The sequence below is a fragment of the Pristis pectinata genome, chromosome 19 (assembly GCF_009764475.1).
Source record: "Pristis pectinata isolate sPriPec2 chromosome 19, sPriPec2.1.pri, whole genome shotgun sequence".
Taxonomy (NCBI): Eukaryota; Metazoa; Chordata; class Chondrichthyes; order Rhinopristiformes; family Pristidae; genus Pristis; species Pristis pectinata.
The window spans coordinates 1354975-1427063 of NC_067423.1; positions in this window are offsets into that span (position 1 = coordinate 1354975).

Sequence of the window (72089 nt, forward strand, 5' to 3'; positions counted from 1 at the left end):
ACTTGTGAGGCAACTTTGAGGGATCTGTGGACTTGGAAATCAAGATCTCTCTGTTCCTCCACACTGCTAAGAATCCTACCATTAACCATGTACTCTGCCTTTATGTTTGTTCTTCCAAAATGTATCACTTCACACTTCTCTGGATTGAACTCCATCTGCCACTTCTCCGTCCAACTCTGCATCCAGTCTAAATCTCATTGCAACTTACCATAACCTTCTGCAATATCTACTACACCACCAACCTTTGTGTCATCTGCAAACTTACCAACCCATCCTTCCACTTCTTCATCTAAGTCATTTATAAAAATCACAAAGAGCAGGGGTCCCAGAACAAATCCCTGTGGAACACCACTGGTCACCGACCTCCAGGTCAAATACTCTCCTTCTACAACCACCCTCTGCTTTCTGTGGGCAAGCCAATACCGAATCCACACAGCCAAGTTTCCATGGATCCCATGCCTCATGACTGTCTGAATGAGCCTACAATGGGGAACCTTGTCAAACGCCTTGCTAAAGTCCATATATACCACATCCACCGCACTATCTTCATCAACTTGTCTTGTCACTTCCTCGAAAAACTCGATTAAGCTTGTGAGGCACAACCTTCCCTTCACAAAGCCATGTTGACTATCCTTAATAAGACTATGCTTCTCCAAATGCTCATAAATCTTGTCCCTAAGAATCCTCTCCAATAGCTTGCCCACCACTGATATAAGACTCACTGGTCTATAATTCCCAAGATTATCCCTTTTACCATTCTTGAACAATGGAACGACGTTTGCCATCCTCCAGTCCTCCGGTACGACTCCTGTGGCCAGGAAGGACTCAAAGATCATCGTTAACGCTCCAGCAATCTCGTCCCTCGTTTCCCATGATAACATGGGGTATATCTTGTCCGGCCCCAGGTATTTATCTATCCTATTGCTCTATAATAGCTCCAACATGACTTCTTTCTTACCTCAACATGCTCCAACACATTTGCCTGTTCTATGCTAACCTCACATCATCTAAGTCCCTCTCCCTGGTGAACACTGAAGCAAAATATTTATTCAGCACCTCCCCTCCCTCCTTCACCTGAAGACTCATTTTCACCCCTTATCCCTGAGCAGTCCTACCCTCACCCTAGTCATCCTCTTGTTCCTCACATACCTGTAGAACACTTTAGGGTTTTCCTTAACCCCACTTGCCAAGGCCTTCTCATGTCCCCTTCGAGCTCTCCTAAGTCCTTTCTTAAGCTCCTTCCTGGCTACCTCATAACTCTCAAGAGCCCTATCTGATTTTGGCTTCCTAAAGATTAAGTATGATTCCTTCTTCCTCTTGACTAAACCTTCCACCTCTCTTGTTAACCGTGGTTCCTTCACCCTACCATCTTTTCCTTGTCTCAGTGGGACAAACCTATCCAGAACCCCACGCGTGTTCCCTAAACAACCTCCACATTTCTGTGGTGCATTTACCAGAGACCATCTGCTCCCAATTTACACTCCCAAGTTCTTCCTAAGACCACCATGATTTGCTCTCCCCCAATTAAATACTTTCCCATGATGTCTGTTCCTATCCTTGACCATGGCTGTGCTAAAGTTCAGGGAGTTGTGGTCATTCTCCAAGTCAAGAAGGCAAAAGATCCCATGGGATTGTTTTAGAAAGAGCAAGGAGGTTCATGGAGTCATCCAGTTGTCCAGCATAGAAAGGGATCCCGCAGCCCACCACATCCATGCAGACCTTTATGTCCATCTACACTGATCCAATTCAGCCACATTAGAACCAGATCTTCTCCGCCTTGCCTGGTTGTCTGTCTGAACGCTTTTTAAACACAGATTCCACCACCTCCTCTGGTAAGAAGTTCCAGATATCAACCACCTTCTGTGTAAAAATTAACCCCTCAGATCCCCAGTAAAATGCCTTCCTCTCACATTGAGCTGATGACTTCTTGTTTTTCATCCCCTTACCATGAGAAAAATATTTGGAATATCTACCCTGTCCATGTTTTATTTAATTGCCTCATAATTTTATCTACATCTATGCTGTTCTGGGGCCAATCGTTATACCTCAGTACAGATGTTCCTGGTTTTTTTTCGCACTGCTGTTTCTGGAATCTAGTTGTGTGTGCACTGGCTGATGTGCTTCCTACAGTACCGCAGTGGCTACACTTCAGCATCTTTCATTACCGGTGACATAAAATGGGTACTGAGAAGGCACAAGTCTGTTCTCCTGTCAGATGTAAGAGGTACACATTGGTTCCTAGACTGTGTAGGGGGAGGAGTCTTACAACAGAGGGTCAGGATCACTCCTCAGTGTTGTCAACCTGAAACAGTAACTCTCTCAACCTTCCACAGATGCTGCCTGATCTGCTGAGTATTTCCTGTATTTTGTTTTTTATGCATAGAGGAGAATATGCAATATTGGTAAAGATAGAGAACAAATTGAGCCAATTACAAAGAATAAACCAATTCCCAGTTTCCACGGTCAGGAATGAACGGTGGTGAGTGAAGTGATGCTGGCTGATGCTGCAGCTGTTCCCCAGCAGGAACATCTGAAGACAGCTTTGAAACAACTGACCCAGTCACCCGGATTTTACATGAGTGGCTCAGGCGAGATGCCGTCCGGTTGAAGAGGTTCACCGCAGGCAGTATCTGATCTTTATGGGTGCAAACACTTCTTACTCCAGCGTTCATTGCAAGTTCGGCAATGTTCAAATCTTTAACTGATTAATACATCCTGAATTTTTTCTCAAAATATCTGTTTAAAACAGAATTGACTGGATTGAAAAACTGCCAAGATTTTAATGATTCCCAACGTCTGCAAGGTGTTTAGAACCATTAACCAATGTCTGATGGTGAAGTCCTACCTCTAACATGCACCACTTCCTTCTACACTCTGTCCAAGGTAACATTCCACGCTTATCTCCACACCACAACATCCAACAACAAATTAGCTCCTGCAGAAAACATAGAACGTGGAACACAGAACAGTACTGCACAGAAACAGGCCCTTCAGCCCACGATGTCTGTGCCAACCATGACGCCAATTTAAAATGCACATCTGCCTGTACATGGTCGGTGTCTCTCCATTCCCTGAGTGTTCATGTACCCATCTAAAGGCTATTGTATCTGCTTCCACCTTCTCCTCTGGCAGCGTGTTTCAGGCACCTACAAAGCAACCTAAAACATCTGACCCAAAGTTTTGTCACAAGCGACGAGTTTCTTTATTTCATGAATTGTGTGGTTTTTGTTCTGGAGATGTTTGTTTCTTGGGGGTGGTGGTGGGTGGGTGTTGAGAACAGATGTATGGGAAACAAGAGGAGGGCTCCATCATCTAGGACAGAGGGAAGCCACGTTTCCAGGAAAAGAAGTTTCTGGTTGCTTATTATTTGAACTCCCTTTCCTATCCCCACACTCAGTCCTCAGCCTCCACTGCCATGGTGGGGCTAGACTCAGACGAGAAGAACAGCACCTCATATTCCTCTTGGGTAACCTACAGCCCAATGTTATGAACAGTGAATCCTCCAATTTCAGATAACCCACTCCCCCTGTGTTTCTCTTCCAATCCCACCGGTCCCCCCAGGTTTTTCTCCCTTTGTTCACCTTCCCCATCCCTCCGTCCTCCCTCCCTCACCTGCCCACCAATCCCCCCTCCCCCGGCTTAACCTGTCACCTACCACCCCTCCCCCACACTTTTATATACTGGCCATCTTTCCTCATCCCCACCAGTACCAACCGCAGCAGGATCTCCACCCTAAACATCAATAATAAACAGTCTTGTCTTATCCAGTAACCCAGGGATATTTGATCACTGAACAATCCAAACAGCAACGAATTCTTCACTGATGGATTGCAGAGATGTCCAGCTGTCAACCTATCGTATTACTACCTTTGCCAAAGATTTCATCAGCTGGTCCAAATTATTCTTCATTAAATTGGGATATCGGAGAGTCACGAACAAGGGAGAGAGTTACAAAATAAGGGGCTGCTCTTTTAACACTGAGGTGTGTAGAAATTTCTTCGTTCAGAAGGTGGGGAATATCTGGAATTCTCTGTCCCCGAGGGCGGTGGGGGCCAGATCATTCGATCTATTTTAGGTGGAGATAGATAAATATTTGAAGGATTGAAGAATTGAGGGTGATGGGGAACTGGCACAGAAGAGGAGGCCAGTGTAGATCGTAATGAATGGAGGGGCTCACTTGAGGAGCTTGTGTTCTTAACATTCACTCCTCTAATCAGCAAACCATGTTTTCAAAAATAGATGATAGTCCAGCACCAAGCCTGTCTGTTCATCATTAACCCTTCCCTCACTGACCTCCAACTGCTCCTGGTTAGACGTGGTTCACCTTTAAAGTTCTCCTGGTCTTGTGATAGGGAATTCATGTTTGGCCGATTTAACAGAGTTTCTTCAGGCCCGACATGTGCTGTGGCTAAAGGGGAACCAGGGGACATACTGCACAGACTTCCACAAGAAGATAACGTGCAGAATAAAAGTTTCATAGTGCAGGAGGTATCATGTTGGTTCAGACAGAAGGCTGCCTGTTCGACAGGGAACAGACAGTGGGCATGAATGGGTCTTTCTCTGGCTGACAAGTTGTGAGTGGTGTGTCACAGGGATCAGCGCTGAAAGTCTCAAATTTTACAGTTTACATAAATGACGGGTGAAGGTTGCTACATTTACGAAGAAACAAAGTAGGAAAGTAAGTTGTAATATGGACATCAGGAGGCTGCAGAGGGATAGAGATAGGTCAGTGAGTGGGCATGGATCTGGTAAATGGGACAATGTGACATTATCTGTTTTTACCAGAAAAAGTGTTAAAAAAACATGTAAAGTTAAATGGTGAGACTGCAGACCCTGAGATACTAGAGAGGTCTGGGTGCCCCTGCACACGGTTCAGTGGGTACAGCAAGTAAATAGGTACACTGAAAGAATGTCACTGTTTATTGATGGAGGAACTGAATACAAAAGTAGGAGCAGTCAGCTTCAGTTTTATGGGGAATTGGAGAGATCAAATCAAGAGCACTGCGTACAGTATTGTTCTCCTTACTTAAGGAAGAATTGTATTGTGTTGGAAGCTGTTCAGAGAAACTTTACTGGACTGATACCCAGAATGAGCAGGTTTCTTACAAGACAAGATTGGATAGGCTTCTGACGAAGGCAGAATGGACATTAGCAGATTGGTAGGCTGGTCCAGAAGGTTAAGGCACAAAGGCTCTGAGACGATGGGAGACAGAGGGTCATGGTGGATCGGTGCTGGGACCTTTTATTGTTTACAGTATATAAATGACTTGGATAAGAAGGTAGGTGGTTTGATTAGTGAGTTTGCTGACAACATGAAAATTGGTGGAGTTGCAGATAGTGAAGAAGGTTGTCCCAGGATTCAGTGAGACGCAGATTAGCCAGAAAGTTGGGCAGTGTGGTGACAGATGGAATATAGTGCAGACAAGTGCGAGGTGATGCACTTTGGGAGGCCAAATTCTGGTCGGGCATAGAGTAACTGGCAGGGACTTTAGGGGTGTTGATGTACAGAGAGACCTTGCGTTGCAAGTCCATAGCTCCCTGAAAGTGGTAATACCGATGGATTGGGCAGTGAAGAAGGCATTCAGCATGATTGCCTTCATAGGCCAAGGCATTGAGTGTAAGGGTTAGGACGTCATGTTGCAGCTATATAATATATTGGTTAGATCGCACTTAGACTATTGTGTCTAGTTCTGGTCAGCACACCATCGGAAGGATGTGGTACAAATAGAGAGAATGCAGAAGAGGTTCGCCAGGATGTTGCCTAGAATGAGAGATTGGATTGGCAGAGATTATTGTCACTGGAACGTAGGAGGTTGAGGGGTGATGGAGGTTTATAAAATATGAGGGGCATAGATAGGGTAGATAGCTTTTTCCCAGGGCAGGGGAGTCTAGGACTAGGTTTAAGGTGAGATTTGAGCAGCAGGTTTTTCACACAGTGGGTGGTGGTTATCTGGAATAAGCTGCCAGAGGAGTTGATAAGACCATGAGACCATAAGATATAGGAGCAGAACTAGGCCATTCGGCCCATTGTGTCTTCGCCAGAGTTAGTCTGCTCTGGTGAAGGCAGATACAATTACAATGTTTAAAAGGTATTGGGACAAGCATTTGGACAGGAAAGATGTAGAGGGATCTGGGCTTAATGTGGGCAAAAGGTAGGCATCATGGTGGGCATGGATGAGATGCCTGTCTCTGTGCTGCACAGCTCTTGTGATCCTCTGATATTTTAAACAGGGTGGTTTTCCATTTAAATTGGTATTTCACTGAAAGTTCCCAATGTGACAATGTACAGCACAGGGAATATATTTGCACTGTTTAATTAATGGAGGGAATGTGAGCTGCTACTGACTTTACAGATATTATGCCACCATGATTCCTAATCTGCCGGCACACCAGCTCATAAGGTTTGGGATTAATTACTGTCATTTATCTTATGTCAACTGTTTTACCCTTTTGAGCACTTGCTTTGTTTCAACGCTGAATATCTACAGCTCTTGTAGTTCAATGTTGCTAAATTAATATTCATGTAAATGTTTATAGCATTGGGTTTGTAAAACAACAACACAGCTATGTAGAAGGCAAAATTCAGTAAATTAATGTAAATAAATAAAAAAAATCTGTAAATTTTACAAACTCTTTTTTGAATGGGAGGATCCGTTTCTCTGACAGCGGAGCTGTGGAACCACACCATCATTTCCATTTGACATTGTTTTTAGAATTATCTGAATTTGGGCCTTCAAATTGCATCATGGAACATAAACACATGATTGCCAATTTGCTTACACAATCCTTCCCCTAGAGGTACTGATAATCCTTTTAATTTAAATAGATTAATGTTTCACTGAAACAACAGAGCCAAGAATTTTCATTAGAATTTGGATATCAGCCTGTGTTAATATAAATTCAGGGCAAAGGTTCTGGATCTCACTTTGGCACTCAAAGCATTAATTTAATAAAAAACTAATTTGTTCAAGTATTATTTGGTCTCACTACCACATCCTCAATAAATGCTTCATAGCTTTAGTGTATTTTATTAACAGTAGTCTGATCAACAGGGATGTTTAGCGATGATATATTACAAGCCAATTTTGACCAGGAAAAGCGAAACAGAGATTTGAAGGACAGAGAAACAAGAGACTGGAATCTGGAGCAACAACCTGCTGGAGGAACTCAGCGGGTTGAGCAGCATCCGTGGGGGGGCTGAGAGTGCAGAGGGAGGACGGCAAGTATACACGCGAGAGGGAGGCGTGAGACAGAGGCTGGGAGGTGATAGGTGGAACCAGATTGGGGGGACGGTGGGGGTTGGTAGGTAGGTGGGGGGTGAGGGAAGGGATAGGAAAGGTGAACCAAGGGAGGAGGAACCCAGGTGAATAGGCGTCTGGGTGATGGACAGGTGGAGCCAGGTGGGGAGGGTGATGACTTCAGGTAACGGTGGGGGGTGGGGTGGTGGAAAAGGTGAACAGAGACCCTGGGCGGACTGGTAGGAGTGGGAAAGGGACTCACGGGGAGTGGGAAACGGACACGGGGAGTGTGGGTTTGCTGAGCTGTCGGCTACCCGAGCAGAGTATGAGATGATGCCTTTTTCCTCAACATCAGGTATTCAAACAGTTTACTGAGTCAGGATTTTCATCTTATCTCATTCCTAGAAGTCCCACAGATTGGAAGATAGCAAGAGTAGAGAGAAAATGGAGAGAACTCTCGACCAGTTATCCTGACATCTGTGGATGGGAAAATGCTGGGATCTATTGTTAATAAATGGTAATGGGGCACTTGGCAAGTAATAATAGGATTGGCTAAAGTCACCATGGATTTATGATAGGAAAATTAAGTTTGACAAATCCATTAGAGATCTTTGAGGTTGTAACAAGCAGAATTGATAACAGCAAATGGTTGGTGTAACTTCAGAATGACTTACATATGGTGTCCCACAGAGGTCATCAAACAACATCAAAGTGCATGGTATTAATGGCAATTATAGTGGTGTGAGTTGACGAGTGATTACCATGGCGGCAAGGAGTGAACATGTCAGCTTTGTGTTGGGAGGCTAGGACCAGGGGGGTTGTTGTCGAGATTGGTGCTGGGACCACAATGTGAATCAATGGGTCAGATGTGGGCACTAAGTGTCAGAGATCGAGGTTTGCAGATGACACAAGGTTGGCTGACAGTGTGGGTGTACAGAGAAACCCCAGGGGGATACTGACAGGCTAGGCAAAAGAGCAAGAACATGACAAATTAAATATAATGTGATAAATATGAGGTTAGACACTTTGTAGAATAAAACAGAAAGGTGGGGCATTTTTTAAATGGTGGGTAGGTGCAGGGTGTTGGTGATTGTTGGGTGTACTTGTACATAATCACTGAAAGTCAGTGTGTAGCTGCAGCAAGCAAAGGGGAAGGCAAACTGTGTGATGCAACAGTAGAGACTGGCCATGTACATCAGGAGCACGGCAAGGCCATTTGGCCCCTTGAGAATGCTCCACCATTTAGCAAGGTCACGACTGATCCCTTGTAACCTCGTCTCCACATGCCTGACCCCCTCCAGTAACCTTTCATTCTCTTGCTTATAGAGCCACACAGAATGGAAACAGACTCTTTGGCCCACCGAGTCCGCACTTACCTTCAGGCAGCCATTCACACTGATCCCACACTGATCCAATTTCATTCTCCCCACATCCTATCAACTCCCCCCAGATTCTACCACTCACCTACATGCTAGGGGTAATTTACTGCGGCCAACTAGTCCATCAACCAACATGTCTTTTGGGATGTGGGAAGAAACTGGAGCACCTGGAGGAAACCCACGTGGTCACAGGGAGAACGTGCAAACTCCACACAGACAGTGCCGGAGGTCAGGATCGAGCCCGGGTCTCTGGAGCTGTGAGGTGGTGGCTCTGCCTGCTGTGTTACTGTGTCATCACTCTGTATCTAGAATCCATCTATCTCTGCCTTAAAAATATTCAAAGACTCTGCTTCTAATGCCTTATGTGTTCCAAGACTCAAAACCCTCCAAGAGAAAGTTTTTTGCCAATCTCTGTCTTAACAGTGACCCATTTTTTTGCCACAAGAGGAAACATTCTTGCCACATCAACTCTATCGAGATCCCTCAGGATCAAGTCCCCTCTCACTCTTCTAAACTCCAGCAGGTACAAGGCCAGCTGTCCCACCTTTCCTCACAGGTCAGCCCATCCATGCCAGGTATTGATTTAGGCCCTCTGTGAATTGTTCCCAAAAAATTACATCCTTCCTTAAATGAGAAGACCAATATTGTACACAGTGCTCCAGATTAGGTCTCACCATTCCTTATTTATTAAAGAACAACATCGTTACTTTTTATTCAATTCCCTTCACAATTAATGACAATATTGTGTTCTCTTTTCTGATCACTTGTCTCCCCTGCAAACTAACCTGCTATGAATCACGCACTAAGACACCCACATCCCTCGGTATCTCTGAGCTCTGTGATCTCTCACAACTTACACAATATGTCTTTTTTTTCCCCTGCTGTAAAGAGCAATTTCACATTTTCCCACATTATACTCCATTTTCCAGATCCATGCCCACTCGCTGACCTATCTCTACCCTGCTGTAGCCTCCTGACGTTCTCGTCACAACTTATTCTCCTGCCTGTCTTTGTGTTATCACTAAAGTTAGCACCTAACCTCTGGTGCCTCCATTCAAATCCTGTCTTTACTTTGAAAGTGTTGAGGCCCCAGCTCTGATCCCAGTGGCATGTCACTTCTTGTCAGCCAGAAAGAAAAGACCCATTAATGCTGTTTCCTGTTAGCCAGGCAATCTTCTATCTTGCTTCAATTACCTTGGTCTCTTGTGAGATTGCACCTGGAACATTGTGTACAGGTCTGGATCCCTAAGGAAGGATTTACTTGTAACAGAGAAAGAGCAGCAAAGGCTCATCAGTTAGATTCCTTGGATGGGGGAGAGTTTATCCTATGAGGAGAGATTAAGCAGGCTGGGCCTGTTTAGAAGTGATTACACTGAAACATATAGTATTGTTAGGAGACTTGCTTTGGTAAATGTGGAGTTGATTTTACCTTGGCTGAGATGTCAAGAACCAGGGGTCACAGCCTCAAAGTTTAACCATTCATGCAGTCATAGAGAGATAGAGCAGAGAAGCAGGTCCTTCAGCACACTGAGTCTGTGCCGAACATCAAATACCCATTTACGTTAATCCTGTACTTATCTCATCTTATTGTTACCTCAGATCCTACCCCTCACCCACACACTGGGGGAAATTTACACCAGCCAATTAACCTGCCAACCCTCACATCTTGGGGATGTGGGAGGAAACTGGAGCACCCAGAGGAATCCCCCGCAGTCACAGGGAGAACGTGCAAACTCCACACAGACAGCACCAGAGGTCAGGATTGAAACCGGGTTGCTGGAGCTGGGAGCAGCAGCTCTACCCTTAAAGACAGTGATGAAGGGCTGTGGGAGCTCAGTTGTTATGTGCACATGACAGAGAGAGAGTTTTGGATATTTGGCTAATAAGGAGAGGTGGAGTTAATGCAGACAGTTGGAGATATATAACCTGTCATGGTCTGGTTAAGTATTGGAACAGGTTCAAGAGGTGAATGGCCAGCAACCTCTCTGGTATTTGATGCTCTTCTAATGTCTATGGCCCAAACATAGAGCAGTCCCTGAGATCCCAGGCTCAGAGGCTGAGCTCCCCTCATAGATTTGGGAGGTGGGCGCAGGAGACCACCCAGTGACAGTAGTTAGGAGCTCTCAGCGGGCTCTGCTCTGGAGCTCTGCAAGCAGTTCTGTCTTTGTGACTCCACAAAGATAGGCAACGTCTTTCATTCTTCCCTGTCTGAAGCCTCATCTTTGGCTGACATCTCTCATTGAAGGAACAAGTTAAAGGGCTCGGCTGGATCAGCTTCACGTTCCCAGCAGCTGCTGGGATGTGTTGTGCTGTTGCTGTGGGGTGGGGCTGTCAGGATCACCAGTGGGAGAGGCAGACTGCTCAGGACCTCGCTGATGAGCTGGACTCCTGACAGGGGCTTGACACAGGACTGTGCTGAAAGTAACAATCTGGTCCTAGGCAGGCTGACTGGTCTAATGAAGTTGTTCACCAGCGCACTGCTGAATTATATTACTTCATAATGTCTGGATGTCAGCATTCATAGCCCACCCATACTTGAGCTTCAGAAGGGGGTGGTGAGCTGCTGTTGGGGAGCGAGTTCCAGGAGTTAGATCCAGCGATGATGAAGGAACAGCGATATCCTCCCATGTCAGCACGGTGCTGGTGTTTCCATTTGCCTGTTGTTCTTGGTGGGGTGGAGCAGCCTGGGTGAGGGGCTGCTGCTGTGTATGTTGAGGATGGTTCACACTGCAGCTGTTCTGCACTAGTGATGGAGCCAATGGCTGCCATTTAGCAGCTTCCTCCCTCAGCAAATCCTTCCAACTCACCACTGCTGCCCGAGGGAAATGGCCCCTCCTGATGACTGACCCTGATCTTCAGAAGGGAAGTTCTGCAGCTTGTGTGGTCATGGAGAACATTACATCTACTACTTATCCACCGTCCACATTCTAGCAGATGCTCCTACGATGTGACTGTGGGTGTGAACCTTGGCTGTTAGACTGTGAGACATTTTCAGCCTCTTTAGTTCCCCACAAACCAACCAAGGGTCTGGAACTGCACCTTGTGACTTCCATTGAACATTCTAAGTCACTGGTCATCCATTAATCTTGCAATTGGTCCCTTGCCATCGGTCCTTTTCTCTAATTAATTAGATGTTTCATATTGCTGTCACTATATCAAGAAATAATGTTGCACCTCACAAACTACCAGGAGCTGGGGTTACATTTGACCAGCTTGGGATCCAGCAGAATAATCCTTCTTCTCCCAGATATTGTGTGACAGGGAGAGATTCACCCTGTTCTGGATTAATGTGCTGTACATTTGGTGCCTGACTGGCTCTGCAGTCCTTAACTGTGTGCACAGAGAATGACAAAGCATTTGGAATACCTGGGGATAATTCTGGATGTTTTTGCAGATAACGTCTCCTCTCTGCAGTCTGATGCTGCTATGGGGGCTCGCAAGCAGCCGGTCCAGAACTTGATTAATCACCACTCACTGATAAGTCTGTCACCTTGACTTGCACAATGCCTGAGCTGCTGAAGAATGCAAGTGCTGACAGAATAAAAAATTGCCTCCTCAAAAGACTGTGGACTTAAATTGGAAGAGACAAACTGTCCAGTTTATTAGCTCCTGCAAAAGTGCTGCAATTGCATTAACTCTCATTTCCCAATAAATCACCCCTCGAAGAGTCAGCCAGCCAGCTGATCGATATCTTCTTTTCTGAATTGTGTTCTTGCAACCTGACACTTCCTTAATTAAACTTTCTAAGTTGCCTTTTCTTTCCCTTGCAGTATCTCTCTTGAAACCCACACACACATTCTCCAATTAATTTCTTGATTCTGTACTGAGCTGCTTACTATCCCTCTACATACAACTGGAATGATTCCAGAGGTGTTAATTGCAGCAACTTCCATTGAGAGAGTGTATAGTACACTTCACAAGACTATGTCCAAGAAAGTACAATGACTATGGACAAGAATCACTAGTGGTTTCTGTGACTCTGTGACTGTATCACTGAATGTCACCCAGCTCCAAATCACTGCAGGATGAATTGCTGTTTCATTTAAAAACATACAAACAGGATCAAGGTATTTTGGTTCAGAGATATCACAAATACTTACTATGAAGCTTTATTATATTTCAAAATGCTGCCAGTTAGTATTTTAGAAGAAGTTTAACACCTTTCTGATGGATACAGAATTCAATATTTTATCCAAATATATTCCAATAGGACACATTCCCCTCCAAGAACTGACCTTGCAATACTGAAGACCGATGTTAGAGCAGTGACATAGCTCACAATGTGAATCTTTACATCACTTGTAATATCGTGTTACATCAATACCATACAACTGGTTCACATTCCTTTACTGAGTCGAATATCCGGTTTCCTTATCCCAGAACATCCACAAACATCTGAATGACAGTGTGATCGGGTTACACTGAATATCAGAAATTAACTCAAAATGTGGACAAAAACACAGCACACTTCTTCACATCGGACAGGCCGAGGGAAATCAATCTGATTGTCATCGTCTGCCGATTAAGCGTTCTGCTAGACCCAAAGGATAGCGGTGCAGTTTGAAATATCAAGTAGAAGGTATGAAAACATTTCCCACTTCATTCCTTGTACTAATTTAAGGAAATTGTTTGTATTGCAATTTGTGGGACGAGAAGCAAAGTTCACCACACTTCTTCCTTCCCAGAGAAAAATGTGGAGGTGGAATTGAAAAATATGGGATGTTTGATACCCAGGGAAATCAATAACCTCGACTGCAAAAACATCTGATTCAGATGTACAAATGGAGAGGGCTGGCATAGAGGGGGTTGGGGTGGGGTGGAGAGGGTGAGGGGGCAGAGAGGATGGGGTTGGTGGTGGCCCAAACAGATAACTCCAGGTTGGGTGCAATTAACTCCACACTACTGAGGAGAATGCTGAGAGCTTGCTGCTCGGTTCCCTTCCCATAACTCTGCTGGAGTACAGTTCCTCCCGAGTTCTCAGACACTCAGTGACGGGCGGGTCTGTGCTGATGAGCGACTTGTGGAAGTTTGTCGCCTGTTTAAGGCAGGTTGTCCGATTATTTTGATGAACCACTGCCCAAAGTGTTGTCCCCCTGTCACAGTGAAGCATGTACTTCCCCCACCTCCCCACACTGGTCCCAGATCACACCCCAGGGCTGCACTACTTCACCTGCACCTATCCCTGCTCTTTGACCCAACAAAGCCTGGTGGTAGCACATTTGGTTCCTATCAAAGATCCTCAGTATGGATGGCATGAGTAATTAGAACATAGAACATAGAATACTACAACACAGTACAGGCCCTTTTATGCTGTTCTAAGATCTATCTAACCCTTCCCTCCCACATAGCCCCCTATTTTTCTATCATTCATGTGTCTATCTAAGAGTCTCTTAAATGTCCCTAATGTATTGAGGTCAGAGGTAGGCTAACAGGGAGGTGTGAGCCGAGGTCTCAGTACATATGGGCGTACTCTGAAACATGCCCCGGTCTCCTTCGTGGGGAGAAGGGGAGCAGCCAATGAAACTCACCCTCATGGAGGATCCGAGAAAATGCAGCTAAGCAGAAGGAGCAAAACCCCATGGATAATGGAAGGAGGGAGGGAGCTCCATCAGCGTGATGTGAATTCTCATGCTAAATGCTCAATTATTTACCAACTCATTCCTTACATGGTGAGAAAATCAGTGTGTAGTTGACAGTAAAGAGACCCTTGTTAGCAATGTTTCTTCCGAATGTACATACATTCAATGCACTTCCAAAAATGCTGAGAACACTTTTATTTCTCTCTGATCATTTCTGGTGACTTTTACACATAGGGTCTGGGGGCAAGGATGGTAAGCACCTTGTGGTTAATTACTAGTGACAGTAATTGATTGGGAATGAATTAACTGCTGATGAGCTCACAGGTACTTTATAATAGTGCCAGTGTAATGACTGGCTCCACTGAGTCATGGTTAGGGCAACTTGACCCTTTTTTGGACATTAGGAATGACCGATGAATAACTGACCTCCACACATAAAAGGGCAGGTACATAACACACACCCCACAGGAAGATGGGATCTCTCCCATTCCCTGGCTTTTTACAGTGTAACTGGGAGCAGCTAATCTGTGGAGAGAGCCTGACCTAACCGATCTCTCAATGAATGTGGGCTGCATTCAGACATTCCGAAATATCTCATTTGAAATTAAAATTTACACCAGATAATGGCTTACTCTCTGCTCACTTTGGTTATGGGATGCAGGGAGACCACTTGGTCCATCGTACCTCTCCTGGCTGTGCCGTCCAATCAGCTTGACCCCCTGCTCTATCCTTGAAGCAACATTATTTTTTTACACGCATTTATCCCAGAATGTTTTCAAAGCTCTGCTTCCATTGCCCTCTCATACAGCACACTTCCGATCACCACAATCTTCTTGGTTCCTATATCGGTGACAGAGTGAATGTTGATGAGGGGTGGCTGGGGTGCCAATCAAGTGAGCTGCTTTGTCCTGGATGGTGTCAAGCCTCTTGAGACTTGTTAGCACTGCACTCATCCAGGCACAAACCACCGCTGTGCTTAATGGCTCGTGGGAACTGAGGGGCAGGCGTCTGGGTGACCCTGCTCGGGGGTGAAGGGAGTTTAATGAGTGTGACCAGAGGTGAGTCACTCACTGCAGCATACCCAGTCTCTGACCTGTACTTGTAGCCACAGTATCTAAGTTGTTGTATCATCTGAGTTTCTTGTCATTGGTGGCTCCCAGGATCTTGTGGTGGGAATTTCAATGATGATAAAGCCATTGAATATTAAGGGTGGGTACTTAGATCTGATCTGATCTGATTGGATATGGTCATTGCCAGACACTTCTGTGATGCAGATGTTACTTGCCATCTATCAGCCCATGAGCAGCCAGCATTTCTACTGCTGATCTTTCAATGGAAGGAAGGTCATTGATGGAGCAGCTGAAGATGGTTGGGCCCTGAGAAACTCCTGCAGTGATGTCCTGGGGCTGGGATGATTGCTCTCCAGCAACTGTTCCTGTATTGCACTGTTCCATGTTCCATGTTCCGTGTTCTATGTTCCGTGTTCCATGTTCTGTGTTCCATGTTCCGTGTTCTATGTTACGTGTTCCATGTTCCGTGTTCTATGTTCCGTGTTCCATGTTCTGTGTTCTATGTTCTATGCTCCAAGTTCTAACCCTAACAAAAGCTGGGCTACAGAGGGAATCAGTCTGCTGTGGTCCACAGCTTCTCCTTGTGGTCTTCACTCTTTTAGATGAGGGAACCTTCTGGATCCAGACCGGGTAAACTCAGGACTGGGGAAGACAAGCAACGTTTCCCAGCATAAATTCCAGGCCTTGCTCTTGTGGTCACTCTGGTTTCTGTTTGGAGCTGTAATTTCCTCCGAGACAGATTGGCTGGTGACTTTGCTGTATCGTTGGAGGAACCACAGTGAGCTCCCTCACACCAAAGCAGGAGGTGCAACGGATCCAGGCTGCACTGGAGAGCAGCTGCAACCACCCACACAACATCTGTATTCGCCCTGGAGTTCAAGAATCACATTCCCGCAACTGCAGCACTTGTCCAGGCTGTGCTGATGAGAGCCTGTGACGCAGTGGAGAGGGACACACAGAACTCATGGTTTATGTTGGCAGCACCCACAAGGACAGCTTTCGTCCTCTTGTTATAAAACTCATGGATGGACCTCTTGTACATTAAAGATAAAATCCTGTCCTCACAATCTACCTCGTCATGGCCCTTGTACTTATTGTCTACCTGCACTGCACTGTCTCTGTAACCGTAACACTATATTCTGCATTCTCATTGATACTCCCTTAAAATACTTCAGTTTTGAAATGATCTGTATGGATAGCTTGCAAAATAACAGTGCATGACAATAATAAACCAATCCCAATACCAACCCTCAGCCTCAATGGCTCAGGATCACATCACAGTGTCATAGGTGTGTTGGTCCCACCAGCCCCACAGCACACAGGTCTACAAAGAATTTGATCAACGTTTTCTGTTGAGCAACTGAGTTCCTGGGCAATGCCATCAGCATGAAAGGATTCTCCATTACATCTTCTGTCACACGAGCTGCTGCTGAGGTCATTTGTGAAGAATTCCTCCGTGAATATTCAGGCCAGGTATTGCCATGTGGACCAGACCACATGGGTTGGTGTTGAAGGCCCTGGTAGATATCTCAATGTTGCCCCAGATATGTACATAACAGGCGAGAGATGCAAGCACTTTCTGAGCTAGGAAGGAGTTCTTCTCAATGCCTGCGTTTCCAGTCAGACTGCCACGTCCCAAAGCTCCACATCACTGCTTACAGGAAGGGAACAACCGGGGAAAGTAACTTTCCAGTTTATGGACTTCCTAGCATGGTAAAAACAAGTGAGTTGACACTGCGCTGACTTGGGCTTTGACGCACCACCGGTGTTGGGGCTGTTGAGTGATCATGTCCGATGATGGAACTGTATCCTGTGACCCACACTGATGCACCTTTTGAACTTCCTGTCTGCTGTTAACTCCATACTGGGTAGGAGATTCCTCTCCACTAGTAAACAGAGAGAGAAATTCACTCCGTTTACCTTAAGGGCTTTTTATCACAGGTTCATGTTTCACAGTGGATTAACTTTACATCAAACTAAACCATCTGTGTTACCTAAATAACTTATTGCTGCAATTATATAGAGCCCTAGTGAGACTGCATCTGGAATATGTGCACAGGTCTGGTCTCCCTGCCTAACAACAGAAGAGTGAACAAATGGTCAGCAGATTGACTCCTGGGAAGGAGGGTTCGTCATGAGAGGAGAGATTAAGCAGAATAGGTCTGTGTTCTCCTGAGTTCAGAAGAATAAGAGGTGATCTCATTAAAGAGTACAAAATTCTTGTAGCGTGACAGGGAAGGTGATTCCCTTGGCCAGCATGCCTAGAAACAGGAGTCATAGCCTCAAAATAAGGATCAAGAATTCAGAACAGAGATGAGAAGGAACTGCTTCATGTACAGGGCAGTGAATCTTTGAAATTCTCTTCCTAACAGGGCTGTGGAAGTGCAGTCACAGAGTAAGTTCATCCCAGAGATGGGCAGGGTTGAACTTGCTTGAGTAATCAAGGGAAATGAGTCAGTACAGAAAAGTGAGAAAATCTCAGTGACTGGAGGAGAAAAGCACAATCGGCCAAGTGACTGATTCTTGTTTCTATTTCTTCTGTCCTTTTGTTAAATTAAACAGATGGGGCACATTTACAGGAAGTGGCCAAGCAACTGAGAAACATAGAAACATAGAAAACCTACAGCACAATTCAGGCCCTACGGCCCACAAAGCTGCGCCGAGCATGGCCCTACCCTAGAAATTACTAGGCTTACCCATAGCCCTCTATTTTACTCAGCTCCATGTACCTATCCAACAGTCTCTTAAAAGACCCTATCATATCCGCCTCCACCACCGTTGCCGGCAGCCCATTCCACACACTCACCACTCTCTGAGTAAAAAACTTACCCCTGACATCTCCTCTGTACCTACTCCCCAGCACCTTAAACCTATGTCCTCTTGTGGTCACCATTTCAGCCCTGGGGAAAAACCTCTGACCATCTACTGGGTCAATAACTCTCATCATCTTATACACCTCTATCAGGTCCCCCCTCATCCTCCGTCTCTCCAAGGAGAAAAGGCCGAGTTGCCTCAACCTGCTTTCATAAGGCATGCTCCGCATACCAGGCAGCATCCTTGTAAATCTCCTCTGCACCCTTTCTATGGCTTCCACATCTTTCCTGTAGTGAGGCGACCAGAACTGAGCACAGTACTCCAAGTGGGGTCTGACCAGGGACCTATATAGCTGCAATAATACCTCACGGCTCCTAAATTCAATTGCCCGATTGATGAAGGACAATACACCATATGCCTTCTTAACCACAGAGACAACCTGTGCAGCCGTTTTGAGCGTCCTATGGACTCAGACCCCAAGATCCCTCTGATCATCCACACAGCCAAGAGTCCTACCATTAATACTATATTCTGCCACCATATTTGACCTATCAAAATGAACCACTTCACACTTTTCTGGGTTGAACTGCATCTGCCACTTCTCAGCCCAACTCTGCATCCTATCTATGTCACTCTGTAACCTCTGACAGCCCTCCAAACTATCCACAACACCCCCAACCTTTGTGTCATCCGCAAACTTACAAACCCACCCCTCCACTTCCTCATCCAGATCGTTTATAAAAATCAGAAAGAGCAAGGGTCGCAGTACAGATCCCTGAGGTACACCACTGGTCACCGACCTCCACGCAGAATACGACCCTTCAACAACCACTCTTTGCCTTCTGTGGACCAGCCAGTTCTGGATCCACACTGCAATGTCCCCTTGGATCCCATGTCTCCTCACCTTCTCCATAAGCCTTGCATGGGGTACCTTATCAAACGCCTTGCTGAAATCCATATATACTACATCTACTGCTCTCCCTTCATCGATGTGCTTAGCCACATCCTCAAAAAATTCAATCAGGCTCGTAAGGCAGGACCTGCCCTTGACAAAGCCATGCTGACTATTCCTAATCATATTATACCTCTCCAAATGTTCATAAACCCTGCCTCTCAGGATCTTCTCCATCAGCTTACCAACCACTGAGGTAAGACTCACCAGTCTATAATTTCCCTGGGCTATCCCTACTCCCCTTCTTGAATAAGGGAACAACATCCGCAACCCTCTAATCTTCCGGAACCTCTCCCGTCTCCATCAACGATGCAAAAATCATTGTCAGAGGCTCCTCAATCTCTTCCCTCGCCTCCCACAGCAGCCTGGGGTACATCTCATCCGACTTGATGCTTTCCAAAAGTTTCAGCACCTCCTCTTTCCTAATATCTACATGCTCGAGCTTTTCAGCCCGCTGCAAGTCCCCACTACAATCCTCCAGATCTTTTTCCGTGGCGAATACTGACGTAAAGTATTCATTAAGTACTTCTGCTATTTCTTCCGGATCCATACACACTTTCCTACTGCTGCACTTGATAGGCCCTATTCTTTCACATCTCATCCTCTTACTCTTCACATACTTGTAGAACGCCTTGGGGTTTTCCTTAATCCTGCCCGCCAAGGCCTTCTCATGTCCCCTTCTGACTCTCCTAATCTCCTTCTTAAGCTCCTTCCTATTAGCCTTATACTCTTCCAGATCTCTAACATTATCTTGCTCTCTGTACCTTTTGTAAGCTTTTCTTTTCCTTTTGACTAGATTTATTATAGCCTTTGTACACCACGGTTCCTGTATCCTCTCGTGACTCCCCTGTCTCATTGGAATATGCCTATGCTGAACTCCACACATATATCCCCCGAATATCTGCCACATTTTTTCCTTAGTTTTCCCTGAGAACATCTGTTCCCAATTTAATCTTCCAATTTCCTACCTGAGAGCCTCATAATTTGCTTTACTCCAAGTAAACGCCTTTCTCGTAGTCTGTTCCTATCTCTCTCCAGTGCTAACGTAAAGGAGATAGAATTATGATCACTATCACCTAAATGTTCACCCACTGAGAGATATGACACCTGACCAGGTGCATTTCCCAATACCAAATCAAGCGCAGCCTCTCCTCTTGAAGGCCTATCTACATATGTTGTCAAGAATCCTTCCTGAACACACTTAACGAACTCCACCCCATCCAAACCCCTCATCGTTTGGAGATGCCAATCGATATTTGGGAAATTAAAATCCCCCATCACAACAACTCTGTTATTCTCACACATTTCTAGGATCTGCTTCCCTATCTGCTCCTCGATATCCCTGTTACTGTTGGGCGGCCTATAGAAAACACCCAGTAAAGTTATTGACCCCTTCCTGTTCCTAACCTCCACCCACAGAGACTCCGTAGACAATCCCTCCACGACATCCACCTTTTCCACAGCCGTGACAGTATCTCTGATCAACAGTGCCACTCCCCCACCTCTCTTGCCTCCCTCCCTGTCCTTTCTGAAACATCTAAAACCTGGCACTTGAAGCAACCATTCCAGCCCCGGAGCCATCCAAGTCTCCGTGATGGCCACCACATCATAGCTCCAAGTACTGATCCAAGCTCTAAGCTCATCCGCCTTGTTCACAACACTCCTTGCGTTAAAATAGACACATCTCATACCTGTCTGAGCATGTCCCTTCCCTATCACCCACCTATCGTACCTACTACTAGCTTTCTCTATTTGAGAGCCAATCACCTCTTCCTCAGTCTCTCCAGTTTGGATCCCACCTGCCAACAATTCTAGTTTAAACTCTCCCCAGTAGCCTTAGCAAACCTCCCCGCCAGGATATTTGTCCCCATGGGAGTCAAGTGCAACCTGTCCTCTTTGACCAGGTCATACCTGCCCCAAAAAAGGCCCCAGTGATCCAGAAATCTGAATCCCTGCTCTTTACTCCAATCCCTCAGCCACGCATTTAACCTCCTCTTCATTCTGTTCCTTTGCCCACCGTCACTCGGCACTGGCAGTAATCTGGAAATTACGACTTCAGAATGCACAACTTTCAGCCACGATTATAGTTGCTGGTCAATAAACCAGAAAATAAGAGTTCAAATTTTGAGTTGGCAGATGACACAAAAATGAATGAAGTTGTGGATAGGGAGGAGGTTTGTCAAAGGGTGCAGTAGGATATAGATCAGATGGCAATCTGGGTGGAGTGTTGGCAGATGGATTTTAATCCGGACAAGTGTGAGGTGTTGCACTTTGGGAGGTCAAACGTAAAAGGAAAGTGTGCAGTAAATGGCAGGACCCTCAGGAGCACTGACGTAAGAGAGATCTTGGGATGCAAGTCCGCAGCTCCCTGAAAGTGGCCACACAAGTGGACAAAGTGGTAAAGCAGATGAATGTCATACTTGCCTTCATCAGTCGGGGCATTGAGTATAAAAGTCAGCAAGTCATGTTGCAGCTGTATAAAACTTACTTGGGCCACATTTAGAGCATTGTGTGTAGTTCTAGTCATGATAACAACGTTTAAGAGGCATTTAGACAGACGCATAAATGGGCAGGGAATGGAGGGATATCGACCATGTGCAGGCAGATGGGGTTAGTTTAATTTGGCATCATGGTCAGTACAGACATGGTGGGATGAGGGGCCTGTTCCTGTGCTGTACTGGCTCCAGCAGTTCGAAAGGAAAAGCTTGTAGCACAAGTGTGGTTGTCTCTGTGAAGCTGTGTTACCACCACTGTTCATTAGGCAGCCCAAACTACAAACCTGGTTTGGCCTGGTGTTTGTAGCCGACCTCTGTGAGTCTTTGGCTGTGACTCCCACACTAGAACAGTTCAAAATTCCACCCAGCAACGGGACAACGTTCCATTCTCACAATTAACGTTTTGCTGAAGAACATTTGAGGAAATATGTTGAAATGTGCAAATCTGGGAATTTTTCTCAAGTTTAATTAACTGCAGATGAAGAAAGCTAACACTCTCTCATTTGAGAGGAACTTTGTTCCATCGATAGTTGGTTATTTCAGCAGCTGAATGAGGCTCAGTGACAGACCGAGTGAGCCCGTCCTCTGGCTCAAACCCAATAACATTATCAACTGAAGGGTCAGAGCCCAAAGTTGGGCTGAGGAAGATGAACTTCAGGCCACGTTGGTGAGCTTGATAAGGAGGATCAGTTCAGTCAATGGGTGCATCAGTGAGAATGCAGTGGAGAAGAGCCAGGTCCATGGCGTGGACATTTGTTCTTCAGCTGAGGGTTGCTAAAACATTGATTCAGCATTAACTACATTGACAAGAAGGTTATGAAATAGCATATAGGTCATCATTTATATATTTAGGAACCTCATGGCTCTATTGGGTGCTTGTCTGGGACACCAGAAAATGTTAACATAGAACATACAACATACAACAGTACAGCACAGGAACAGGCCCTTCAGCCCACAATAATATGCTGAACTAAATAAACGAATGACGCCTAATTAAGCAATTCATTCTGCCTGTTCGTTGTCCAAATGAGGCCAATGTCTCCAAGTTTAGGAGCTGGACTAAGCCAGCTTAGTCTGGAAGTAAGATGTCTCATGACTGACTGCTCTGCTCCCAGGTATAGCCCACGCCAGCCTCTAGCCCAGAGAATGGCGTTAGGAATAGTGGGATGTATTTAAAGAGCCGTAGAGAGCAGTCCATGGCAGAAAGCATCGGCATTCACCAGTAGGGAAGGCAGTTACCTACTGGAACAGACAAGGTGGTGGGGGCTACAAATGATGAGACACCATGAGACATGGTGAGGTTGTGTTGACTAACTGGGCATTGTGGCCTGGGATTTCTATTTATCTGGGGAACCTTGAGGAGATTTAATGAAGATTCTTAAAATAATGAAGTGTTTTGATTGTGTGAATATGAACAAGAAACTGGAGTGGTCAGTGGTTCACACTGAACAGACTGGGCAGGAGTGGGTCAGACCAGAGTGTGGTACCACAAGCTGCAGTCTCTGGCCAGCCTCTGTGCGCAGAGTGACACTAACCATCCTTCACTGACCTACAGACGCACAGCCCGTGGTTGGCCAGGCCTGCAAAATCATCTGATGGTTCAGTGGTAAAATCAGGAAGCACTTCTTCACTCAACGGGGACTGGGAACCCGGAACTCACTCCCCCAAAGCTGATGGAGATGCAACAATTGAAAACATGATAATTTTTTGACGTTAAGATTATTTAAGTTTACTGGACCGAGGTAAGTGTAAGGTAAGATTAGCTATGATCTACTGAACATGAAACAGTCTCCTCAGGGTCCTGTATTCAAATGGTCCTGGACCTGAAAAGATATTTCTGTTTTCCTTTCCACAGACGCTGCCTGCCCTGCTGAGTGTTCCAGCATTTTCTGTCGTTATTTCCGACTTCCAGTATCGGCAGTTTTGTTTGTTCTTCATCCTCAGAGTACTGAATATCCCACCTAGTTCTGTGATTGCTCGGCAATGTTCTGTAAATAAATCAGCCAGCAGCAAGCTTGGACGTAGGCACCCTGGACGGTTGAGAATAGCAGAGGCAGGGACAGAATGGTAGAACATCAGAAAAGAACAGAGTTCACCACAGGGTGCGAGGAGCTAGGAGAAGGATGGCTCTTCTCTCCAGCACTGAGTTCTTCCACTACCACGTGCACTTCTTCCCAGGATTAGTAACCTATTGGAGGCCTTTGCTGTAACAGCAATGCAGTTCCGCAAATACTGCTTGAACTTGTGTTCATAAAATTAAACTGGGAAGTACTGAGTGCACTGTAATATGGGTGGAAAAAATCGTAAGTCCATTTTGGTTTCATTTCCTATATTTCCTATTCCGGTGTAAACTCGGTACTTCTCCTTACAACCCTGACCGTCCCCACCAAATTCCACTGAAGCACGACAGTGGATGGTAACAGTGAGGAGGATAACTATGTCTATCTTATATCCTCATACTTGAAACCTTCCTGAGTGTGGCAACTATAATTATCTGTTCACACATGAAACGCCTCCTCACGAAATATTGGTCCCAGCTGTGGAAGCTTTTGACATCACATTGTTTACTGATGGAGGACAATGATTGAAGTTCTCAAACCACAAGTTTAAAGCTTGTCATATAAATGAGTATGTGCAGACAGAGTTCAACACGTAAGGACCAGTTTAAACTCTGAGTATGTCTTAATGCTCAACTCTCCCCTCCTCTGCTGAAAAGCGCTGACTTGTTCAGAAGCTGGTTCAAAGCTTTAACCATCCTCTGTTGTAAGGTTCAGAGAGTCAGTCACTTCAGTGGTTAACAAACTAGTAATCCCAAGACCTAGATCTTAGTTCAAATCCCACCATGGTAACTATGGAATTTAAATCTGTTTATTTTTTAACAAAGTCAAAGTGATCACCACAAAACCACTGGATTGTGGTAAAAACCCATCTGATCAGGGCACTTAGTTCATAGAACATAGAACTCTACAGCACAGTACAGGCCCTTCGGCCCACAATGTTGTGCCAACATTTTATCCTGCTCTACCTAACCCCTTCCCTCCCACATAGCCCCCTATATTTCTATCATTCATGTGTCTAAGAGTCTCTTAAATGTCCCTGATGTATCTGCCCCCACAACCTCTGCCGGCAGTGTGTTCCACGCACCCACAACTCTGTGTAAAAAACTTACCCCTGACATACCCCTTATACATTCCTTCAATCACCTTAAAATTGTGTCCCCTGGTGTTAGCCATTTTCACCCTGAGAAAAAGTCTCTGACTGTCCACTCGATCTTGTACACCCCTATCAAGTCTCCTCTCATCCTCCTTCTCTCCAAAGAGAAAAGCCCGAGCTCACTCAACCTTTCGCTCAATTAACCGCTCGCTCGTCCTAGCTCGTTCGAGGGTGATTTTGGCATGGGTAATAAATGCTGGGCCTTGGCAGTGGCACCGAGGTCATAAAAAGGGAACAGACCATAATGATCATTGTGTGGGACAGGTGAAGTCCCCCAGCCCGTTAGATCGTACACTGCGGTATGATCGGACACAACCTGTGGAGAGAGAAGAAGAGCTGATATTTCATGTTGAAGGCCTCCTTTGACCAGCTTGACCAGAGGTTCCATGAATGGACAACTTGACCAGTCACTCCCCACCAGTAGCGAGTGGGATAGGGTCTCCAAGGCAGCTGAGGGGCTGACGTGCATTGGAGCCATTTCAGTCCTATTGTGATCTGAGTCTCTCTCAGTATACACTGCTCATTCCTCTGCCCACATCATCTCAGCCCTGTCCTGGTCTAAGTAACTAACCCTGAATCAGCATTTCCAAAGGACGTATTATCTGCTCACTATCACACTGATCATTGTCATATCATCTGATCATTATCGCACTGCTGGGTGGAATCTTGCTTTGCACAAATCGGTGGTTGCATGGCAGTAAGAATGTTGATAGAAAGCTGTAGTGTTCAGACATGCAGACAAACAAAAGAATCAGAAGCCGGGAGTTCCCTCAGCACCAGGAATCCGCTCTGCCATTGCAGAAGATCACACCTGCTCTGATTTTAACGTGAACTCCACATTCCAGTTGACTCCCAGTGCCAATCTCGTGACATTGCCTGTCTGATGCTTTATCTGAAACAAGTTAATATCTTAGTTAAATGGGTCACAACTTATGTTCAGTTTGGAAGGAATTGCACGCACTAATTTTAGTCTTTGGTTACAGAGTTTAGCAACTGTAGACAAGAATCTGCCTGGGGGGAGCCTTGCAGCTGTTGGTGTGAAGAAACTGCTGATGCTGTAAGGCAGAGTTACAGTTCCCTCACTGACACTGAAACATGTTCAAACAGTAACTAATGTTTCAAGCCTCTTGTCTTGATTGCAGTGTGTGTGTGTGTGTGTGGCCACAGAACATTTCCATATCTTTTCACCTCGGGCAGTGCTGGGGTCTCCAGTGATGTTACAGGTTAACTATGCAGAGTGAGATTTGACCATTGCTGCTCCTTCCTTCCAGACAGGGCTCTCCAGGTTGATGCTGCCATCTCTCCCTACATAACATACCATCGTCTGTCCAAAGGTACCAGGTCCGGTGGAGCTCCTCTGCACCTGTGGTGCCGTCATTTCCTCTCTCCATCAACCCAGGCACCTGAACTATGGCCATCTGTTCAGACGTCAATCCTCTTGGCCAGACCTTACTCATTTCCTCTAATTATCCATGTTTGGAAGCTGCATCTAACTTCTTCATGTCGGGCTGACCAGATTGTGAAAGACAAGGTCAGAGACCCTGAGGAACATTTCTCACAGAGAAATCCTCCAGCCGTCACCCTCCACACTCCTCAATGACTGACTCCCAGGGAGCTCGGCAGGACTGAGATCTTGGCTGGACCATGAGGATTGCTGTGCAACAGCTTGAACTAGCGAGAGGAAGACAGCTCCCTGGTAATACCGGGGAGTTTCAGTCATCAGATACAACAATGAGGCACTGGATACTGGCTGTGCCGATGGTAGTTAGTAATTGGTTTATTATTGTCACATATGCCGAGATACCGTGAAAAGCTTTTGTATGCCTGTCATCCAGACAGATCATTCCACATGTAAGTACATTGATGCAGTAAAAAAGGAAGAAAAAAGAGAATGCAGAATAAAGTGTCACAGCTACAGAGAAAGTGCAGTGCAGGTAGACAATGAGGTGCAAGGTCATTAAGAGGTAGATTGTGAGGTCGAGAGTCCATCTTATCATACTAGGGAACCGTTCAATAGTCTTATAACAGTGGGATAGGAGATGTCCTTGAGCCTGGTGGTACGTGTTCTCAAGCTTTTGTATCTTCTGCCCAATAGGAGGGGGGAGAAGAGAGAGTGTCCAGGATGGGTGGGGTCTTTGATTTTGTTGGCTGCTTTACTGAGGTCGTGGGACATGTAGACGGAGTCCATGGAGGGGGCGCTGGTTTCTGCGATAGATGGGGGATGCTCCTTGATGCATTCTGAGTCTCACTCCAGCCATTGTAGGAGTTTCCCAAGTGAAGATAAAGGTTTTTCATTTAATGAACCACCAGTTCTTGTAAAATCCCCCAACTGACTGGTTCAGGGATAGTGGGTACTCAACCACGGCACAGATGGTCCAGCCACTGGTTCAGGGATGGTGGGTACTCAACCATGGCACAGATGGTCCAGCCACTGGTTCAGGGATGGTGGGTACTCAACCACGGCACAGATGGTCCAGCCACTGGTTCAGGGATGGTGGGTACTCAACCACGGCACAGATGGTCCAGCCACTGGTTCAGGGATGGTGGGTACTCAACCACGGCACAGATGGTCCAGCCACTGGTTCAGGGATGGTGGGTACTCAACCATGGCACAGATTGTCCAGCCATCCATCGCCTCAAGAACACCTTTTGTTTACATAGTTCCCACGGTGGAACAAATCTCCTACAGCAGCTTCATGAGACAAAAACTCACACACCGAGCCAGTTATTAGGACAGGAGACCACCAGCTGCATTATAGAAGTAGGGATCAGTAAGCGTAAATGGCAGAGAGGCTCAAGGCTCAAGTCCAGAGCTTGATGCTGACTGACACACTCAGTGGATGTGGGAAGCAGTCAGGGAGAGAGGCCGTGTTAGAGCTGTGAGATGTGACATGCAGCTTGGAAATCAGAAGAGAGCCAGGGTAATAGGAACGTCATTGTTACTGCACTAGGAAATAATAAACAGGTGGAGAGAGAAATAGATAGATAGACAGAGAGAGAGAGAGAGAGAGGGAGAGAGAGAGGGAGAGAGAGAAGGAGAGAGGGAGAAAGAGAAAGGGGGAGGGACAGTGAGAAGGATAGAGAGAGGGATAGAGAGATGAATGTAGAGGGAGGGAAGGAGGGGAGGAATAAATATCACCAGTGTCAGCCTTTGACTCACAAAGGTGTTGTGGACATTAATCCTATTTTGTGTTTTAGCACAAGCATTAAAACAAATGCCATATGCACATCCTTAGGGCTCATCTATCTATTTTTCCACCTCTAATTCCCATGCTCAGAACGATTTTGTATTTGGCTCTGCAGAGTCACAGAGTATTACAGCACGGAATCAGGCCCTTTGGCCCAACTCATCCATGTCGACCATGGTGCCCACCAAGCTAGTCCCATTTGCCTGCATTTGGTCCACATCCCTCCAAACCTTTCCTATTCATGTACCTGCCCATGTAAATGTTGTTATTGTACCTGCCTCAACCACTTCCTCTGGCAGCCACATACTTACCACCCTCGACATGAAGAAGTTGCCAATCAAGTCCCTTTTAAATCTTTCCCCTCCCACCGTAAACCTATGCCCTCTAGTTCTTGATTCCCCAACCCTGGGAAAAAGACTGAGCACATTCACCCTATCTATGCCCCACATAAATTTATACACCTCTATAAGGTCTGTATTTTTACCTCTTTGCTTACTAGCAAATGTTTAGTTACAATGATAAATTTAATATTATCAAGAAAGATAAGAACAATTTTATAGCAGTGTGAAAACACATTTACCTAAACTATACTGTGTGCATGGAATTGAAAGTAAGTTTCAGTACTGAACACTTAAAGCAAATATCCAACACCGTACCACTTGGTTTTATTGCAAGATTTGGGATCCCTTGCTCCATTTGTACAAGATCCTGGTGTGACTCCAGCCAGAGGAGTACGTGCAGGTCTGGTCTCTCTGCACATGTGCTGCAGGAAGTGCAGTGAATGTTCACTGGATTGATTCCTGGAATGGCAGGTCTGTAGATGAGGAAAGGTCTGTAGGCAGACTGGGTGTCGAGTCTCTGGAGTTGAGAGGAATGAGTGATAACCTCATTGAAACATACAAAATTCTCAATGGCAGAAGTACATTGAACATAGAACGTTACAGCACAGTACAGGTCCTTCAGCCCATGATGTTGTGCCGACATTTTATCCCGCTCTAAGATCAATCTAACCCTTCCCTCCCACATACCCCTCCACTTTTCTATCATCCATGTGCCTATCTAAGAGTCTCTTAAATGTCCCTAATGTATCTGCCCCCACAACCTCTGCTGGCAGTGCGTTCCACCACCCACCACTCTCTGTGTGAAAAACTTACCCTTGACATCCCCCTTACACTTTCCTCCAATCACCTTAAAATTATGCCCCCTCGTGTTAGCCATTGTCACCCTGGGAAAAAGTCTCTGACTGTCCACTCGATCTATGCCTCTTATCATCTTGTACACCTCTATCAGGTCACTGCTCATCCTCCGTCGCTCCAAAGCCCAAGTTCACTAACCCTGGGGTTGACATTTCTCCTGGCTGAGGTGTCTCGAACCCAGGATTACATGGAACCATAGAGTGGTTCAGCACAGAAATGGGTCCTTCGGCCCAGCACGTACATGATAACCATTTCGTCCATCTACACTCATCCGATTTGCCAGCATTAGGAACCATATCCTTCTGTTCCTTGCCTATTCAAGTGTCGGTCTAAATGCCTCTGAAATGCAGTCATTGTATCTGCTTCCACCACCTCTCCTGGCAGCATATTCCAGATATCAACCACTTTCTGTGTAACTAAAACTTCCTCATCAGATCCCCTTTAAATTTCCTTCCTCACACCCTAACCCTATGCCCTTGTGCTTTTGATTCCCCGATTCTGACAGTCTACACTGTCCATGCCTCTCATAATCCTACATCCCTCCATCAGGTTACCACTGTCAGCCTCCTTCGCTCCAGGGAAAACAGCCCAGCCTCCCCAACCCCTCCCCATGACTAAAGCCCTCCAGTCCAGGCAACATCCTGGTGAATCGCCTCTGCACTCTCTCCAGCGCCATCATATCGTCCTATAGTGTGGTGACCAGAACTGCACACAGTGCTCCATGTGTGGCCCAACCACTTGGGGAGCAGTTAAAGATTTTCTCAAAAACATCCCTGATTTCTTTGAAGTCTGAAGGTCAGAACGATGACTATGGGAATTGTCATTTCCAGGCAGTGTCTCTGTAACATGCTGCTAAATCAGAGATTTTATCCAAAATAACCTGAATATAGCTTGTTATTCTGCCAATCTGAATGAAATGGAAAATTTTGAGTTTGTAAATTCAAGGACTGTTTGATAATTTGTCACGTTCAGTAGTCACTGTTTAACAGGAAGACAATCTGCCTGGGAGTGAAGCAGAGAAGCCTGCAGTTGCCAGAACAGAGCTTCAGATCTGAATGATTGGTCTTTCACTTGTCCGATGTTGTGGGGCGTTTAAGTAATTTTCCACATTGTAATCTCAGCTTTGTTGGAAAGAGTACTGGTGCTGAGATTGTCAGGTCGATGGTTTCCAGCTTTCAGTGGGTGTCTGTGTTCCCAGTGTGGCTGTGATTGCTTGCACAGCTTTGCAGATATAAACTGTCTTTTATTTGTTTAAGGCTCTTACACAGTCACAGACATGGGAATATATGACACCTACAATCACCGATTTCAGTTCCTGCAGTGTGGAAAATTACTTCAACTCAAAGTGTGCTCGGTTAGATTGTAATTGGTAAATGCTATCACTATCCTGATGGCACGATGTAATTGAATCCAAGAATTCAGTTACTGGTCATCAGGGGCTTTGCGAGTTTGATTATATATTAAAGAGAAATCTCACTATTTGATGGAAGTCGGATACATGCCCCTACACCACCTCCATCACCTCCAGCCAGCGACCCAAACAGTCCTTTCAGGTGAGACAGAGGTTCACCTGCACGTCCCTTAATATCATCTACTGCATTCGGTGCTCCAAGTGTGGCCTCCTCTACATTGGTGAGACCAAACACAGACCAGGTGACCATTTCGCAGAACACCTGCGCTCCGTCAGTAACCGCGATCTGCATCTCCCCATTGCCGGTCACTTCAAGTCCCCCTCCCACACTGTCACCGATATGTCAGTCCTCGGCCTCCTCCACTGCCAGGAAAATTCCAAGTGCAAACTGGAGGAACAGCACCTCATTTTCCATCTTGGGACCTTACAGCCTGACGGGACGAACATTGAATTCTCCCACTTTGTAAACCCAACACCCCCCACACACACCCCCCCCCACCCAACCATGCCTCTTCTTCTCTTCCCTTTCCTAACCTCTCTCTCTTTCTTCTTCCCTCCCCCCATGGGGCATCTGCCTCCATACCTGTGACCCATCCCCTGGTGGATCTGCTCTCCCCTCCTCCCTGCACCTGCCTATCACTATCTCTTACCTGCATCTACCTACCACCACCCTGTGCCCACCCCGCCTCCCCTCTTTTGTCCACCTATCACTGCTCTGTTTTTCCCTCCTATATATCAGGCTTCCCCTTTTCCTATCTTCAGTCCTGAAGAAGGGTCCTGACCCGAAACGTTGACCGGATGCTTTTCTCCACGGATGCTGCCTGGCCTGCTGAGCTCCTCCAGCACCTTGTTGTTTTCTCATTTAGATTCCAGCATCTGCAGTCCTTTGTTTGTCAAGAATTAAATAGGTTGGAGCAGAAAATTTCCAAGTCTGAACTTACTGGGAGAGTAATGTAAGTCACACTTTCCCAGGGTCAGGCACGGTGGAAGGTTAGCCAAGGCTCCACATTTTTCCATCGTCCAGGAGTTGTTTGTATATGGCCACAGGTCAGGGTAGTTGATTATGATGCCAGCTCGATGAACACTGTACCAGTCCGTGTCATTATCGAAGCTCCTATACCAGGTGCCAGATGGCTTCTTGCTATAATTAGATTGACTCGTGCACTTTCTCCAAATTAAAAGTGGATTAAAATCATCCTGGGAGGGGAAATGAAGCGTTGTCACATCTCCTTCATCCTCCTCCTGTGTGCGGTGACCTTGGGCTAGATACTTACACGTGGAATATCCTTCACTGCCGAAGAATCTCTCTGATGCTTCTGTGCAATTAAATTATAAACACATTTATAAAACTGTTATTTCATGGGAGAATTCTTCACATGATATGTTGTGTCTCTAAACAGATGCTTCAGAAATAACAGACTGGAAATTAATTTGTGCATCAGTACATGCACTATTGAGGGCTTTGTCGTGGTACCAGTTAGTGTTGGAAGTTTGGCCATTGTGTGAGAATGGGCACTTCATAGTCCACTGACAAAGATTACCTATCAGAGCATGTTAAGTGAGAGAACTCTCAGAAGTCTCACACCAACCGAATATGTGCTGAGAGGTGTCTGGCTGAACATTGTAAGGGGAGCCAGGCACTGAAGCCGACCATTGTTGGAAGCCATTGTTCAGCTGGGAGCACCGACCACAACAGCAGTACCAGCATGGTACAAGCTGATTCACTGACTCCTTGACATCTGTCTTGGACAGGTGGATCCTAGCTGATGTGTTGCAAGCTCGGGGAACCAGGAAACTCCTGAGGTGTTGGAGTAGGAAGAGATGTCCAGAGGCAGAAACAGCCACAGTGATGCCAAGGGCAGGACCAGTGCCACAATTGGTTTAATGACCTCACAAGTACAGACAAACTCAGTAGAAACAGCAGCAAATCCTAGCCCACGTATAACCGCACCCACCCACCCCAGGCACTGGACACAACAGGATGATGATATCCAAACCTTATTCTCAAATCACACTCCCAATTATCACACACTAACTTCAGGCGTATAACACAGGTGATTCAAACTGTGCCTGACGAAAGGCTGATAGCTGAAACATTATCTCCCCCGAGGTGTATCCAGAGCCAATGACTATGTCTATTTAAGCTTTGGTTCAAATGGGACCTCATGTTACAGTTGTACAAAACTGTAAGTTAGCCCACAGCTGGAGCACTGTGTGCAGTTCTGGTCACCACACTATAGGAAGGATGTGGTTAAGCTAAACAGGGTACAGAAAAGATCCCCAAGGGTATTGCCTGGATTGGAGGGCTTGAGTTATAAGGAGACACTGAATAGGCTGGGTCTGTTTCCCCTTGAACAAGGGAGGCAGAGAGGAAACATAATAGAGGTACGTAACGTCTTGGTGGGCATAGATAAAATGGATGGTCACAGTCTTTTTCCCAGGGTGGGGGACTCAAAATCTAGAGGGCATGTTTCTATGTAACAAGGAGGAGGTTTAAAGAGGATCTGAGGGGTAATTTTTTCACACACAGAGTAGTTGGTATCTGGATTGAGCTGCCAGGGCAATGATGCTGTAAAAATTAATACAGACAAGTGGGATTAATATGGATAACCATGACAGTCAGCACAGATGTGGTGGGCCAAAGGACCTGTTTCTATGCTGTACCACTTTATGACTGTGGTCCCTGGGCACTGCAGGCTGCAGAACTCATCCTGGGGTCCCTGCCAGCCCCCTCCCCTGAGCTGCTGACTGCAGCGACTGTGTGAGCAGGGACCTGCGTGGAGAGGGCAGGGCTGTTGGACGGGAGAGTCTGTCCACTGAACCAGTTCTTTGTGCGATGGTGCGGCCACTACATGGCGCAGTGCTGAGGGTGACCTTCTCCATGTGTGGCAGTGACTGTGAGGTGGCTTGCGGTGGGTCACACACTCTGATAATCAGCACCTTCCAACATGGAGAAAATCTGGGAACATCACACAGTGGCTGCCTGCTGCTCCAGGAACCTCTGGGAATCCTGGAGACAAGGCAAATCCACCTGCCTGGGACACTGCCCTGTGGTGAAGCAGGAGGAGACGAGATCTCCTGTCCTTGACCACCTAAAAGCAGCCATGGCCGGCAAATGGTGAGGTCTTCCCTCACATGTAAAGTCTGGAGGCTAAGTTCAAGGATCATTGACCACCACAAGCAGCACAATCCACAAAAGACCATGGGGTGGAGTCCACCCTTTAGAATGTGGGAGCTCTCCATCACCATCTACTGAGAAAGCTTTGCCCCCCAAGGCACGGCTCCTTAGACCACAAGGACTGTGTAGGAGAACCTTGCTGCCCCTCGCCCTTGGCTCCACTATGGGAGACCATGCCTCAGCTTCTCTCCTCCAGATCCTCTTTCTACTACAGATTCTCAGGTCCCTGGTTCTGACCTCAGCCCAAACTGCTCTGGTTCACAAGTTCCAATTCAAAAAGGAAATCTTCAACTCAGGATTCAGCCAAGTCGCTCCAAGGCTCCCAATCACAGTCTCCACAGAGTTAAAACTGAGAACATCAATGACTCTCAACAAACCTGCAAGTAACTGGTGGCCCCAGAGTTCAGAGCTTCTCCTCTGACCTTACCCCTCACTGTGTGGTGCTTGACAAGAGGCTGAAGTTGCCCCTGGTGTGTGAAATATGAGCTGTTGGTGCGATCAGAGGTAATTGCATTGAGCCATCAATTTGACCCCAAAATCCAATTGTGAAATCCAGCAAAAAAACATTTGCTGTGCAATTGAATTTCTGGGCCATTATGTTTCATTAACTGTTTTTTAATGTATTGATTTTATAGCTTTCAGAATAAAGCACTTTTCTTTTTGAAATGTAACCTTTACAATGGGCAACCAGTGCAGAGAAAGGTCTCCCATTCTCAGACATTCTCACAAGCCTGTCCTTGAGCTGTGGGTTAACATCAGACTGGAGGCTGCACTTCTCAGGGCAACAGATCCAACAGCCAACATGTAAAGGCCACAGCTGCCTTTCAGGAAATAAAAATTCAGAATCTTAATTTCATTTTAAGTATGTGGTGTGATTATTATTGCTGAAGTCTACAGTGTGCAATAATCAGCAAAGGCACAGACGATCCATTTCCTTGTTGCATGTGTCTGAGGACCGTGGTTTCTGGCAGAGGATTAGTATCTGGAAGCAATTAGAAATGTTAAGAGCTGACTATCTGAAATTTAAAAATACAGCAAGTGTATATTGTCATCAAACCTGTTGACAAGGGCAGTGCCGTCGGGGTCTGGTGCACTGACCTCCATCTCCCAAAGGCCAAATGTCAACTCTCAGGCACATCCTCAGACCTCCCTCTGGACCACTACCCCAGCACTCAACATCATCCATACACCCACAGATGTCTTTGTGAGGCCAGGCACTTCGCTTCATCCTGCTTTTGCTCCACTGAACTGATTTTTCCTTGACTTCATTCTTTCTCCACTGATCCAGTTCCTTCCCACTTACATCTGTGACATCTCTGATGCCCTCTGTTCCGTCACTCCAAGAGATTCCAATTCCCTGATCCCAATCAGCTTGTCATCACCATGGATGTACAATGAATCAACATCTGTGGGAGGAAAGGAATTGTCAACGTCTCGGATCGAAACCATGTATTAGCTGTCCTGGTGCAGGACTTTGACCTGAAACACTGACAATTCCTTTCCCCCACAGATGCTGCTCGACCTGCTGAGTTCCTCCAGCAAGTTGTTTGTTCTTCCAGATCCCAGCATCTGCAGTCTCTGGTGTTCCTATGGATAGACAATCACTCTACATCTCCATTCATTATCAGGAGCAGCCATTCCCCCACCACCCCTCTTCTTCCTTGAGCAGAGGCCTAACCAATTCCCCTCCACCAACACACTCCTTCGCCTGGCTGGGCTCGTTCCCAGATTGAACAACACTCCCTCTCTCTAGATCGTGGTGTAGCTGTGGGCACTCTCACCGGCCCAGCTGCTCTTGCCGTTTTGTGGGGCATGAACAACAGTTTTTGAGTCAGTGTCACTCTGACCCACTCCCTCAACTCTTTTCACAGCATATCAACAACTGCATTGGTGCCGCTTCCTGCACTCATGCAGAACTCGAGAATGTCAACACTTTCACTGCCAGTTTCATTAGAACTCCCACCTTCACACAGTCTATCTCTGACCTTCACCTTCTCTCCCCTCTCCGGACCTCTCCATTTCCATCTCAAGTGATAGCGTAGAGTCACTGAGTCACACAGCACGGAGACAGGCCCTTTTGACCAACCAGTCCATAGAACATAGAACATAGAACAATTACAGCACAATTCAGGCCCTTCGGCCCACAAAGCTGTGCCGAACATGTCCCTACCCTAGAAATTACTAGGCTTACCCATAGCCCTCTATTTTACTCAGCTCCATGTACCTATCTAACAGTCCCTTGAAAGACCCTATCGTATCAGCCTCCACCACCGTTTCCGGCAGCCCATTCCATGCGCTCACCACTCTCTGAGTAAAAAACTTACCCCTGACATCTCCTCTATACCTACTCCCCAGCACCTTAAAACTATGTCCTCTTGTGGCCACCAATTCAGCCCTGGGGAAAAACCTCTGACTATCTACCCTATCAATACCTCTCATCATCTTATACACCTCTATCAGGTCCCCCCTCATCCTCCTTCTCTCCAAGGAGAAAAGGCCGAGTTGCCTCAACCTGCTTTCATAAGGCATGCTCCGCATCCCATGCTAGTCCCATTTGCCCGCATTTGGCCCATATCCCTTGAAACCTCTCTTATCCATGGACCTGTCCAAGTGACTTTTAAACATTGCAGTTGTACCTTCCTTCACCACGTCCTCTGGCAGCTTGTTACACACACCCACCACCCTTTGTGTGAACAACTTTCTCCTCAGGGCCCCTTTAAACCTTTCCCCTCTCACCTGAAATCTGTGCCCTTTAGTTTTAGACTCCCCTATTCTGGGAAAAATACTCTGACCATCCACCCTGTGTCTCTCATGATTTTATAGACTTCCACCAGGTCACCCCTCAGCCTCCTTCGCTCCAGGGGAAACAATCCCAGTCTATCCAGCCTCTCCTTGTAACTCAAGCCCTTCAGTCCTGGCAGCATGAATCTTTTCTTCCCCCTCTCTACCTTACTTGCCTCTTTCCTAGAGTATGGTGACCAGAACTGCACATAGTTCTCCAAGTGCAGTCTCACCACCATCTTGTACAGCTGTAACATGACGTCCAATTCTTGTACTCAGTGCCCACCCCATGAAGACAAGCGTGCCATGTACCTTCTTCACCACCCTGTGTCGTCACCTCAAGTTGTCTCAAGTATTTCCTGCACCTCTGTTCTCACGCCCTCTCCTCCTGACCATTACAAATATTGTTCCCCTTCCACCCCACCTACCTTCTCGTTCCACAGATCACCCGTCACACCCTCCACCAGCAAGGTTCCACCACCAGACACGTCCTTCAGCTCCCCTTTCACCAGTTTGTTCCCCTCACCACTCCCTGGTCTTCTCTCCTCCCCCCAACCACCCCTTCGTCTGCTGCATTCCAGGAGATGTAGACCTGGCCTTTCACCTCTTTCCCTCCAACATCCAGAATGGGAATTGGAATTGGTTTATTATTGTCACATGTACCGATTCTGCATGCCGTCCATACAGATCACTACGAAGCATCAGTACATCGAGGCAGTACAGGGGAAAAGCAATAACAGAATAAAAAGTGTTACAGGTACAGAGTAAGTTCAGTGCAGGTAGACAAATAAGGTACAAGGCCACGACGAGGTAGACTGTGAGGTAAAGAGTTCATCTTTATCGTACAAGTGGTTCATTCAAGAGTCTGATAACAGTGGGATAGAAGCTGTCCTTGAGCCTGTTGGTACGTGTTTTCAGGCTTTTGTATCTTCTGCTCAAAGGGAGAGGGGAGAAGAGAGAATGTCCGGGGTGGGTGGGGTCTTTGATTGTGTCGGCTGCTTTACCGAGGCAGCGAGAAGTGTAGACGGAGTCAGTGGAGGGGAGGCTGATTTCTGTGATGTGCTCGGCTGTGTCCACAACTCTCTGCAGTTTCTTGCGGTCCCAGGCAGAGCAGTTGCTATACCAAGCCGTGATTTATATGGATAGGATGCTTTCTATGGTGCATCGATAAAAATTGGTGAGGGTCAAAGGGGACATATCAAATTTCCTTAGCCTTCTAAGGAAGTAGAGGCCCTGGTGTGCTTTCTTGGCCAAAGTATCCATGTGGTTAGACCAGAACAAGCTATTGGTGATGTTTACACCTAGGAACGTGGAGCTCTGAACCACCTTTACCTCAGCACCATTGATACAGCCAGGGGAGGGTGCTCTGCCCTGCTTCCTGAAGTCAATGACCAGCTCTTTCCTGAAGAAGCAGTTTCCAATTGGTGTTCACAATGTTGTCTCCTCTTCACTGTAGAAACCAAACACAGATTGGATTGTGAAGCACCTGTGGTGTCTGCAGTCAATTATCCCAGCCCTAGGGCAGGCAAGAGTCCTCAGGTCAGGGTCCTGGGCCCCACCATCTTTACAGACCAACGTGACCACATTGCATTTTCCGTGATGCAAATCTCTAACCCCTTGAAATTCATCCTCCACCACATGTTCCAACACATGTACAGCAGTAGCCGTGGGTTCTGAATCCAGCTCCACTTTTGGAAACAAATTCTGCTGACCAGCTGTGCCATGTGTGTTTGTTTACCAGTACCACACATTTCAGCAATTTGACTCCATGCAACAAGTGACTCCAGGCTAAATATAAAACAAACCACCAATGGTGTCGGACTTAAAATGCGGGAATCTATCAGAGGAGAGGCAGCTTAATGTCTGCCTGCTTACCCACCACTTAGTGCTTCAGGACATAAACCAGTAAAGTGGAACGTCTGAGGGGGGTAATGCCACGACTTGTTGTTCTGGTTAGTTGTAGAGTTTGTGTTAAGCAGTTAAAAGAGGGCAATCTTTTCAATCCCATGGGACAAACGGGACAAATGTGTTGTTGGTTTGGACGTTACTGACATTCTTCACTCATTCCCAGCAAAATGTTTCCTCTGGGATGAAGATAAAAATACTTGTCTCCAAACAGTGTTTGTTTTCCATCTACGCAATGACTTATTTAATGTTATCTATTCCTGGGAGGCAGGCGTTAATGTTTGTCCTGGATCGTGTTGAGTGTCTGGTCCACCTGAGCCTTGTGCACCCTTCCCCATCTCACCAAATACCCCTCCTTTGATTCCTCTGTTCCTCGTGTGTTTATCCAGCTTCCCCCGCAGGACACCCCTCCCCTACATCGCGGTCTCTTCCTGGGGGACTGTATGGTACTCTACATCCTCATGCAGTCCGGTTGAGGTTGTCTAGTGTATCGTCCATTCTCTCAGCGAACGAGTCAACAACAACTTGGAGCTTGGACTCGGAAAGTGAGCCCTCACAGGCATTACCTGCCTACGGCAGCTCGATGACAGAAGCTGGGGTGATCATGGCTCAGAGTGGAGATAACATGGGTTGTCCAGAGATTAGCTCCATTTCACCAAGAAGCTTTTGGAGATGAGGCCTAACTTTGCTGAGCGATGGATTGAGAGATAATCCGATGATTTGTCGGTCCTCTCTTCTAACTTCATAAACCTGAAGTCATCCAAAACCCCACTCTCCATCTCCACTCACACCAAGTTCCTATTCACCCATCACCCTTGTATTCACTAACCTACACTGGTTTCCAATTAACTATTGGCTCAGTTTCAAAGTTTGGATCTTCAGTTCCAGATCTCTGCATGTTCCCTTCGCTTCTCCCTCTGTGTTTTCCAGCTGAGCAGCCACATGTACTCAGCTTTGGGGGAAAGTCAAGGGAAAGGCAGAGAGTCACAGAGTGGTACAGCTCAGAAACAGGACCTTCGGCCCACCACGTCCATTCTGACCTTTCTGTCCATCTACACTAATCAAATTTCCCTGTGTTAGGTCCATAACCTTCTATGCCTTGTAGACACAGAGACTGCAGATGCTGTAATCTGGAGCAACAAACAATCTGCTGGAGGAACTCAGCGGGTCGAGCAGCGTCTGTGGGGGTAGAGGAATTGTCGATGTTTTGGGTTCCAAACGTCGACTGTCCATTTCCCTTCACAAATGCCGTCTGAACCACTGAGTTCCTCCCGCATCTTGTTTTTTGCTCCTTCTATGCCTTACCTGTTCAAGTGCCTGTTTAAAGATCTCTTAAGTGTATTGACTATATCTCATTCCACCATCTATGAGGAGAGGTTGGGTCATCTGGGACTGTACTCACTGGAATTCAGAGGATGAGAGAGGATCTTATAAAAACATATAAAATTATGAAAGGGAGAGATAAGGTAGAGGCAGGAAGGTTGTTTCCACTGGTAGGTGAGACTAGAACTAGGGGACAGAACCTCAAGGTCCAGGGGAATAGGTTTAGGACGGAGATGAGGAGGAACTGCTTTTCCCAGAGAGCAGTGAATCTGTGGAATTCTCTGCCCAGGGAAGCAGTAGATGCTACCTCATCGACTATATTTAAGACACAGTTAGATGGAGTTTTGCACAGTAGGTGAATTAAGGGTTATGGGCAAAAGGCAGGTAGGTGGATCTGAGTCCACGGCCAGATCAGCCATGATCTTACTGCATGGCGGAGCAGGCTCGACAGGTCAGATAGCCTCCTCCTGCTCCTATTTCTTATGTTCTATGTTTGATCCTCTTTAAAACTCCTTCCTCTTACCTCCGACCTATGCCCTCTTGTTTTTGATACCCTTACCACAGGAAAAAGATTCTGACTAATTACCCCACCTGTGCCTATTATAATTTAATACACCCCTCAGCCTCCTTCACCTCAGGGAAAACAAACTCAGCCTATCCAGTCTCTCCCCACAGCTAAAGTCCTCCAATGCAGGCACCACCAGTCACAGGCTTCCAATCAGAGAAGCATCCTTCCACCACTGCCCTCTGCCTCCCATCACCGTCAATTTCGGATCCAATTAGCCAGCTCACCAGCCTGCCATATGGGACCTTGTCAAATGCCTTGCCAAGCTGGTTTAATTTTGTATAATACCAGCAAGTTTATCGAAATCCTTGTCTTCATCAGAAATGTTACGCTATATCCATATCTTACAGACATGTTACTGGAAATAGTTTTTTAACCAGCATCCGGCTACTTTACAACATTTCATTCTTTGTGCTTAATGGAGGAACTGATTAGTTGATTAGTTTCATGGGAATATTTTTTCCTCTTCTGTGACGTACATAAGGAGGGAAGTATTATCGTCCCATATTTGTTGTTTCTGAATGCAAATCTTTTCCATAACTGAAACTGAGTTTGCAGTAAGTTCTGATGCAGTGAGGTCTACTCCCAGCCGTTTGGACTGGGACTGGACTTAGTTCAGTTTACACGGTTGACCAGTTTTGACACATTCCTCATCCCAGCCTGGATAATACACGTCTATAGCTGGATTTTACCTGCCCACATGCAGAGTGAGGCAAAAGAGGCCACACATGCTATTTCAGGTGGTGTGCAAATCACAGTGATAGATAAAAGTCAGTGCAAAGTTAGAAAATTTCAATTTGATCTGAATTTAATGGCAGGTTTCTTGAGTCACACGACACTGGAGAAAAGTACAGCACTACTGACCCCAAGCCAGAGTCAAACTCTGGAAGGATTATGGTTTTCTTGTGGGCAGAAGTGCTTCTCATGGTCTCCAAGGAAATCCTGGCACCCTCTACCCTTGGTTACTCCCACATCTGACATCCCTTGCCTTGTCTCCTCACCTTCCCCCCTCCAGCCCACTCTTGACGGGAAGGGAATGTCCTCCGATCTCCGACCACAACCGCCAGCTCCAGCTCCATCCTATACCCACTGAGGTGGTCATTCTCCTTCCACCCCAGCATGCACTCCAGCCTCAGTTACACCTACTCCTGGAGTTTGAGCCACAGGTGGACTGAATCAAACTGAAGAGCGAGGTACATGTATAGAGAGGCCAGTGAGGATTAGCAATTCCTGCATTTTCTTCCTGCAGGCAGCAGCAGTCCCTTTGGATACTCCAACAGAATTATGGACAAATGGAATCAGTAAGGGAAGGTAAATAACTGAGGTCAGGAGATACAATGGTTTGAAAACACGTACCACCAGGCTCAAGGACAGCTTCTATCCCACTGCTATAAGACTATTGAATGGACCTCTTGCATGATAAGATGGACTCTTGACCTCACAATCTACCTCATCGTGGCCCTTGCACGTTATTGTCTGCCTGCACTGCACTTTCTCTGTAACTGTAACACTCTATTCTGAATTCTGTTATTGTTTTCCCTTGTACTACCTCAATGTACTGATGCTTTGAAATGATCTGTATGGATGGCATGCAGAACAACATTTTTCACTGTACCTCAGTACATCAATTCCAATGATCTGAATGAAGAGACAACAGAAGATGAAAGGAGGGGTTCAGTGTAGTGGAGTGTTTGGTGGGGTCTTCAGATGTAGGATCCATTGGAAGTGAGAGGAGGAGGGAAGCCCAGACACACCTGGAGATGTCCAATAGCTGCATGTTGTTTCTCACTCCAGGTTCACTTCACTAGTAATAAAGATCCATGCAGGTTCCAAGCGAATTACCTCATATCGTCTATAGGTGCCTACAGGTTACTGCTACCAATCATTAAAGACACTTAGAGCCACAGAGCAGACAGCAGGGAAACAGGTCCTTCAGCCCAACTCATCCGCGCTGACCAAGGTGCCCACCTGAGCCAGTCCCATTTGCCTCTGTATGGCCCATATCCCTCTAAACCTTTCATATCCGCATACTTTTCCAAATGTCTCTTAAATGTATTTAGTGTACCTGCCTCAACCACTTCCTCTGGCAGCTCATTCCACATACCCACCACCCTCTGCCTGAAGAAGTTTCCCCTCAGGTGCCTTTTAAATCTTTCCCCTCTAACCTTAAACCTATGCCCTCTAGTTTTTGGTTCCCTTTCTGTGGGAAAAAGACCGAGCATTCACCCTATCTGTACCCCTCATGATTTTATACACCTCTATAAGGCGTACACTTAAATAGAATCACATCATTGTGATGCAAGAGAAAGACATAGCCTCCAATCAGAAAGCCCAGATTTAATGATCCTTTTTTCTCTTCAAGGTCTAAAATAGACTATCAATGCATCTAATCCTCTGTCGATTAGTTCAAAGCTATTCCCTTGCAGTTTGGGCAGTATCTGCCCCTCTCAAATGTCAGGTATTCTCAATTTCTGGTCAAAATAACCTTCTTAAACTGGGATAACACAGGCTTTCCACACTTACAGAAGTTGTGTAAACAAGATGTACTTTTCTAAAAAATGAGTTAATAGAAAATCTGTAACATTAAGGAGGTGATTGTTTTTATTAGAGTGTAAGAAGACTTATTATGCTTTAGTTAGACTGTAATAATTATGTCTTGCAATATTAAGCCAATTTCCAGATGTTTCATTGAGTGTGCAGTGGTTTTAGAATAACAAGAAATTATAATGGACTATAGAACGGGGTTAGGAGGCAAAGATATATTCCCAAGGTTCACTGGAGGAAATCCTAATCTGGTCTCGGAGGTGCGGAGTGGAGGACAGAGGACGTGGAGTATCATGGAGCTTCTCAGACCTAAAACACCAAAAGAAGGTGAAATAAGCAAAACTCTTTAAAAGTTTTAGAGAGAGTAAAGAAAAACAGTTATATCATTACTAAAGAGGTCTAACTGCAGAAATAAAGACTCACTGCTCTTAAAGGCCCATGGGTTGTCTTTAAATACCTCTGATAATCAAAGACATTTTTCAAATAGGCTGAAATAATTTTAGAACACAGAACATAGAACAGTCCAGCACAGGAACAGGCCATTCAGCCCACCATGTTGTGCCCAACTAATTAAGCTAATGACACCTCATCCCTTCTGCCTGCACATGGTCCAGATCCCTCCATCCTCTGCACATCCATGTGCCTATCTGAGAGTCTTTAAAATGCCTCTATCGTATCTGTCTCCACTACCACCCTGCCAGCACATAAATGCATGTCATCTAGTAATGGACATTTCAACCTTGGGCAAAAGATGCCAACTGTCTACCTGATCTATACCTCTCAGAATTTCAAAAACTTCTATCAGGTCTTCCCTCAGCCTCCGACACTCCAGAGAAAACAACCCAAGTTTGTCCAATCTTTACTTATAGCTCATACACTCTAATCCAGACAGCATCCTAGTGAACCTTTTCTGCACCCTCTCCAAAGCCTCCACATCCTTCCTGTAATGGGGTGACCAGAACTGAATGCAATACTCCAAGTGCGGCCTCACCTTTAAGTCTAAAATCAGGGCATACAATTTTACACTTGGAGCTAGAGGTGGTTTGCTCTTTAATTAAGTAACTAAATATTGTGGAACCAAGTGTGACTGAGTTATCAAGAGAGGACACTTCTTAATTCACGACAGAAGATATTCATTTCATGTCTGTACGTCATTGGAGGTTCTATTACTGGTATTGATGAGTTTCCCACCACTTGCACTGAGTTTCCAGTGGTTGCAAACATCAGCCACATCTTCAGCCATGAAAGCCACACGCCCACAAGTGCTCAGTGAGATGGAGGACAGAATCTGTGGAGTGAAGCAGCACATCATGAGGCAGTTTAGATAAACAAGGGGGTCACTCTGCATTGCAATGGAAGGGGAAACAAACCTGGATAGATCTGTGGCTCCACCACACGTGGCCATTCCTTTGTGCATCTGGACTAGCTCCCAGAATGATCCATCCACCTCCCTCTCACCTCTTGACCCGGGTTTTTGTCCCTTGTCCTAATGAGGCTGTGCCAGGTTTTGTTTGAAACCACTGTGGAAAAGTGCCCTGAGACATCTTAGTCCGTGAAGCCCACTGTGTAAACACAGCTTGTTACTGGATCAGTTTATCTGCACTCTGCAAATTAACAGATGGACACATTAAATCAGTTGCAACATGTAAAGAATATCCATCCCAAATGGAGAAGTGGCCATTGCAAGCAGTGCTGTAATGTAACTACTCCTCCAAACTCTCAAACCCTTTCAATATTGCATCTGAAAGTCTGTACCTTCTGCACATGGCATTTCATGGTCCTAAATTTCACTATAAACAGACTTATTTTGCTATCTCTGTGCATAGTATAATAAACCCAAGCTCTCCTGTAAGGCGTACTGTACAACAGGGGACGAGACCAATGTAAACAGCCGATGCAAATTGCTGCCATTTCCAGAGGCCACAGGAAAATGCAGCCTGATGCCAAGTGGGAAACTGAGTAACTCAATGATGAGTGTTGGAGCCAAATCAATGTAAATACAACATGAACTCTCCTGCAGAATCACCATCCTCAGCTGAGGTCTCAGATGAGTGCTAAACATGGCATTGATAACCACAGGGAAAGTTTAAGTAAACTTTAAAGTTGTTCTGCAACACTGCAACTGAGAATGGTGATATGTTATCACGGTGGTATTGATTGGAAACAAAGCAGGCATGGTTCAAAGTTAGTTGACTCAGGCTCCGTTCTGGCTTTCAAAAAGAGCATTAGAGCTAAACTGGATGAGAAAAGAGCGGGAGAATGGAATTGGCTAGTCCGCTCTTCAAGGAGCCAGCACAGCTGCGTCCGACTGAATGGACTCCTTCTGTGCTTTAATGGTTCCTTTGATACCTCAATACCATCATAAGCCTCAGAGAGGACGTTTGAATTAATCACAATGTGCACAAAATTCTCCTGGGTTTTTCTTTGACTCTTTAGTCTGACAGTATTTGATCTCCAATAAATGCAATTTGTTGAGCAGAGACAAATTTTCTCTCTAATTCATGGAGTTTAATGGAGCCATAACTGCTGTGCACTGGCAATGTAGCAGCTCCATCCCAGAAACATCCACTGGAATTCTGTGACTGAATTAATAAACCACCCAGTCCTCTCAGTAAAATCAGATGAAGCAATAAAACTTGGTTCGTACAGATGGATTCCTCATCCACTCAGCCTTTGATTATATTGTGTCTTAAAGGATGTTCATTTTCTTTGAATTCCGGCACAACGCTCATTAATCAGTGGGGGAATGTGGCAACTTCTCCAAGTGTGCGACTCGCTGCAGAGTCTGGACAGCAGGTGATCCCTGCCACAGATTGAGACATTAATCTTCACAGCACTTCTGAGGAGAACAGAGCAATCTTCATGAGAGTGGGAATTACTGAACTTTAAACAGCATGACAACAGAGGAATCTAACCATTCAATTAAAGGAATCCCAGAATAAATGAAAACAACAAAACACCAAACTATCTTAAAATCCCAGGTCCTGATGCAGGACTTCGACCCAAAACATTGATAATCCCTTTCCCTCCATTGACTGACGACACCATTGTTGTTGGATGAATCACAGGTGGCAATGAGTCAGCGTACCAAAGCGAGGTAGGACACGTGGCTGAGTGGTGCCGCAAAAACAACCTCTTGCTCAATGTCAGTAAAACTAGAGACTGATTGTTGACTTCAGGAAGGGGAAGGAGGGCAAACATGTGCCAGTCTACATTGGGGGATCGGCGGTGGAGAGAGTCAGCAGCTTTAAATTCCTGGGCATATTGGATGACCTGTCACAGATGCAATCACAAGGAAAGCACACCAGAGTCTTTACTTTCTTAGAAGGTTAAGGAGGTCGGGCTTGTGACCGAATACTCGAACAAATTTCTACAGATGTACTGTTGAAAGTACCCTGACTGGCTGCATCGTGGTCTGGTACAGAAATTTGAATGCACAGGAATGTAAGAAGCTGCAGAGAGTAGTGGACTCAGCCCAAAACATCACCAGCACATCCCTCCCCACCATCAGTAGTATCTACAGGAGGTGCTGCCTCAAGAAGGCAACATCCACTATCAAATATCCCCACCATCCAGGCCATGCCATCTTCTCACAGCTCCTATCGGGCAGGAGGTAGAGAAGCCTGAAGTCCCACAGTTTAAGAACAGCTATTTTCCTTCAACCATTCAGTTCTTGAACCAATCAGTACAACTTTAATCATGACAGTTTAGCAACATTATGACCACTTGGATCACTTCGCACTAAATGGACTTTGATATTTTTTCTTCTAATTGTGTCCTTGAAAAAATTGTTTAATTTATGTTTTTAATTATTTGTTAATTCATTGCTTTAAACATTCATTTCAGTAAGATATTTGCTAAGGTTCTTCCAGAAAGTTGAGAGGCATGGTATCCAGGGAAATTTGGCTGTGTGGATTCTGAATTGGCTCACCCATGGAAGACAGAGGGTGGTTGTAGATGGAGCATATTCTGACTAGAGATCGGTGACCAGTGGTGTTCCGCAGGGATCTGTTCTGGGACCCCTGGTCTTCGTGATTTTTATAAATGACTTGGATGAGGATGTGGAAAGGTGGGTTAGTAAGTTTGCTGATGATACAAAGGTTGGTGGTGTTGTGGATAGTGTAGATTACAACGGGACATTGATTACAACGGGATGCGGAGCTGGGCTGAGAAGTGGCAGATGGAGTTCAACCCAGAAAAATGTGAAGTGATACACTTCGGGAGATCAAATTTGAAGGCAGAATACAAGGTTAATAGCAGGACTCTTAGCAGTATGGAGGAACAGAGGGATCTTGGGGACCCCATCCATAGATCACTCAAGGTTGCTGTGCAGGTTGACAGGGTTGTTAAGAAGGCGTATGGCGTGTTGGCCTTCATTAGTCAGGGGATTGAGTTCAAGAGCTGCCAGGTAATGTTGCAGCTCTATAAAACTCTGGATAGACCACACTTGGAGTATTGTGTTTAGTTCTGGTCACCTCATTATAGGAAGGATGTGGAAGCTTTAGAGACGGTGCAGAGGAGACTTACCAGGATGCTGCCTGGATTGGAGAGCATGTCTTATGAGGATAGGTTAAGTGAGCTTGGACTTTTCTCTTTGGAGAGAAGGAGGATGAGAGGTGACCTGATAGAGGTGTACACGATGATAAGAGGCATAGATCGAATGGACAGTTAGAGACATTTTCCCAGGGTGACAATAGCTAACACGAGGGGACATAATTTTAAGGTGATTGGAGGAAGGTATAATGGGGAAGTCAGGGGTAAGTTTTTTTACATGGTGGCGGGTGCGTGGAACACACTGCCGGCAGAGGTTGTGGGGCAGATACATTAGGGACATTTAAGAGGCTCTTAGATAGACACATGAATGATAGAAAAATGGGGGGCTACATGGGAGGGAAGGGTTAGATAGATCTTAGAGCAGGATAAAATGTCAGCACAACATTGTGGGCTGAAGGGCCTGTACTGTGCTGTAATGTTCTATGTTCAAGAACCTTCGTTAGGTTCACTGATATTCTTCATGTACCTGGTCTGGTCTGTATGTGCCTGACCACTAATGTGGTTCATCCTTAATTGCCCCCTCATTCCAGGGGTAATTGGGGATGAACAATAAACACTGGTATTTTCACAACCAATGAATAAATAAACATACCAAGCAAGGACATAAAGTGACGGTTGATTCGACAGTTACCACAATGGGCCAAATTATGTGGGATTGTGTGCATCCCCTCCCACATCTCTCTGTTGTTATGTTTATTTTGTTGTGCAAGTTATGTATAATTTATGTTCATTTGTTTATGTTAACCTATGTTTGTCATGTCTGTAATGTACTGAGCTGCTGTGCAAAAAGCTAACTTGATGGCATTTACCCCCTGTGTATGTATGCCCATGACAATAAACTTGAACTTGAACTCCCTATTCACTGTCTACCCTGTGAGTTTGGTCATCAGCCCCAGCCTGAGGCTGAGAGGAACAGTGAAGTGCAGCTAGTACAGCATGAAGGCTCCACCCCAGAACTCCAGGCAGCCTTTGACAGGCGGCAAGGCAGGATAGAGTCTCACCTCCAGTCAGGGTCCAGGGGCTTTGTGGCAGGGTTTCAGTCAGGTAGTTAAGATGAATAAAGCTGTTTTAACTAATTTAGAATTAAATTTATTTTTATTTCAAGCATTAAAACCTGACCAAGTAATTAGAAATAATAAAATAAAATGTAAAAATAAATACCTGATAAACTTACATGAAAACAGGAACACTCAGCGGCACAGGCAGCTTGTATGGGGAGAGAAGCAGTGTCAACATTTCAGGTCAATTACCTCACATGGGAAGGCTCGGGTGAAAGATTGCTTGCCCTTAAACTGCAATAAGCTGCGACCATGGTCGTAAAAGATACTTAATGAGAAAGATGGGTGGCACTCAGAGAGAAAGGGTGTTTGCAGTCTGTGCCATTAAATGAATGGAAGATTTTCAAGGATGTTGCCAGGAGTTATCAGGAGAGATTGGGCAGGCTGGGACTTTATTTATTGGAGTGCAGGAGACTGAGAGAGTGCAGGCACGGTAGTGTAGCAGTTAGCGTAAGACTATTACAGCGCCAGCGACCTGGGTTCAATTCCGGCCACTGTCTGTGAGGAGTTTGTACGTTCTCCCCGTGTCTGCGTGGGTTTCCTCCAGGTGCTCCGGTTTCCTCCCACATTCCAAAGACGAACAGGTTAGGAAGTTGTGGGCATGCTGTGTTGGCGCCAGAAGCATGTCAACACTTGCGGGCTGCCCCCAGAACACTCTACACAAAAGATGCATTTCACTGTGTGTTTCGATGTATGTGTGACCAATAATGAAATCTTTTATCTTTTCGAGGCATGCAAAATCATGAGGGGCATATATAGGGTGAGTGCCTTTTTCCTTGGGTTGGGGAATAAAAACTAGAGGGCACAGGTTTAAGGTAAGAGGGGAAAGTTTTAAAGGGGACCTGAAGGGCAACTTCTTCACCCAGAGGGTGGTCAGTATATGGAACGAGCTGCCAGAGGAAGTGGTTGAGGCAGGTACAATAACAACATTTAAAAGACACTTGGTCAGGTACACGGTTAGGAAAGGTTTAGAGGAATATGGGCCAAATGCAGGCAAATGGGACTAGTTCAGAGGGGAATCTTGGACAGCATGGACTAGTTGGGCCAAAGGGCCTGTTTCTGAGCTGTATGACTCTATGACCCCCCCAGCATTCTGATTTTCCTCACTTGGTAAAGGAACACTATTTTACTTCAGATTTCCAACATCTGCATCCTTCTGATTTTCAATCACTGATAAATTATTCCAGCTCTGGATGGCTGGGAATTCTGATCTCATCCTGGGGGCACATACTGAGTGGGTGGGTTGCATTTTCCCTATAATTTCTTCCAAACAACTCTGTTTTGTGACGTGTGTTTGTGGAGACCTGGAATAGCGGACAGTGTGTCCTAGTATTGGTACTGCTTATTCACTCCTGCAGCTTTGAGGGATGTTTCCCTGAAATATTAATCACTCGTGTAAAAGGTACTGCCACAAACCTTGCCTCAAAGCCAAGGGAACTCCTTGGAAATATAACAGTCTCCAAAACGCAAGGCTTGAGAAATATAAATTGTGTCTGTCAACACCCACAGTGTGTCCTGGGCAAACAGCTTCAAATACAAGGCCATGTGAGGTTACTAAAGGCACAGAAAATGCATTTATTCAAACAGTTCTCAACTCACTCTACATTTCCATTTCAGTAAAGCCTGTGCCCAGCATGTCAAAACCAGTGACAGATAAAACCCATTTTGTTTCATGAAGGTTAAATAAATTCTGGCACATGGGAGCTGAGAGTTAAAATGAAGTATAAAGTAACACCGATGTGTCCCCAGCACTCAGTGTGGAGTACTGAGGAGGGTGCAGGCTTTAATCTGTGGTTTGATTAGAAAAAGGGGTATGGATTTCAGAATTAACCTCAGTACCACAGGAAGGGAGAGAAAATCAGCCGATTCTTACTCCCAGCTGAGGTTCACTGACGCCACTGGAAAGTGGATGAATTGGACGTTTGAACTGCAGAGAGGCGCCATGCAAGCGTACAAACATATAAAGTAGAGGCAGGAGTATGCCACTCGGCCCCTCAATCCTGTTCCACCACTTGACAAGTTCATGGCTGATCTGACGGTAAGCTCAAAGCCATGTCTCCATTTACCCACGCTGACCTTTCACCTCCTTGTTAATCAAGCATCGATCTGCCTTAATATTATTCAGACTCTGCTTTATAAGAAAGAGAGTTCCAAAGACTCATCACTCTTGGAGAAAGTTCTTTGCCTCCTTTCTATCTTAAATGTGAGACCTCTTATTTTAAACAGTGACCTGCAGTTCTCAATTGTCCCAGGAGGAGACATCCTCTCCGCACCCACCCAGTAAGCACTCCTCGGGGTCCTTTATGTCTCACCTCACTCTTCTCATCTTCAGCAGGCAGAAGCCCAGCCTGACCAACTTCTCCGCATGGACAAGGCACCCATTAGTCGATTTCCTATTTCATAACAGAAGAGGAGGCCATTTGTCCCATCTATTCAATGCCAGCTCCCTGAGTGATCCCTTCAGTCCCATTCCCCCACTTATTTCTGTGTAACCTGTTCCCTTTCACAAGCTCAATAACACCTGCTCATGCTCCCCCCACCCACCTCAGGGGATTATTTACAACTGCCAATTGACTGTCCAACATAAGTCCCTTCAAGATGTGGGAGGAAACCGGAGCACCTGGGGAAAGCCAGGCAGTCACAGGGAGAACGCGCAAACTCCACACTGACAGCACCAGAGGTCAGGATTGAACCCCAGTCTCTGGAGCTTGGAGGCAGCAGCACTACCTGCCGCACAAGTGAACACCCATGGAGAGGATGTGGAAGAAGTGGAGGTCACTGTTGAAAACAAGGATCCCCCCATAAAGTCCTGAGAAACTTCCCTGAACTGCCCCCAGTGCATTAATATTCCTCCTTAAATAACAAGAACAATACTGCACACAGAACTCCAGCTGAGTCTCACCAGTGTCCTACATAACTGAAGCAATGTGGCCCTACTCTTCTAACCAAGTCCCTTCAGAATAAACAATTACATTCCTAATTACTTGTTGAACACACAGACAAGCCTCAAGTGAATCACACACTAGAATGCCCAGAGCCCTCTGCATCTCAGAGCTCTGCGGTCTCTCTCCATTTACATTCCTTATAATGTAGAGAAAGTGGATGATCCTGGATTAACTGACTCACAGACCACAAATGCCTCCTCTCTATGAATTCCCTGCCTCCTTCTCTTTAAGAATCATTCATGACCCTTTTAACAGCTGGGCATTTCAGTTGAAGAACATGAGAGATAGGAGGTGAATAGGCCATTCATTCCTTGAAACTAAGATGAGATTTCTTTATTAGTCACATGCACATCGAAACACACAGTGAAATGCATCTTTTGCGTAGTGTGTTCTGGGGGCAGCCCGCAAGTGTCGCCACCCTTCTGGTGACGACATAGCATGCCCATAACTTCCTAACCCATATATCTTTATAATGTGGGAGTAAACTGGAGCACCCGGAGGAAACCCACACAGACACAGGGAGAATGTACAAACTCCTTACAGACAGCAGCCGGAATTGAACCCGGATCGCTGGTGCTGTAATAGCGTTACGCTAACCGCTACACTACTGTGCCTGCCCGTACACCACTGTTCAGCAAGGTCTTTCCTGATTCAGTGCCTCAGGCACTTTCCCATCAGATCCCCACCATCTATGTTTCCCTCAGTGTCCAAACTTTGACCTGCCTCAGCCTGATGCAGGGTTTTGACCCAAAACGTCGACAATTCCTTTCCTCCCACAGATGCTGCTTGATCCACTGAGTTCCTCCAGCGGATTGTGTGTTGCCTCAGCCTTGACCTACTCAACGACTGAGCATCCTCAGGGGTAGAGAATCCCAAAGATTCACGACCCTCTGAGCAAGGGAATTTCTCCCCCAGTAGAAATCTCTCCGAGCCCTTGTGCTGGGACCTCCTCTGGTTGCAAACCCTCCAACCTCGGAATAGTCTCCCTGCATCTCCCCCTCTCCAAATCACAACCATCACTACGATCACTGTCATCTTTCTGAATGGCAGCACAATATAAGGTGAATCTGGATCCAAATGCTGCTTTAAAACATCCTTTAATGTGCACAACGGGCTTCAGAAACTGAAGGTCAGGATGATCCAATTATGAAGCATTTTTATTAAGGCAGATCCTCCTGATGTGCTCATAGTAGTGGTATCAAACTAAATTTAACAACAAGCCACATGATGATATATTGCAAATATCCAAAAGTTTGGTTAGAGGTTAGTGCGAGGGAATATATTGAAGAGAAGGGCGGGGGGGGGGGGCAGGGAGAGTGCATTGAGCCACGACAGTTGAGGTCACAGTTAGTGGTGCAGAAAAGAAAATTAGGAACAAGCCTGAGGTCAGAATTAGAAGAGCAGAGGAAATTTGGAGGTTTGGAAGAGATGGCGGTGACGGGGAGGGGTAGATGGAACGAGCCACTGCGGATTCAGAGGTGAGGACTAGATGGCTTCAATTGGAAAGACTCCACCGTGTCTTGCATCTCATCGTAACCTCACTTCCCACAAAACACAAAGAGCCAAATGTTACAACCAGCATTTAGGAGCAGGGATTGGTGATGAAAACACCACAGGCAAGAATCACAACAATATAAGCAAACACGTTTACCACAAAGCCATGGATTTGCTCAACAAATTTGAAAATCGCCTCACCACCGAAGCCTGGTGTCAACATTGACATCATTGGCATCGGGAAGTACAAACTGACCGCGATCCAAATCTTTCGGAAAACATCATCCACCCAATGGCTTCGCCAGATGGCCAAAGCAACGATGCCCCACCTTGGATGTGGACAGGGTGGAGTTCATTCATGGCTAGTTTCTCAGCTGCAGCAACAGTGTGGGGAGATCAGGATTCGGAATCAGGGAGAACCTAAGCTTACACTTGCTGATCAGAGTAAGTATTAATCAGACTTTGCAAAAGCCTTCTTGGAGCTGGTGCCCTCTGGGAAAAGAATTACAATGTAAAACTTACATGTTAAGTTGAATTTTAGATGCTCAGCACAGTTCTTGATGTGATAACGTAGGAATCAGAAGAAAGTAGCCTGAACAGGTTCACAATGAAGAATGCTGTGCTGTATTTGCAATAAAACTATAAATGTTTCTGACCTGAAGTGTTAACTTCACAGATGTTGCCTGAATTGCAAAATGTTCCCAACATTTTCTTTTTTTATTTAAAAACAATAAAAGTGTTTCGACAAGTGGCATGTACCAATGGTACGAAAGGGAATGTTTACATATGGTGCTGGCATGGGCAAGAAAAGGTAACTGAGGCAAAGCTCTATCCATTGGCACACTGGGGTCTAAGGGCTGCTAATGTTGGCACTTGATGGGTGTGTTTGATGAAGCTCTGCTGACATCTGGACAACATATCAACTGTACTCCAAAAATAAAACCATGCAAGCAAATGCCTCAGATCGGGAAATCTCTGATGAATGGGTGTGGAGTATCAGGGCAATGAATATTGAGAGATACATCTCATGTGAAGACTCTGCAGTGACTTCCAGATCCAGAAACTAAGTAAAGCCTCAAGGAATCTGCTGAAATTCCTGCACGTCCCCCAGTGAATTCTTTCCTTTCAAGTCTCCCCAGATCGGAGCTTAGATTTGAAGTTCATACTTTCTCACTGCATGTTTGAAAAGCAAAGAGCAACCAGGCAAACAGGACACACAAGAACAAATCCTCCAGAACTGGAAAATGAATAACTCCATCTGCTTAATGCTTGTTTTCCAAAGTTTGGCTTTATCCCACCCGGAAGATTAAAGAGCCAGTGTTAGTTACACTCTGCATTACAATCAGTTCCACAATTTATAGCGTGCCACAAAAAGGAACCTATTCCAGCAAAACTTTAAACTTAATTCTATTTAAAATGTAGTTTATTCCCACTAAAAGCAACAAGTGTGGTCGCGTACCCACCTCAGCGAAACAGACAATTTACTGTCTGGATATTTGAGAATTAATTTAACAATGATACATCTTATTTCCCACTTTGCTCAGACACATCTGAAAGTTTTCATTATTCAATGACTTTTAAACCTCTTGGTTTTTCTTTAATTCATTTTATTTTGGATGAGGACATTGTTGGCAAGGTCACCACTTATTGCCCATCCCGGAGTGCCCTTGAGAAGGCGGGGTGAGCAGGCTTCTTGAACTGCCGCAGTTCTCCCGGTGAAGGTGCTCCCACCATGTTGTCATGTAACTTATGGGTGTCATGTGTAACGGACTGTGCTGCTGCTGCAAAAAGCTCATTTTCATGGCATTTATACCCTGGGTATGTCTGCACCTGACAGTAAACTTGAACTCGAACAGTTTCCTTCATGCTTACCTTTTTGGGGAGGGAGTTCCCGGATGTAGACTCAGTGACCATGAAGGAACAGCGATATATTCCCAAATCAGGATGGTGCCTGGTGGGGAACCCGCAGGTGGTGGTGCTGCCCTTAGGCTCCTTGGTGGTGGAGGACAGGGGGTTGGAGACGCAGCTCAGGAATCGATGCTGACAGATCTCGTACTTCAGTTTCAGGCACAATGCTGGCATCAGAAAACCCAGCTGTGTTTTACTTGGTCACCGTATCTGGCCATCACTGGCAAGGTCAGCATTTGTTGTCCATCCCTAATTACGCCCTCAACTGAGTGACTTATGGGTCATTCCAGAGGGCACTGAAGAGTCCAGCGCATGACGCTGGGGTCAGGACATCTCCTTCTCCAAAGGACATCAGTGAACCAGGTGAGTGTTTACAACAAACACATGGTTTCACCGTCACAGTTCCTGGCACCATTTTGTTTTTATTCCAATCTTATTGAATTAATCAAAGTTAATTTCCCAGCTGTTATAAGTAGATTTGAACACACGTCCAACCAATAGCCAAGGAACATGGTTAAGTGCTGACCATAGATTCCTCCTGCTTCACAGAATGAGGATAATTTTAGTTCAGCCCTGACCAAAGAAGTCCGGATGTGAGTGTGTGACATCCTTATGTTCACCACACCTCTGTGGCAGCTGATGGACATTTCCCACTGAGTGTCAGTGTTGAATCAGGGTAGGTTTGGTATTGTTCACGCACTCTTATTTGGAGCAGATTAAACTGTTCACACAGAAGCTCTGAATTTACGTGGTGATTGGAAACTAACTATAAAATAAACACAATAAAACCCCTTCCCAGGCCTGCATCCCACGCAATCCGGTGAGGTGAAAGGATTGGTGTTTGCCAGCTTTACAAGTTCTATTAATAATTAAACTTATCCCAACTTGTTTGATGGGCACAAGTCCAAAACTAAACATTGCCTCTGGCTCAGAAGTTCTATAAGTAGCTCATGCCGGAATGGAAATAAAAATAGATGTAAAGTTAATGTTTCAGGTCAAAGACCCTTCCGGAACTAATGAGGAGTCTTTGACCTGAAACATTAACTCTGTTTCTCTCTCCACAGACACTGCCTGACCTGTTGAGTGTTTCCAGCATTTTCTGATTTTATTTCAGCTTTCCAGAATCTGCAGTTTCTTTTGATTTTCATTCAGCTCCAGAACTGGTCTACTGCCCAAGCCCAAAGTAGTCACTGCATGCCTCTAACCTACCCCCACTCCACACACTGAGGCCCAAGCCCAATGTAGTCACTGTATGCCTCTAACCTACCCCCACTCCACACACTGAGGCCCAAGCCCAAAGTAGTCACTGCATCCCTCTAACCTACCCCCACTCCACACACTGAGGCCCAAGCCCAAGGTAGTCACTGCATGCCTCTAACCTACCCCCACTCCACACACTGAGGCCCAAGCCCAATGTAGTCACTGAATCTGCTGACAAGGGTGGTGTTGTGGATCTGCAAACTGATTCCTACCTTGCAGAAGCCAAACACAAGCTCTCAGACACCTCCTCATACCTCCCTCTGGACCATAACCCCAGCACTGAACATCAGCCATTCCCTCCAGATACTCATTGACTTCATTTTCCTCAAGATACCTTTCCTCCACAGCTTCCAACCTCGCCTGCTTTTGCCACAGAAAAGTTATTTCTTCATCCTTTCTCCCCGGTCTAGTCCTTTCCCACTTATATCCACAACACCTCTGAAACTCTGCCACCTTGACAGTTTCCAATTTCCCGATCCCAACCTTCACCATACAATCCCGTTCCAGCTCTAGGAGGGTCTGAGGGCCCACTGCTTCCTCCTCGAACTGAGTTCCAAGCAGTTCCCCTCCAACAACGTACTCATTCACCTGGCTCAACTCACGGTCACATTGAATAACTTCTTCAAATACACTCACTCAGAGGAGCCGTTATGGTCTCTTCAGCCCATTCCTGTACTGTACTGTTTGTGGGCTATGTTCTCGTGCACATGGGCCCATGCTATGCCTATCATTCTGTGGGATTCATGTGTTCGTCATTGTTTAGTACTAATTGCACCCTTCCCACAACTCTGTATCCAGGACATTACTGACTGTACTGATGCTGCTTCCTACACTCATACAGAACTCGAAAATGTCATTACTTTTGCTGTCGATGTCCACCCTGCCCTCCCCTTCACATGATCCATCTCTGAATCCTCCCTACCTAGGTCTCCATCTCAGGGATAGGTCAGTGACAGATACCCAGCATAACCCAGACACTGACACAGCTATCTCGACTGGATTCACTTCCATTCTTCTGGTCCCTCCATCTGTCATTCAGCATGGAAACAGGCCCTTCAGCCCACTCGTCCATGCTGTCCAAGATATCTACCTGAGCGAGTCCCATTTGCCTGCACTTGGCCTGAATCCCTCTAAACCTTTCCTATCCATGTACCTGCCCAGTGTCTTTTAAACATTGTAATTGTACCCACTTCTACAGCTTCATCTGGCAGCTCGTTCTGCATACACACTACCCAGGTCCCTTGTAAAGCTTTCCCCTCTCCTCTGCCCTCTAATTTTGGACTCCCCAACCCTGGGAAAAGACTGAGACCATTCACTTTATCTATTCCCCTCATGATTTTATAAACATCTGTAAAGTCACCCTTCGAACTCCTATGCTACAGGGAGAAAAAAAATCACAGCCCATCCAGCCTCTCCTTTTAGCTCAAGCCCTCCAGTCCCAGCAACATCCTAGTGAACCTTTGCTGCACCTTTCCAGCTTAATGACACCCTTCGTATTGCTGGGTGACCAGAACAGCACGCAGTGTTCCAGGTGAGGCCTCACCGACGACTTGAACAGCTGTAACACGATGTCCCAACTCCTGTCCTCAGTGCCCTGACCAATGAAGGCCAGCATGCCAAACACCTTCTTCACCACCCTGTCCACCTGTGTCACCATTTCCAGGGAACTATGTACTTGTACACCTAGGTCTCTCTGTTCTACCACACGCTCCAGGACCCGACCATTCACCGAGCAAGTCCTGGCCTGGCTTAACTGACCAAAATACAACAACTTGCACTTGTCCAAATTAAATTCCGTTTCCCATTCCTTGGCTCACATCCCCAGTTCATTCTTGTTGTAATCTTAGACAACCTTCTCCAATGTCCACTACACCAACAATTCTGCAAACTTACTTCTTTTCCCCCCCCCCCCCCCCCAGAATAGAAATGTCAAATACTAGAGGATCTGTATTTAAGGTGAGAGAGAGAAAGTTTAAGGGAGATGTGCAGAGCAAGTTTTTTTTAAAAACACAAAAATTGGTGGGTGCAGATATGACCAGTGTTTAAAAGCCGATTAGGTAGACACTTGAATATTCAGGGAATGGAGGGATATGGATCACGTGTGGACAAAAGAAATGTAGTTTAATTTAGCATCATGTTCAGTGCAGACATTGTGGGCTGAAGGGTCTGTTCCTGTGCTGTTCTGTTCTATGTTCAACACAGGAGTGAGATAGATCAACTGGTTGAGTGGTGTCGCAACAACCACCTCACACTCAATGTCAGCAAGACCAAGGACTGTGGAATTCAAGAAGAGGAGGTCGGAAGAACATTAATGATTTGGAAGAGGGGAGCGAGTGCAGCATAACTAAGTTTGCTGATGACACAAAATTGAGTGGAAAACGAAATTGCGCAGAGGATGCAGAGAGAGAGACAGGTACAGTGAGTGGGCAAGGGTCTGGAGTACAATGTTGGTTAATGTGAGGTCATCCACTTTGGAAGGGAAAATAGAAGATCAGATTCTTATTTAAATGGGGAAAGATTGCAGCATGGTGTTGTGCAGAGCGACTTGGGAGTGTTTGTGCATGAATCGCAAAACATTGGTTTGCAGGTACAACAGGTTATCAAGGCGGCAAATGGAATGTCAGAGGGACTGAATTTAAGAGCAGGGAGGTTATGCTGCAACCGTACAGGGTACTGGTGAGGCCGCACCTGGAGTACTGCGTGCAGTTCTGGTCTCCTTACTTGAGGAAAGGATACACTGGCTTTGGAGGTGGTGCAGAGGAAGTTCACCAGGTTGATTCCAGAGATAAGGGGGTTAGTCTATGAGGAGAGATTGAGTCGCCTGGGACTATACTCACTAGAATTCAGAAGAATGAGAGGGGATCTTATAGAAACATAAAATTATGAAAGGGATAGATAAGATATAGGCAGGAAGGTTGTTTCACTGGTAGGTGAGACTAGAACTAGGGAACATCGCCTCAAAATTCAGGAGAATAGATTTGGGATAGATGAGGAAAAACTTGCTTTTCCCAGAGAGGAGTAAATCTGTGGAATTCACTGCCCAGGGAAGCAGTAGAGGCTACCTCATCAAATATATTTAAGACACAGTTAGATAGATTTTTGCATCACAGGGGAATTAAGGGTTATGGGGAAAAAGGCAAGTAGGAGGAGCTGGGTCCACAGCCAGATCAGCCATGACCTTGTTGAATAGCAGAGCAAGCTCGATGGGCCAGATGGCCTCCTCCTGCTCCTATTTCTTATGTTCTAACACACACCAGTCCTCATTGAGGGGTCAGCGGTGGAAAGGGTGAGCAGCTTCAAGGTCCGGGGCATCAACATCTCAGAGGATCTATCCTGGGCCCAACACATTGATGCAATCACAAAGAAGGCACGCCAGTGGCTCTACTTCATTAGAAGATTTGGTATATCACCAAAGAATCTTGCAAATTTCTACAGATGTACAGTGGAGAGCATTCTGACTGGTTGCATCACCACCTGGTATAGAGGCTCCATTGCACAGGATTGCAAGAGGCTGCAGAGGGTTGTAGACTCAGCCAGCTCCATCACAGGCCCAACCCTCCCCATCATAGAGGACATCAAGAGAAGCTGCCTCAAGGCTGCAGCATCCATCACAACCTGGGACATGCCCTCTTCTTGTTACTACCATCAGGGAGGAGGTACAGGAGCCTGAAGACCCACACTCAACGATTCAGGAACAGCTTCTTCCCCTCCACCGTCAGATTTCTGAATGGTCCATGAACACAACCTCATTATTCCTCTTTTGCACTATTTATTTATTTTTGTAATTTATAGTAATTTTTGTGCCTTTGCACTGTACTGCTGCTGCAAAACAAATTTCACAACATACGTCAGGGATAATAAACCTGATTCTGATTATGCCCCCTCATGTGAGCCCTAATTTTAAAGTGATTTGAGGAAGGTATAAGGGGGATGTCAGGGGTAAGTTGTTATTGTTTTTTTAAAACAGTGGTGGGTGTGTGGAACACACTGCTGTCAAAGGTTGTGGGGACAGATACATTAGGGACATTTAAGAGACTCTTAGATAGACACATGAATGATAGAAAAATAGGGGGCTATGTGGGAGGGAAGGGTCAGATAGATCTTGGAGCAGGATAAAATGTCGGCACAACATGGTGGGCCGAAGGGTCTGTACTGTGCTGTAGTGTTCTGTTCTGTTCTAACCATGTTAGCAACATTGTCATCCAAGTCATTTATACAGACAACAAACAACAGTGGAGCTGGCGAACTTTGATGAGTGTCTAACTGCTGGAGCCTGGAATTACCTCTTCAGGAGGAAAACAATACAAACTTTCATTTACATAGCAACGTTGATGTGTTAAAACAGCCCAAGACAAAGAAATTTTCAAGAAAGGAAATTGTCCTCGTAGTGAGGTTTAGTTCTGCACCTACAACAAGAGTTCATTTCCTGTCCAGCTAATTCCAACCCTGAGCAGTCATCCCCCACCAATGTTAATTCTTTACACATTGATAAAGTATTACATTTCATTTACCAAATATGGGAAGCTTTATAGTTTATCAGTGGGTTCTAAACAAAGCTGAGGATGGTTTGGAATACCAAATCGTCAGTGATGATGCTCTGCCAATAAGTACAGTCACATTCACTGCGTGAAGCATCCTTCTCCTAACAAATTTGTGGAAGTGTTGAAAACTCCCTGGGCACAACAGTCCTTTCGCTGCACTTACCCAGATAATTCAGATATTGAGTCAGCTGCGTATTATGTTTAGCCAATACCCAAGTGAATCTCTCCTTCAAAGCACTGCAGATGCAAAGTGAAAGAATAGACTTGGGAGAAATAGTAAATTTCAGTAAAATTTCCAGACACAGCCTGAACTGAACTACATGTCAGGTTTCAAGTGGATCTCTCAAAGCCAAACAACTACTGCTGTAGCCTTTTCCGTGGGTGCAGATGCAATACTCCACTCCCCGTTTGAGAACGTCTGCCAAGAGATTGATGTGTTCCTCTCACTTTGAGCAGATTCCCGTGTGTCCAATTCCCCTGAACAAACAGTTATCAAACTGGGCCAATTAGTGGCTAAACCACAGGGACACAGACTGTAAATGAGAAAAGAGCACAAAAGTTAGGCCACAGATAATAAAACCAAATAGTTACACATGTTAGAGTCTTTAAGCCTGTGGAGTAAAGGACATCTTTGGCAGGTTGAAGACTGTGTGATGAAGGAGCTATTTTTTTGATAAGCTGACTACTGTAACTCTACTTGACTGTTTGAGCTCAAAGTCAAAGATGAAGCCAATCTTTAGCCCTCTATAAACTAATAGTTTTACAGGAACAATAAGCATAACTCAAGTCTTGTTTTCAAAAGGAAAAGTGAATTAAGATTTGACCCAAATCAAGATGCAGATCTGTTCAGTCCTGTAGAGACTGTCCTGTTCACGTGAAGAAAACTAGTTCAAATCAAGCTTCAAAGAATTACAGTCCTTGCCCTATGTATTTCAAACAACAGATATACTGATATCACTTCAAATTGGTTGGGGAACAAACGTCACGAAATTGGAAGAATAGCCCTAATACCGACAATATTTTCTGGGGAGATTTCAATCATTGGGGTATATTTTAAATTGCGATCATTCAGGGACAGTCAGACTGCAGTGTGTCATTAACTGATCTTGTGTCATGTAATCCAATGACTGTGCAGGTGGAAACTGCACCAGAGAGCTGGGTGATACCAGCACCAGCTAAGAATGGGACTATATCAGTGCTGTGGGAATCAGAGGCTGGGGATTTATGCTGTCAAAGTTCTCCCCACACGTGCTCTGCAAATAAAAAACCCAGCAACAGTGAAGGAGAAATGGGTTTGTGCAGCAGATCAGAGTTTGGAACTTTCTATTCAATGTACTGTCTCCAGAAAAGTGGAACCGCGCCCACCCCCAATATTCACCAACTCAGCAGAGAACGGTCTGATCCAGGACGGACAGCCTGACTCGTGGGCCAGAGAAACCTGCGGTCAGTCTGAACTCTTCTGGTTCTCTCTGCTGATATCAGGGGTTGCAGTGGAACATTTCTCAAATAACTGGATGGGACGAAATAAAAGCTGATGTTTTTATTGGTTGGAATTTCTTCAGAGCTGAAAATAAATATTGAAGCCTTGGAATATTTGTCTTTATAGTTTGTTTAATAAGAAATATAAAAATTCATTACTCTTGACTAGTGGTTCCCAATCTGGTCAGCAGCCCTTGTGAGGGGAGGAGGGCTCCAAAGATTACAGGGGTCCATGAGGTTTTAATAATAGAGGTCATTTCATTAGAAAGGCCACAACAAACAAAACCTCTGGGACACTAAGAAGTGAACCTAGTGATCCCCAGGAATCTTCAGGATAGCCCCAGTTCCTTAGAAGGAGAGACCAGTGATGTTACAGCATTCATGGGGAAGGGGGTAGATACTTCCCCTAGCCCCAACACCTGGGGCTGTACCAGAGGCTGCAGTAACTGCCTGAGACCCTAGGTACACACACTGTGGAGGTTTAACACCACTGAACGATGGCTGGAACTTGCTTTGCTGAGAAACGTCACCCAATGGATCTCATCAGCTTGCTGCATGGACCACCATGCCCAGAGCAACCCAACAGCTGATGCTGGCCATTCAAACCCTGGGTGTTCAGGAGCTGGCTGACAGCTTGCAGGCACTGATGGAGAGATTCGACTGGGGACTTACGTGTGGCAGCAGAGGGGACCCAAGAAGAAGCATGTTCATGATTCCAAAGCTTCCAAAAACAAGAACGCAAGACAATTAGAGCAGGAGTAGGCCACTTGGCCCCTCAAGCCTGTCCCACCATTCAATATGACCATGGCCAATCTATACTGGCCTTGACTCCCGTACCAGTTCCCCATCTCCCTCAATCTTTCAAATATTTGTCTTCTCCACCTTCAATACATCTAATGATCTGGTCTACCACCCTTGGGGGCAGAAAATTCCAGGGATTCACCTCCCTCTGTGAAGTAATTTCCACGCACCTCAATTTTGAATGACTGGCACCTAGAAGTGTATCTGTCCCCTTGTTAGTGACTCTCCCACTAGTGGAAACATTCTTATATTTTTGAATAAGGTCACCCTTCATTCTTCTAACCCAGACAGTTCAGCCCCTCTTGAAAAGACAACCATCTCATCCCAGGAATTACCCTGGTGAACCTCCATTGGAGGATCTCCAATGTTACTTTCTCCTTTCTAAGGTAAGGGGACCAGAACTGTGCTCAGGACTCCAGGTGTGGCCTCACCAACACCCTGTACAACAGGAACATAACTGTTTTTAAACTCCAATCTCTTCACAATATAGGCTGACGCTGTTTGCCTTCTTAGCTGGACCTTATCTGCTAACGTTTTGTGATTCATGCCATAGAACACCTTGATTTCTCTGACCTTCACTCATTTGCAGTCTTGGCCAGTTAGATAACAATCTGCTTTTTGACTCCTCCTACCCAAGTGCGTGACCTTACACTTCACCACATTAAACAACATTTGCCAGGTTTTCACCCAATCACTCAATCTATCTACAGTATATCCTAGTGCAGATTCACAATGTCCTCATTACAATATACCTTTCTACTTACGTTTTGTATCAGCAGCAAACTTGGAAACCTTACATATTGTTCTCTTCTCTCATTGAAGAATGCAGACAGTAAACAACCGAGGGCCATGAGCCGATCCCTGGGGTACTCCACTGGTTACATTCTCCACTGGAAAAGGACCCATTTATTCCAACTGTTTTCTATGTGGGAGTCAGTTTTCAATCCATGCCAACACTTCCTCCAATATTGTGGGCTCTTAACTTCTGCACCAGCCTCTTCTGTGGCACTTTGTCAAGTGTCTTTTGGAAATCTAAATACACTGCATCTGCAGGTTCCCCTCTATCAACTCTCCCTGTCACATCCTCAACGAATTGGAGCAAATGTCAAACATGATTCACCTTTCATAAAACCATTTTGACTAGAATCAGAACTGTACACCACCAAAAGGGCCCTTTGTGCCCACCTTGTCCACTGACCGTAATGTCTATCTACACCAGTCCCATTTGCCTACATTAGGTCCACGTCACTCTAGTCCTTTCCTATCCAAGTATCTATCCTAACACCTTTTAAATGTTGTAACTGTATCTGCCTCCACCACCTCCTCTGGCAGCTCATTCCAGATACCCACCACCCTGTGTGGAAAACTTACTCCTCAGATCTCCTTTAAATTTCTCCCCCTCACCCTAAACCTGTGACCTCTAGTTCTGGACGTCCTTGCCCATGGAAAAGATTTGATTATCTCACCTATCAATAGCCCCCCATAATCTTATAAACCTCAATAAGGTCACCCCTCCACCTCCTGTGTCCCAATGAGAACAATCCCAGCCTGTCTGAACTCTCCCTGTAACTACAGCCCTCCATTCCAGGTTTGATTATGTTCAGCTTTCCTAAATGATGAATTATTTCCTTTGATTATTGACTCTAGCATCTTGCCAATGACATATTTTAAACAGACTGGCCTATAATTCCCTACCTTCAGTTTTCCTCCTCTTTGAATAATCTCCTGGTACCTTCCTGGAATTTGGTGAGTTTTGAAAAGTTCAACCAATGAGTCTACTGTTTCTGCAGCCACTTCCCTTAAAACTCTTGTGTTGAGCCCATGGAATCCACATGGCTTCTCTGCCCTGAGTTTCTCAAATACTTTATCCCTTGAGACTGGGATTTTTACAAGTTCCTCCCTGTTATTTGAAATTAGCCCATTTGTTATCTTGGGGAGATTTGCAGTGAAAACTGATGCAAAATTTTGATTTAACATATCTACCATGACTGTGTTTCCTGTTATTAATTCATTAGCCTCATTCTCCAGAGGTCCCACACTTACCTTCGCTTCCTTCTACCTCTCTATAAATCCATGAAACCCTTACTGCTTGTTTTGATGTCACACCCAAGTTTTCTCCCAAAACCAATTTTCTCCCTTCTCATGATGCTTTTTATTCATTTGCTGCTGGATGTTCAAAATGTCCTCTGGCCCACTGCCAGCCCTTCCCACTTCATATGTCCTACTTTTCAATTTAACATTATCCTTGAATTCTTTTGTTAACCATAGATTGTGGCTCTTTATTATGGAATCCCTCGTCATAATTGGGATAAACTCCTGCTGTGTTTATGGTCCAACTGTTTGAATGTCTGTCGCTGTTCATCTACCAACCAGTCACTGAGTTTATTTTCCCAGTCTAGTTTAGGCAACTCCTCCTTCATACCATTGGAACTGCCCTTAGTTAAGTTGCAGACAGTGGCTTTGGTCCTATGATGTTCACCCTCAAACTGCATCTGGAATTCTGTCATACTGTGGTCACCACCTCCTGGGGGATCTTTAACCACAAGATCTCTTAAGCCTTCCTCATTACCATATCAAAAGTAGCCTGTTCCTGGGTAACACTGCTCTAAGAATTACTGATGAACTCCACAAAATCTTCTTCCACGATACCCTTGCTAGTTTGGTTCATTATGAATCTCCCACGACAATTGCACTTCCCTCCAAACGTGCCCTAGATATTTCCCCATTTAGGCTCTGCCCTATCAAGAGATTGTATTGGTTTTACAGACAACAAAACATACCATCTTGCTAGGATTAAAATTGTAGCTCACTTGTCAGAACCCGAATTACAACCTAAAGACCATCATTACCAATAGTCTCGATTAAAGGCATTGCCATCCAGGATGACATAGAACGTAACAGCAGTACAGGCCCTTCAGCCAACGATGTTGTGTTGACATTTTATCCGGCTCTAAGATCTTCCCTCCCACATAGACATATGAATGATAGAAAAATAGGGGGCTATCTAAGAGTCTCTTAAATGTCCCTAGTGTATCTGCCCCCACAACCTCCGCTGGCAGTGCGTTCCACACACCCACCACTCTAAAACTTACCTCTGACATCTCCCTTATACCTTCCTCCAATCACCTTAAAATTAGGACATAAAATAGAAAGTTGGAGGTTCCTTTGAAGAGTTGGACAGAATGTCTCCTCATTACATAACTTGCCATTTGTTTCATTGTCATAATTTCACTATAATTTTTCCATATGAATAGAAAATGTTGGAAATTCTTGGCCAGTCAGGCAGCAGCCACAGGGAGAGAAGCAGCAATAATGTTTCATGTTAATGACCTTTTATCAGTAGTTGGGTTTTACATTTGACATTTTCATGCAAAAGCTGAATTTACAAACAGGCAATGCAAAGATGACTTTGACAGTGTTCCAGAGAGATCTGGACTAACTCCAAATTCCAAACCGTTTGTTTTCTCCAGAGCTTTTCCCTTCGAGCTCTGACGGCTGGTTGAGGGGGAAGTCAGATGACCACAGGATCCTTCACCACCACTGCTGGACAATTTCAGATCCCTTCTCAGTTCCCTGCTGGTGGGAGCACTGTCTTCAAACAATACAGCTGTGATCGTCACCTTGTCGTCAGTGACCTGACCCAGGGAGGTGTGTGGTACCTCATCAGCACAAGGCAAGTTCAACTATAAAGCACCCAAACACTCAAACAGGAATTCAACAAGAACGAAGCCACCATGGATTATTTTGAAGAGTTTCATCACAAAAGTAAATGCTGTAAATTTTGAACACCATTCAGCAGTGCCAACATGAATTTGAATTCTCCTTTAGACCATACATCACTCCCATGGGTCACACTGCCTCTGGTATTTATGCCCGAGATTCCTTTATATTTCTACCTCACAGACTGGTATCCATGGATTGGGTAATGCACTTAAGGGCAAACAAGACAAAGACACAATAAATGGTGGGAGAATAAAGTGCAGAAGGACAGGGAGGATTTAGTCTATAGATCGCCAATCGGAGTCAAGTTTACTGTCAGATGCACAAGTCCATGTGTGCACAGGTGCAATGAAAAACTTACCTGCAGCAGCATCACAGGCACAGAGCATCAGATAAGCAGCATTCACAAGAAAAAAAGTGCAGATTATAGTGTGTTTTTTTTTACAAGAAAGAACACAATTAGAATAAAAAAAGTCAATTTTAGTGTGAAGTGGTCACTGTTGCTAAACTGTAGTCAGGGTTGTGCCGGTTGGTTCAAGAAACAAATGGTTGATGGGAAGTAGCTGTTCCTGAACCTGGTGGTGTGGGACCTCAGGCTAGCATCAGGATGGGGAGATAAGGTGGTGAGGGCAGTGTTTAGGATTCTTGGAGATGAGACTGCAGATGCTGGAACAAACTATCTGCTGGTGGGTCAGGCAGCATCTGTTGGGGGGGAAAATACTGTCAACATTTCAGGTCAAGACCCTTCATCAGGACCTGATATGTCAACAATTCCTCCCTTCCCCCCCCCCCCCCCCCCCCACCCACAGATGCTGCTTGACCTGCTGAGTTCCTCCAGTAATCCTTAAGAAGGGTCCTGACCAGAAACGTTGACCGCCTGTTTTTCTCCACAGATGCTGCCTGGCCTGCCGAGTTCCTCCAGCATCGTGTTTTTCATCTGAATTCCGCCATCTGCGGTCCTCTCTTTCTCCTCCAGTACATTGTTGCTTTAGGATCCTTGGCTGAGGCACACAGCACCAGAAACAAATATCAGTCAGACCAGAGGTAGAGCACAGTGCATGGTTCTTGTCACCATGTTAATAGTGTGAGAGGCTGCAGAGGAGATTTACCAGCATGTTACAGGGACTGGAACTCTACAGGGAGTGGCTGTGCTGGAGTTACTTTTGTTTAAATTTCAATGCTCAGCAACAGTGACACAGCTGTTGGCACTGCTGCCTTGCACCTCCAGGGACCCACATTCAATCCTGACCTCTGGTGCTGCCTGTGTGGAGTTTGCACGTTCTGTGACCATGTGGGTTTCCCCCAGGTGCTCCAGTTTCCTCCCACATCCTAAAGTCATGTGAGTTGATGGGTTAATTAGCTGCTGTAAATTGTACCTAGTGTGGGGGTGGGTGGCAGAATCTGGGGAAAATTGGGGAAACCAAGGAGAATAAAATGGGATTGGCATGGCCAAAGCACTGCTCCAATGCTGTATAACTGAGGTTTGAAATCATGAGTGACTTAAATGGGGGTAAAGAGAGGACCTCTTTACCTACTGAGAGCTCAGTAACCAGGAGGTATAGAATTACATTAACTGGTAGAAGGATTACAGGAAGACGTTTTCACTGAGAGTAGGGGGTAGGGAACTTTGAAAAGATGGAGGCAGAAACCCCTCCCCACAGTTAAAAGGTGCCTGGAAGAGCACCTGAAGAACTGTATGCTGAGAGCAGGGAAATGGGAATGAACCATCTTTAGCTAGTATGGTCACTGTGGACTGAATGGCCTCTTTTGATGCTTTATATCTCAATGATTCAACATAACACATTGCAGCCTCAGGGCTGAGTGCTAATCTGATAAATTATAGTCATGAAGAACTGTCAGGCTGCAGTACAAATTCCAACTGCTCCTGATGGATTTATTGGCCTTTCATCGATCTTAGTCCCTAGAAGTATGGGATCTTCACCAGTGCACTAGCTCCTGCTCCAAGAGCAATGAATGTCATTGCTCTTCATTAAATGCATTCAGGCTTGACATGAAATCAAAATGTCACTTACCTCTTGATCCAATGAAAACAAGTATCCATGGAAGTTTTGGGGCTCAGACTGTAGTTATGTGTTGATTGGTAGCCTGGAGGTTGCATCCATTTTACAAGAATGCAAGGTAGGCCCTTTGTACAAGTGATGTTAGACTAAACCATGGGTTGTTCATCTTGATTCATTAGGTGTTCAACATCTTTCACTGATGGTTAGTCAACTTAATGGACAGCATAAATTGAATGCAAGATATTCCAGCAGTGCTGGTGAGTTTGCTAATTCCTTGCTCAGCTTTTAACAATTAGATCAAATTATATTGCACTTGGCAAGAACTCAAACCAAGCAGGACAACAGCCAAAGCAGCATCTTTGGTCACATGACCTGCTTCGATGTTGTATATTGTGTAATTATTCCAACAGGGCCCCATACCATCTGCTTTAACACCCCCGTGCCTGGCTGCACTGCAAACGTGGATTGTACCTCAGCTCAGTTTTGCAACATGGGAATTTTACCACAACCCAATGTTAATGGGCTTTAATTACCAACACCTGGTGCTGTTGCAATAGTTTCCTACACCACACCCCCAACTTATCCCCCCACCTCACCTTCCCACTGATGCACCACCCTGATGACCCTTAATTCTTTTTAAAAAAAACAGATGCACCACAGAAAGCATCCTATCCAGATGCATCACAGCTTGGTACGGCAACTGTTCTGCCCCTGACCACAAGAAATGGCAGAGTTGTGGGCACAGCTCAGCACATCAGACACCATAGAACACTACAGCACAGAAAACAGGCCATTCGGCCCTTCTAGTCTGTGCCAAAACCTTATTCCACTAGTCCCATTGACCTGCACCCAGTCCATAACCCTCCAGACCTCTCCCATCCATGTATCCATCCAATTTATTAACTTAAGAGTAAGCCTGCATTTACTACATCAAATGGCAGCCCGTTCCACACTCCCACCACTGAGTGAAGAAGTTCCCCCTAAACCTTTCCCCTTTCACCCTAAAGCCATGTCCTCTCGTACTTTTCTCTCCTAATTAGGTGGAAACAGGCTACTCACATTAACCGTCTATACCCCTCAATTTTGTAAACCTCTATCAAATCTCCCCTTGTTCTTCTGCACTCCAAGGAATAAAGCCCTAACCTGTTCAATCTTTCCCTGCAACTCAACTCCTGAAGACCTGGACACATTCTAGTAAATCTCCTCTGCACTCTTTCAATCTTACAAATATCCTTCCTATAGTTAGGTGACCAGAACTGCACACAATACTCCAAATTTGGCCTCACCAATGTCTCATACAACCTCACCATAACATCCCAACTCCTATACTCAATACTTTGATTTGTGAATGCCAGGATGCCAAAAGCCTTCTTACAACCCTGTCTACCTACAATGCCACTTTCCAGGAATTATGTATCTGAACTCCCAGATCCCTTGTTCTTCTGCACTCCTCAGTGCCCTACCATTTACTGTGTGTGTCCTACCTTGATTTGTCCTTCCAAAATGCAACACCTCACCCTTGTCTGCATTAAATTCCATCTGCCATTTTCTGGCCCATTCTTCCAGTTGGTTCAGATCCCTCTGCAAGCTTTGAAAGCCTCCCTCGCTGTCCACTACGCCTCCAATCTTAGTGTCATCCGCAAACTTGCTGATCCAATTTACCACATTATCATCTAGGTCATTGATATAGACAACAAACAACAATGTCCCCAGCACACATCTGAGGCACACCACTAGTCACAGGCCTCCAGTCTGAGAAACAATCATCCACTACCACCGTCTTCTCCCACTCAGCCAATTTCAAATCTGGTTTACAACTTTCCATGGATACCTAGTGTCTGAACCCTCTGAACTAACCTCCCATGTGGGACCTTGTCAAAGACCTTACTAAAGTCCATGTAGACAACATCCACAGCCTTTCCTTCATCTACTTTCTTGGTAACCTCCTCAAAAAAACTCTACAAGATTTGTCAAACATGACCTACCATGCACAAAGCTATGCTGACTATCCTTAATCAAGACCTTGGCTGTCCAAATACTTGTATATCCAATCTCTCAGAACACCTTCCTATAAATTTACCTACTACTGATGTCAGGCTCACTGGCCTGTAATTACCTGGTTTACTTTTAGATCTTTTTTAAAGGACAGAACAACTTGAGCTACCCTCCAGTACTACACCCATGGCTAAGGACACTTTAAATATATCTGCCAGGGCCCCTGCAATCTCTACACTAGTCTGTCAAGGTCCGAGGAAATATCTTGTCAGGCCCTTGGGATTTATCTACCTTTATTCACTGTAAAGCATCAAGTACCTCCTTTTTAATCTCTATATGTTCCATGACACTACTGCTCGTTTCCCTTCCTTCCATATCCACTATGCCAGTTTCCTGAGTAAATACTGATGCAAAAAACTGCTTAAGATCTCCCCTATCTCCCAAGGTTCCACACATAGAAGATCAGAGTGGTCATCTCGGGGACCAATTTTGTCCCTTACTATCCTTTTACTCTTAATATACTTGTGGAAACCCTTTGGGTTTACCTTCACATTATCTGCCAAAGCAACATCATGTCTTTTTTGCCTTCCTGATTTCCTTTCTTAGTATTTTCTTACTTTTTCTGTACTCAAGTACCTCATTTGTTCCAAGTTGCCTATACCTGCTATATACCTCTTTCTTAACCAGATCACCAATATCCCTTGAAAACCAAGGTTCCCTATGCTTGTCAGCTTTGCCTTTAATCCTGGCAGGAACATGTAGACTCTGCACTCTCAAAATTTCACCTTTGAAGGCCTTCCACTTACTGAGCACATCCTTGCCAGAAAACAACTTATCCCAATCCACTCTTCCTAGATCCTTTCTCATTTCCACAAAATTAGCTTTTCTTCAATTTAGAACCTCAACTCAAGGACCAGACCTGTCCTTATCCATAAGGAACTTGAAACTAATGACATTATGGTCACTGGACCCAAAATGCTCACCTACACATACTTCTGTCACCTGACCTGTCTGGTTCCCTAATAGGAGATCAAGTATTGCATTCTCTTGTTGGTACTTCTATATATTGATTTAAGAAAACTTTCCTGAACACATTTGACAAATTCCAAGCCATCCAGCCCTTTCACAGTGTGGGAGGGCTAGTCAATGTGGAAAGTTGAAATCCCTACTATTACAACTTCCTGTTTCTTACATCAGTCTGCTATCTCACTACAGATTTGTTCCTCCAATTCTGACTATTGGGCGGTCTATAATACAACCCTATCAGTGTGGCCACACCTTTCCTGTTCATCTCCACCCATATAGCCTCCATAGACAGGACAGCCCAAAGGGCTCATCTACACATAGCTGTGATATTTTCCCTGACCAGTAATGCCGCCACTCCTTCTTTCATCCCTCCCCCTCTATCTCATCTGAAACAGAACCCTGGGACATCAAGTTGCCAGTCCTGCCCCTCCTGCATCCAAGTCTCACTAATAGCAA